This window comes from Mytilus galloprovincialis, chromosome 12 (genome assembly GCF_965363235.1).
Source record: "Mytilus galloprovincialis chromosome 12, xbMytGall1.hap1.1, whole genome shotgun sequence".
Classification (NCBI taxonomy): Eukaryota; Metazoa; Mollusca; class Bivalvia; order Mytilida; family Mytilidae; genus Mytilus; species Mytilus galloprovincialis.
The window spans coordinates 50,233,033-50,305,121 of NC_134849.1; the positions used below are offsets into that span (position 1 = coordinate 50,233,033).

The window sequence follows — 72,089 nt, forward strand, 5'->3', positions numbered from 1 at the left end:
TATTTTATTCTTCATATTGAATTACTTTTTTTTATGAGTTGAATTTATTTATTTGTATTAGCTATATAATAAAGTATTCACAAATATTATGATTTGCTTTGTAAATTTAGCCTAATTGTATTTTAATATCAAATACATTTTATTGTCCCAGTAATGAAGAGATGTGACAACAGAATAAATAAAAAGTTAAGTCAAGAAAGCACATAAGAAATGGTACACATATAATTCAAAATTCAAAAATCACTTCTAGTAAATGGTTGGGTTTATTATATTAATGACATAAAAATTACATAGCCCTGCATACTATACGGAGTATATATCTCCTAATTTATACGACATTGCCGGGCTTGTATTTCTTATGATTTCCTTGATAGAGGGTTGCTGCTCACAAGGAAGCTATTAAACCAAGAGTCTAAAATGATGAAATTGAAATCATCCTTTGGTAAATTTTACGGATGCCATCACGGTTGGTTGACCCTTATGGAATAACTGTTTCACAGATGATATCAGATATGTTTCTTACCTCGTAACTACAATCTCCTTCCCTTTTCACGAGTTTGACATACCGAATTAGACTATTTACCGGGTTTATAATAACATGTCTATTGAGCGACAGGATGGGTGCAACATGTGGAGCAGGATCTGCTTACCCCCGGAATACCTGAGATCATCTCCAGTTGTTGGTGGGGTTCGTGTTGCTCAGTCTTTAGTTTTCTATGTTGTGTCTTGTGTTCTATTATTTGTCTGTTTATCTTTTATTTTCAGCTATGTTGTTGTCAGTTTATTTTTGATCTATGAGTTTGACTTTCCCTCTGGTATCTTATGTCCCTCTTATACAAGTCTTTTTAGAAATGCTTATGACTCAATTGTTATATAGAAACAATAATACTGTAGCAGTAATTCCATAGAGGAGACCGAAATAATTGAAGCTTATAAGATACTAATTGATGTTGTTATTTGGAAATTAAACTACCAGTTTAAACATTTGAGACTTTCCAGAGATTATCAAAGGAACTGCTTTTTATTTTATCATAATTAAAAACCCCTAGGTAATAATGAACTGACATATTTTATTACGGATTTTGAGGGATGATATGAAAACTCGATTTGTATTTCATGATACATATGCCTGCTTTATTGTTAAAAGTTCTACTCGAAATCTTTCTGACAGAACACATGTGCATGTCATGTGACCTAGAGAGGTTCGATCTCGATCCCATGCTTTTCTTCGTGATTTGTGAATCACATGACGCCAATACCTACTCATGGGGGAAAAGAACCAAATACTAGTTTCATCTCATAAATTGATACGCTTGTTCGGGGAGTTTGTGATTCTTAAGATGGATTATTACAAGAAAGCTATTGAACTAACGGTTCCAAGTGGTAAACTTTAAGTCAGCTTTTTTACAGACGCTAGTACGAGCTGGTTTATTGGCTCTCTTTGCAATACATAATTACGGATTTTTATACGACCGCAAAAATTTTAATTTTTTGGTCGTATATTGCTATCACGTTGGCGTCGTCGTCGTCGTCCGAATACTTTTAGTTTTCGCACTCTAACTTTAGTAAAAGTGAATAGAAATCAATGAAATTTTAACACAAGGTTTATGACCACAAAAGGAAGGTTGGGATTGATTTTGGGAGTTTTGGTCCCAACATTTTAGGAATTAGGGGCCAAAAAGGGCCCAAATAAGCATTTTCTTGGTTTTCGCACTATAACTTTAGTTTAAGTGAATAGAAATCTATGAAATTTTGACACAAGGTTTATGACCACAAAAGGAAGGTTGGGATTGATTTTAGGAGTTTTGGTTCCAACAGTTTAGGAATTAAGGGCCCAAATAAGCATTATTCTTGGTTTTCGCACAATAACTTTAGTATAAGTAAATAGAAATCAATGAAATTTTAACACAAGGTTTATGACCACAAAAGGAAGGTTGGGATTGATTTTTGGAGTTGAGGTCACAACAGTTTATGAATTAGGGGCCAAAAAGGGGCCCAAATAAGCATTATTTTTGGTTTTTGTACCATAACTTTAGTATAAGTAAATAGAAATCTATGAAATTAAAACACAAGGTTTATGACCATAAAAGGAACGTTGGGTTTGATTTTGGGAGTTTTGGTTCCAACAGTTTAGGAATAAGGGGTCCAAAGGGTCCAAAATTGAACTTTGTGTGATTTCATCAAAAATTGAATAATTGGGGTTCTTTGATATGCCGAATCTAACTATGTATGTAGATTCCTAATTTTTGGTCCCGTTTTCAAATTGGTCTACATTAAGGTCCAAAGGGTCCAAAATTAAACTTAGTTTGATTTTAACAAAAATTGAATCCTTGGGGTTCTTTGATATGCTGAATTTAAAAATGTACTTAGATTTTTAATTATTGGCCTAGTTTTCAAGTTGGTCCAAATGGGGGTCCAAAATTAAACTTTGTTTGATTTCATCAAAAATTGAATAAATGGGTTCTTTGATATGCCAAATCTAACTGTGTATGTAGATTCTTAATTTTTGGTCCAGTTTTCAAATTTGTCTACATTAAGGTCCAAAGGGTCCAAAATTAATCTAAGTTTGATTTTAACAAAATTAAATTCTTGGGCTTATTTGATATGCTTTATCTAAATATGTACTTTGATTTTTGATTATGGGCCCAGTTTTCAAGTTGGTCCAAATCAGGATTCCATATCAAGTATTGTGCAATAGCAAGAAATTTTCAATTGCACAGTATTGCACAATAGCAAGAAATATCTAATTGCACAATATTGTGCAATAGCAATTAATTTTCAATTGGAGTTATCTTTCTTTGTATAGAATAGTAGTTGATAATATATGTTGGAAATTTGCCAGACATGACTATGATGTCATTTTCTATTTTTATTTGCCAATAACTTTATGTAAATAACTTCATTGGAAATTTGCCAATATAAAATGTTGCTGATGAAGCTTTTTTTCCTTATCTTATCTAAAATGTTTTTAGATAATGTATGTTGGACATTTGCCAGACATGACTATGTCATTTTCTATTTTTATTTGCCAATAACTTTATGTAAATAACTTCATTGGAAATTTGCCAATATAAAATGTTGCTGATGAAGTTTTTTTTTATTGTTTTATACAATAAACAATGTATATTCACTTTTACTACCAACCAATCTTTACCATTCAGTGATAACAAGCACTTTATTTTACATTTTAATATTTTATGATGTATTTAAAAGAGTAGTTATTGTTGCAAACTCCATTAGACATTTGAATTGATATCAGTTTTGGAAAAAGGGAAACGGGGATGTGAAAAAAGGGGGGGGTTTAAATTTTTCTCATTTCAGATTTCATAAATAAAAAGAAAATTTCTTCAAAACATTTTTTTGAGAGGATTAATATTCAACAGCATAGTGAATTGCTCAAAGGCAAAAAAAAACTTTTAAGTTCATTAGACCACATTCATTCTGTGTCAGAAACCTATGCTGTGTCAACTATTTAATTTTAGATTTAAAAAGTTTGAAGAAGAAATCTTTAATTGATTTGTAAAATCTTGACATTTGTTTTGTGTAAAAAAAAACCATGTAATGTCAAAAATTTGATCACAATCCAAATTCAGAGCTGTATCACGCTTGAATGTTTTGTCCATACTTGCCCCAACTGTTCAGGGTTCGACCTCTGTGGTCGTATAAAGCTGCGCCCTGCGGAGCACCTGGTTTAAATTGTCTTAACGTTATCCTGCACTATATATATCGCATGTGTGAAATCACCAAATTTGTGAGCCGATTTTACAAGGTGCATAAATCAAAGCAATATGTCTAACTAAACTCAGGAAAATTTTCACCTCTCTTTAAAATAGGTACAACGTAAACTGATTTCCGATTGTTGGGGACGGAGCCTAACTCTTCACACACATGTATATGGAAATGAATGACAGTTCTAATACAGCTATAAAATTCAATATAGTATATCAAATATTTGTCGTACGTGGTTTGTATATGTATCTTGGTTATCAACTACCTTATATCCCACCCCCTTAAAGATCTCCACTAAGCAATCGTTTGGACACCAACGAACAATGAATTACTATGCAGATCACATTTAACTTCTTTATCAATCTTGCTGTTCATGGTTTCTCTTTCCTTTGTTGTCCAATGCCAGCAACTCCATTAATGAGTCTCTGGCAATTATGACAAACTTTAAAAGATCTTTGGACAGTTTGAGAAATAATATATGCCTAGTCTTCTTAAATCCCGTTTTACTCCAAAAAAGGGTTACCAGTTAGATTTGTTGTAGTTCTAATAGGTTCACGAACATCATTACATTTGTATCAGTTTTACTTGATATTTGTTTATTTCTTTTTCGTCATATTTTGGTACAGGAATAGTACATGAGTGTATTTGAATATCTTCAGAGTTTTGTGGTGTGTAAAACGTTTTTCAAAAGAGAGTCCGACGCCTTTTGTAATAATGATGCGTGGATGATTGGTATCATTTGTAAATGTTAAAAGGGTTGATATACCATATTTTAAATAAATTTCCATTTTTGTTTCGCTGAACAGAGTCAGAAAGCAAGACAAAGGTATGCTGTTTCCGGTGTCGGCGGCGTCAACAGTGTATTAGTTTTTGATTAGGTCAAGTTATTGTAAGTCACTAGTGGTCATGATCAGTCAAAGATATTTCATTTTGGTATATATGATAATGCAGTTGTATTAGAATTTAGTATTGGCACATCTTATCACCATTGAGATTATTTGCCCCGCCTCTCAGTTATGGTATATTTACTTTGAAACTCTGCTTAGTTTTCATGTATTAGTTTGTGATAAGGTCAGTTTATGGGGAAACGCTAGTGGAAAGTTAATGATCATTGGTATGCAGTTGTATTAGCATTGTCATATCTCATTTCCATAGAGATTATGTTGCCCCGCCCCTCAGTCATGATATATTGGCTTTGAAACTTTTGCTTACTTATCAGTAGTTTGTGATTAGGTCGGTATATGGGAAACCACATGTGGAAGGTCAATGATATTTGATATGCAGTTGTATTAACATTGGTACATCTTATAACCATTTATAATTTATTTATTTCAGATTATTTGACCCCGCCCCCTCAGTTGTGCTTAGTTTACATGTATTAGTTTGTGTTTGGTTTGATTAAAGGGAACTACTTATGATAAGTCAATGGTATTTGGTATGCAGTTGTATTAGCATTAGTACATCTCATTTCCATGGAGATTGTTTAGACGGTTCGTTGACTTTAAATATTTGCCAAACTTACTTGTTAAAAGTGTTACTATTTTAATTTCAACATTCGCATTATTTAAATTACAAAAAAAGCGAGACAGATCTCTGTGATAACAGTTTATTTGTTGAAAATTATCATAGGGTCTTCAGTTTGGTTTTGGTTTGTCATACTTGATTCATGTGCGATCTTTCTCTTTCGTGCAAAGTTGACATGTGATAGCTTATAACAAAAGGTTTATGTTTGGTCATATGTAGTTCGTCAGCGTTTCGGTACTTATACATACTTGGCTATCAAATATTTGGCATTGTGAGTACCTGCAGTAGGTTAATCTAGAAATAATGCTCTTTATATGCATAGCATCTATAAAGTGTTATTTTTATTGTTTTAATAACAGTAGGGTCAATTACGCTACTGGTGAACAATTTGCCCTCGCGGGCATCATCAATACAGTATTCAAGGCTTTGCCAATAACATGATAATTAACTTTATTATTAAGTAAAATTGTCCGTTTACAAAACGTTAATTTATTAAGAATAATATTACTAATAAACTCATCATAGATACCAGGACTAAATTATGTATATACGCCAGACGCGCGTTTCGTCTTCAACATGTTCAAAAGACTCATCATTGACGCTCGAATCCCAAAAAGCTAAAAAGGCCAAATAAAGTACGAAGTTGAAGAGCATTGAGACCAAACACTCCTAAACGTTTTGCCAAATACAGCTAAGTTAATCTATTCCTGAAGTAGAAAAACCTTAGTATTTTCAAAAATTCAAAGTTTTGTAAACAGTTAATTTATAAATATAACCATATCAATGATAATTCATGTCAGCACAAAAAGTCTGACTACTGGGCTTGTGATACCCTCGGGGAAATAAATCTCCACTAGCAGTGGAATCGGCCCAGTTTACATGTGCCTTCATGTGTCCTTGGCTTTCAAATGTTTGACTAAAATAAAAACTAATAAAAGATTAAAGATTTTATTTATAACATCAGACACATACAGGTGTCAAGAGGACAAAATAATTACAAACATAATAGTAATTCATAGCGAGACAGTACAGACAAATCACAAATACATAGTATGTTATAAAGACATTTGATGAAAATAGTTCCAAGTGTTTCATTATTTTCTTTACGAAAATTGATAATTTCTTTTTTATTTGTACGTTACATATATAGACAACAGACCAGTACATTTGTTCTTGCTTGGTTCATTACATAACACTATGGTATAAACTTTGATTCAAGAGCAAACATAATTTTACAGGTAAATTAACAGTAGATCAAAAGATGTAGGCATTCAAGGAATAAACCCTGTCCGCATCTCCATCTCAATAGGTAACTTCGGATTCGAAGATCGAAGTTTAGAAATATAATATCTGTCCCTGGGTAATAATAGTAATACATATGGTTCCAAACAAAACTCAAGTTTAAATAAAGAATAATATTCCCTCTGGATGCGTTATATTTATCTGTAAGAACCAATGCTGATAGTACTGATCTGTTATTTGCTGTTTAACTATACTATACTCTTAAACCAATCATTATTTAGGACTATATTATGGGTGACATTGTTATGGTAGTTTACCCAGTTTATGCGATATGGAGATGGATGACTTTGTTATGGTAGTGTACCCATGTTTATAAAATCACGGTGGGTATGGTTGTCCTGCGAGAGAACGTTCTGTGCTGGTGATTCGGTCCTGACGGGTGCTGATGATCAATGAAAAAATGTAAACAAAGACGAAAATGATGATTTTTGACGTTTTCACTCATAAAAAATGGAAGAAAACAGTTGAGATTTTTTTCAATTTTGTTTCTTTATGGGTTCCTATGTAAACCATTAAAAAGTTGACCCTCTAAACTGTTTCAGTAAGCGTAACACAAAAATGCTCATTTTCAGAAAATCTCGAACTGAAAAAAATAAACAAAAATGCTCATAGAGTCGGCTTTCTATACTGCAATCCACACGACAAAACTATTTTGTGAAAAAACATTGCAATTTATTAAAATTTAGCATTTTCTCAATTTATTCATGTCCTGATACTGTGCTGGTGGGTCCTGTGACGTGTCATTGTGCTGGTGGGTCCTGATACGGTGCTGGTGATTTTGGATAAGAAGTTGGTCATATTTGAAATAAATGTTACAAAATCAATAAAATTGGGCAGATAATTGTTGTCAATAGGATCTATGACTCCTATTTTAGCTCTTGTGCATCCATTTGGCTGTTTAATATGTGTTTTCAAATGATCGTTACTTGTATTACATATATACATAAAAGGGCAACATCTTTCGTCCAATATCAGATAACAATATAAAGTATCTAAAATAAGAATAGTTTTATTAAGATATTAAATGCCCCTTACATTGATACTTCAACAATGATCAAAGCGCATGCCGCATATACATGTTTGTTAGCGCTCCGCATACCCCTCCCCACTTCTACCCAACCAACCCTTCTCATTCCCCCCTTCGTTGTTACAGTGGTGTACTTACACAACAATTTATCACATAAAATAATAACACAAAGACACACATTATTGAACAACGAATGCTCGCAGGTACTGAAAGCTAGTTCAAAGCCGCATTTTCAACACAATGAAAAGAACACAAGTTAAAAATTCCACAATACTATATAATTCATTTTATGTGTCAATTTGTTCGAAAAAAAGTCGAAAAGAAGAGAGTTTTTTTAATGTCATAATTATCTGTCGCTTTCTAGATCTATGCTTAGCATTTATTTCAGATGACATGGACTCCTCACACTGGTGACCCTGCTGCCTTTCATAACTTTATCCGTATACATATATTAATAGATAAACAAAAGGCTGCAACTGGTATTTTTGTATTTTTAAAAAATGATTCGTTGTAACGAGAATATTTGTGGTGAATGGAAACTGTGAGGGTCAAAATCTTAAATTGCTTATAAATGTTGCTGGACCCAGTTTCGTTATCTGATCTGAATTTTCTGAAATGTGCATGTAGATAGACATTTTGATTTTTTTTACTCGGTAAGTTTTGCCCTAATTGCTTGAACTTTTGCAATATTAAAGCCGATTTCAATGAGTGTGAAGACAAAGGGGATATCTTTGGTTATCTTGCTTATCAATGCTCTTCAACTTTGTACTTGTTTGGGTTTATAAATATTTTTGATTTGAGCGTCACTGATGAGTCTTATGTACACGAAACGCGCGTCTGGCGTACTAAATTATAACCCTGGTACCTTTGATAACTATTGCTGAACAGAAAAGTCATTGTTAGGTTATGTAAACTACCCTACTTTAAGAGTAGACTAGTCCGACAAATGACACATCTTTCTGTCTGTAGGACCAGGCTACTTCGAAAGGAGGGTAGTATACCTTACCAACCAAAGATATTACCTTTGCCTACATACTCAATGGAATCGGCTGTAACTAAAAACTCGAATACATTTTAACAGACAGTGGTCATGTTTGTTGATGAATATTGTATTTCCTAGATTCACTCTTGATAAATCATTTGGTAACATTTGGTCAAGTAATTTCATAAAAGATCTTTTTGTAATTGCGGACGCCAAGACAATAAATGAACCTCACACGACCCCTCGACACAGGTGAGCTTATATATGATCTTATAGCGATTCGGGTTGATAACAAGTTGAAATTAAGCCAGTTTTTTGTGTGTGTAGATTTGTATTATTTTAAACTGTTCAGGCCACAGAAGGGGTCATAAAAAGATAAAATATTAGTCTAAACATATTTATTTATAGTCGATTGGGAAACAAGTTTTGCAACTTATATTTATCCCTTTCCACTTGGTGGGTGCGAGTGCTGCCTTGTAGCAGCATTAGCCTACTCTTTTTCGAAATCTTCAAGGGTGTCTTTAACGTGCAAGAGATGTGGCTCTCTCTTAACACGGGTCAGCCATTTATCGTCCCCTTCCGACGGACTATCATCGTTTCCTCAAGACCATACTCGCCAATGGTGTCAAGGGATAAAATATTGATCTAAGTACTTAATTTACATCTCTGAACCCCCACCCCGGCTTCTTTTCTTTTAGGTGGGTGTCTAAAAATGGTGATTACAGACAGCCGAGTACGCATTTTACTTTCCAGGCGTGTTTACGTTGATTGTTCAAGTCCTGAAAACGGATAGATGGAAACAAAAAATGTTTGATATATCTGGCTTTAGATTCAGTTTTTTTAAATATAAATTAAGGCTACATTTTAATATAACAATACTTAGAATTCACAATATAAAAAAATGCAGAAAAAAAATGGATGAAGTGAAATATCTTAGTAAGGAGTCATTACTACAGAGATGGTGTGTTTGACACACAAAACTTAAAAGCTTAGTTATATTATCAATATTAAAATAAAAGTGTATTTTAGTTGGGTATTTTTTCCATTTACTCATTTTCAATTATAATTAAGGCACATTTGATTTTTATTCATAAACATATTTAAATATAGAAAAGTAGGACACATTGTTCACTTCCTCCCCCGTAATTCTTTATCAAAAATATTTATTTATCTTGGAATTTTGAAATGAAAAAGCTAAGAAATCTTAGTTTTGTTAGTGTTCTCTAGGTTATCTCGTCTTCATTCTCTTACATATTCTAGTCAGCCCTTTCATAGAATAGTGAATTTTGTTTTAGTGTTCTATCGAACTTTCGAAAAAAAATACCTGATATAAACCGTTCAGACAAAAAAATTATGTTGAAAAAATCTTACAGATACAGCAAGTGATTCTTAATAGCTATAAGATACATTTTTCTTTTTAAAATACAACTTTTAAATCTTACGGGAAACTATTCCAAGCTTAAAACTTTCACTGTAACCTCGGTTTAACTTATCCCCCCCCCCCCCAAAAAAAAACAAAAAAAAACAAACAAACAAACCTGCAATACTAATGTCATTCTTATAGTCAGCACTCAAATTCACAAACAAATTTGTTTTAAGCTGCTAAAGACATATGATTCAAACGCTCAGAAAGTCCTTTGTTCTATATTTTTGCTCTCCATTTTTTTGCAAAACCTGTTACATTTTTATTTTATGGGTTATTGTTGAAGGTCGTACGATGACGACGTATGGTTGTTAACACATACTTCCTTTGGTTTCTTATGGAAATTTGTCCATTGACAACAAACATACCACATCATCTACTTTATCTAAGTATTGTATAAATTTATTACAACGTATTTTGGTGATCTTGCAAAACGATCGTAATCCCGAAAATCGTAAACATATTTTCTTATCTTAAAAGGGGACAAGAAGGGTTCCAGTAACAGGCCAATAAATAAGATTACAGTTAATGTTAAAAAAAATAAAACAATAGGGGTATTTTTTCTCTCATAATAACCGTAAACAGATTCACAACAATGTCAATTTCAAGAAAGCACACAACAGTTAATTAGTCAATAACAGTACAGCATCAATGATCTTGAATATATGCCACTTTTAACTAAAATATAAAGGCACAGAACCAGGACATAGGAGCACAGAACCAGGACCGTTTTTCTTATCACCAGCACAGCGTCAGGACAATTCCGTTTAACGAACTTGCACGACTTTTGCAATATAATATTGTTGTAATATACTTTGCATGGTACTTATGACGCATCAGAGAAAAATTAAGCAACAAAACAGTCGTTTTATTGCCGTTCTGATACAATGTAAACAAACCCACCAGCACAGAATCAGGACCCACCAGCACCTGACAGGACCAAATCACCAGCACAGAACGTTCTCTCGCAGGACAACCATACCTACCGTGAAAATGTTGATACGTCGATGCTGATCTGTAAAGTTATATGGACGTAACTAAATTGAACATGTAAACTCGTATATACTAGGCTGTTAAACAACATAAGAAAATAGTACACTCACACCATTCTTTACATGTAAACTCGTATATACTAATAATAAGATAGTACGGTCACACCATTCTTTACATGTAAATTGTATCCATAAAAGTATCATTACCGTAGTACCATAAACATAACCATGCGTATTTTGGATTAAAAGCATAAGCGATGACTTTACAAAATATCCTGGATACCAGGCGTGTAAATTTATACATCAGAAAAACGTTTCGTCTAATGAAGATTGACTAGTGACGTTCGAAACAACACCAACGATTGTGAAAATGTTATTTATAGAGACATTTAGAATATATCTATGATTTCTAACTTATCTATTACTGTAGTAACAAAATATAAATCTAATTTCAATTTGCATAATTTTCACTATTTTATATACTTCATAAGGAATTACATTTTTCCTGTATAAACTACTGTCTTAAGTCTTAAAATTGACTAGCTAAAATGCTTTTGTTGCTAGATAACAATAACATTATGATAAAACAAGATCTACATGAAGCAGCAGACCATCATAACGTTGTGTATATTTTAGTTGTTGGTTAAATACATTCATGAAGATGGAACGCCATGCAATCAGAAAGTACTGACTCATGTTAATAGACCAATCTTAACTCATGAAATGAAGAATGTTCTAGATTCTTGGTGTTAGATAGGTTTAAAACACATCTCAAATGGGTATGGTTGACGAGTAACACCTGTCTGCTCTCCGTCTGTAGACACACAGTCATCTTTGTTAACTGTGGTGAAATTGAACCGTTGAAGGAATGAAGTGAAAAACAAAAACACTTCGTTTGAAGCTAACTGTTGACCAATGCACGTCCTAGGACCTATGTGAAGAAAAGTGAATTATTAGTTCAAACAATAAACATTACATTACATTTTTTTCAAGTAAGGTGATCTAATGTTGTCTCACTCTAAACTGAAATAACTGTTAACATCTTAAAAAAAAGATTATAACTAATAAATAACAATTGTAAAGGTGCATTTTTAAAATTTAATCGATCCTTTCCAAGGAAAAATGTTGTATTTTAATACACTATTCACTGACCTGACCAAGAATTTTTTTTCTAATTTATGCTTTTTTAAGGCAAACTACATTTTTATGCGATGAAAAAGTATGTGCCAAAGATGAAAAATCTGCCTATACAAAAATGAAATCAAAAACAAGGAAAATGATGTGTTATGTACAGTGAAATCTTGATATGTTGCAATCAAGTAGTAAGCTGTGTCATTCGAGATATTTGTTCATCAAGAACGAAACATTAATGCAACACAAAATGAAACAATTACTTTTACAGGACAACATTTCTAGGAATTATGTGGTAGTCAGATAGAACTTGAAAAAATCAAACACATACAATTCAAATCACGTTAATTTATATAGACCATTTATTCGAATTAATGTTATTGCACAATTAAAACATTAACGCAACTAGCTTTTTTAGACAAAATGAGGAAAATACGGAAGAATATAACAATAGATCAGAAAAATTGTACTACAAAACCTTTCTTAATGGTTAGCACTTTCTTAAACTAACAAAAGCTTACCCATGGAAAACGGACAAAAAGCTTCGTGTTTAATCAGCTCTCCCTTTTCTCCTAGAAACCTCTCAGGTAGAAACTTTTCTGGTTCTTGCCATTGGGTAGGATCATAAAGAACAGACATCAAATGACACAATATTACAGTTTGTTTTGGTACGAGTTTACCATCGATGTACGTGTCTTCTAGTGTTGCATGAGGTGTCGCAGCTGGAGCTGAAAGAAGATAAAAAAATACCTGTATACTTGTACTAGCAACGGAAATACCTGTATACTTGTAGCAATGGAATTACAAATACCTGTATACTTGTAGCAATGGAAATACAAATACATGTAGCAATGGAAATACGTGTATACTTGTAGCAATAGATATACCTGTGTACGTGTAGCAATAGATGGCACTACGAAGCAGGTGATAGTTTTGATATACCGAAGCAAATGTAGTCTTTGAAATAACGAAGCAGAAGTTGGATTTGAAATAACGAACCAAATGAAGTCTTTGCTATAAGGAAGAGACATAGTCTTTGTAATAAAGTAGCAGACGTTGTATTTGACATAACGGAGCAGATATAGGCTCTGGCATTACAGATCGAATGTAGGCTTTGACATATCGAAGCAAAAGTAGGCTTTGACATATCGAGATAGAAGTAGGATTTGACATATCGAGGCAGAAGTAGGATTTGACATATCGAGGCAGAGTAGGATTTGACATATCGAGGCAGAAGCAGGCTTTGAATATCGAGGCAGAAGTAGGCTTTGAAATATCGAGGCAGAAGTAGGAGTTGACATATCGAGGCAAAAGTAAGCTTTGACATATCGAGCAGAAGTAGTCTCTGACATAACGAGGCTTTGACTTTCTGAAAACATGGATTTAGATGCATAGCTTCTGGTCTTATATTTATCATCTTAATTTGTTTTGCTTTCTTATAATCGTTAGAACAGATATGGAAATTGATTTAAAAAAGATATTTCTGATTCTTTTTTTTTATAACTTTTCGTAGGTAACTATACAATATTTTCTACATATGGATGAAGAATTTTATATTTTGTGCGCCCTATAAGACAGTACCAATTGTGCAACGTCTTTTAAGTTTACGGGTCACCATCTCGAATTGGTTGGACGATATGATATGTCTGTGTCTCAAATCACTAGCGTCGTGTTTTTGAAGTCTACGATATTTCGATATCGGAATAGTTGTCTTATCTGAACCGCCTCGGTTTTCTCGTGGTAAAATGCTTACCTCCAGTGCGGGAGATCATGGGTAAGAATCCATTAGACTTTAACATTGGTATTTTCTCAATCTTATTAAAATATCGATCAATATTAACTCCGTTTTAGATACGCATATAAGTATAACGAAATTAGGGATAAGTACAGGAAACACTTACATTATCGTCGCACAACAGTTATACAAACTAACCTTCTCTACGCATAACAGGTAACACTTACACTATTGGTGCGATCCCCCTAGATTATAGGATTGTAACCGTGATTGCCTAATCGTAATCGTTCCAATAGAAACAAGATATATCAACAATCATATGTTTAAACCAATCAACCCTGGCATTAAATACTATCTATAAAGTGTAATACATTCACGTAAAGACCTACCTACAGCTGCAAGTCTTTGTACTTCATGTATTGTAGCCATAACGTATGGAAGTGAGACTTTGTCCTTAGATGATGGAAATCTACCATCCCCAATAACCTATGATGATAACAAAGGCTATTAGTATATATTTTCGTAAACTGGTTTTATTATTATTAGCTAACATTTGTTTTAGAGCTATATCTTTTCCATTTCTATTTGAATTTTTAAATTGAAATTCTTTTATACGTTTACTAAATATTGAGAGCTAAGTATCAAAGTGCACTGCATAATCGCGTATTGCTTAAATATCTGCATCCATTCCCTCATAATCAAATAATTCCACGTCAAATCTGATACAGTTACAAGTCTACTAATAGATAAAAGAAGAGTTAAAAGTCTTAAGATATATAAATAGTAAATACAATCATAAAAAGTATTAATGAAAAACAAATTTAAAGAGAAAGCAACAACCTCCAGGCTACCATAGTAATCCTTTCATCAAGCCTACTGGAATAATAACACTCACTTTCATCACTTCGTCTCTACATTTTTTCTGCACCTCGGGATATTTAAGCATATACAACATGCACCAGGCAAGGGTGACAGCTGTGGTATCCGTTCCTGCTTGGTAGATATCTACTATCGCTTGAAAAAGAAAGTCCTCTGAAAAAATATGTATAAAATTATGTATAATTTCTTCATCATTTGCTGTACGTGTAATTTTATACGGGTCGTTTTAGTCACATTTCGCAATCCCTCTCCTATCTTCATTATTACTTTGCAATATCGTCAATGTCAACGATGTAGGAAAGAGTATGAAACGATATCTACAATGTGTACAATATCGTGTCGACATTGTCTACTTTGCGATATCGTCAATGTCAACGATGTAGACAAGAGTATGAACCATATCGACTATTAACTACTTTGTGTTGTCGACAATATCGGTACAGCTTCGTACATTGGACAGGAAGAGTGTGCATGATTTAAAATTTACAAATGCACATATTATATTTAATGGAATTTGCTCAGTTTTAATGCAAGTTAAGATTAAGAACCTGATATTTTCGAATCTGGTTTTCCCTCCTGTTCCAGATAAAGGTCAATAAAGTTCCGAATATTATTTGGGTCAAATGAATCTCGCTCCTTCTCCACTCTGGAACGCATATACGTTCTGACAGCTGCCAGATGTCCAGCAACCTGGGTGTTCTGTTAAGAAAAAAATAAAACAAAATTATTAGTAGTTGCGTTTTGACGTTCCTGTTTGACTGGAAAACAAGGGTTTGTATTTCCTTGAAATAAACGTTTAGCGTCAAGCTGTAAATTTTCAGTGTGATCCGTTAGTGCTTTTCAAAAATAAATTCATTCTCATCAAGAATAAAAAGAATATTATCTGATGAACAACTACCTAGATATATGAAAGTTTGCCATTGTTGTACATATTGATTGAACATTGGATTTATTAATCGCGTAATTAAACTTTTGTACTTATTATATAACCTAGGTGTCAGCACTGAGGTTGCGAGTTCGAACCCCGCACGTGGCAATTTCATTCGATTCATATCATAATTGGATGGTTCATTCTGCCTCCATAAAAAACAGGTCGGTCAAAAATAGCCCATAGTGCTGAAAGTGACGTTAAAACACCAAATATAAAAACATGTATTTCATTTTTCCCTTTAAGGAAGTACATACCGTATTCCATGGTTTCAGTTTATCAATAATTGGGAAGAAATTCTCAGGAGCACCAATGGTAGCAGATTTGAATATGAAATAAATGTGGTATAACATCTCCTTAAAGTCTTTATCATCATAATCGAACCTGTTATAGACAATAATAAATAAAAAAACTAAATTCGAATTATCAATAGAATTCTTTCCTTATCAAATATTTTTTTTTATCAAAGTTTATCGCTTTGTATAGTTCGTGAAATATGAATGGACTATCTTCCAGAATAGAAATAAACATGATATAAGATAAAAAAAAAAAAAAAAAAATATGCTAAAAAGTAAAAACTGACTTTAAAAAATTAAATTAAAAAAGGAACAATAATAATAATTTTGTGTCAATTTGTTACTTAAAGTAAGGATATATTATAGGTGTTATTTAAATTTAAAATTAACTAATCTCTGATATAATTTAGTACATTTTTTTCTGATTTGTTCATTCTGTTTTATATGAGATCACTAATATCATCATAAGGATTAGGAGTTTTGCCCAATGATGAAGGTCTCGATCCAACCTGAAGAACAGCAACCAAAGCGCCGACCCTTTTCTTTTAGGTTTTACAGTGCATGAATTGACTTTGTGAAATGACTTGATACGCAACATCCTATCTTTTTCATTACCTTGATCCAAACACTATATTTGATATAATATTGGAAGTAGCCATAGGAAATACTTTTAGTACGTCGACAGGCTTCTGGGGATATTTGGAAAACTCGTCAACTAGGTATTGAACTTCCTCGTGTATACGTTCATCTATTGTCTTTTTACCTACTCCAAAATCTTTGAGTGCAACTACTGTAAATTTTCGTCCATCCGACCATGTTTTACCATCACTGAAGAAAATACCTGTTTAAAAGAAACTCTATAAGGGACGACATCAAAAGATCGATGTAGGATAAAAAACTTAAATCGAATAGTTTGGGGGTGGGGTGGTCAACATTGCTGCAAGTTTTTTTAATCTAAAATCGATTTTACATATATCCATATAGGTTAATCAATTTTTCCCAAATTAAGTTAAGAAGGGGGTAGGGGGTCAGCGAAAAAACTATGTGAATTAAGTTTTTTATCCTACATTGAACTTTTGATGTCGTCCCTAAATCTGCTGTTGTCTTCTCTATGGTCGGGTTGTTGCCTCTTTGACACATTCCCCATTTCCATTCTCAATTTATTTCATTCGGAGGTATTCACAATTGTTCCATTATTTCATGTGCTACATTTTGAGTAAATTGAGGTTCAAATTTCAGATATTTCCTAAAAATACGGATTTGTGGACGTATTTTTCCTTTCGATAGAAATACATAACTTTTTTTGTTTTAAAAGATAAACACGATCTGTTTTTTTTTTTTTTTTTTGTTAAATTATTTGTAATTTATGTGTGATATAAATATTGCATAAATTTGTACATTTTATTTTTACAGATAACTCAAATTAATCAAATGATCATGAATGTCGGGAAAACCCGTCATTTTTTGCTGTATATTAATCAAATTTTAAAAGAATTGCACTATTTACGTTTTCATGAAAATTGGTACACATAATCTTCTTACGTAATCAATTCAATTTGAAATGTTTTTTTTTTAAAAAGAGGGTTTCATGAACTCGTTTTTAAGTTAAATAAGTTTGAATGATAAAAATCCACTGAAAAGTGCATCTTTTCCCGATAAGTCACCGAAAATAACGATTTACGTTCGCAACGTCATTACCTCCCCTGTAACTATCGTTTGCCCTTAACAATAAACTCATCATAGATACCACATGGTTGAATTTTGTATTTGTGCCAGACGCGCGTATCGTCTTTAAAAAATATCACCAGTCAGTTGGAAAGCAGGTCACGGTTTGACCTAGTCCAAATATTATGACGTGTTGAAAGGCTATTATAATTTTTTTCTTTGACGCCTAATTACTTCGTCGAAGTAAGGCGTCAAAGAAAAAAAATATAATAGCCTTTCAAGTAAGGCGTCAAAGAAAAAAAATATAATAGCCTTTCAAGACGTCATAATTATTTAGACTAGGTTTGACCCCAAGTTTATCAGCAACAATGAAGTCACGTGACCGTGAAAATTCAGTAAAAAACGGACGAGACAAACCTCATTTTTACTCACTAAATACTATTGTCGTAATAAAAACTTATTGATCTAATTAATCTTGAGTATCCATAGTTTATTCTCGTCAAAGCTCACACATCAAATCAAAGTCTTTTATTCTTTATTCTTTATGCAAACTTGGAGTTTGGGTGAAAATTGTCAAGTCTCCTGATCGAAAAATCTAAATATTTACGAGGAAACTAAAAATGATGGGCTGAATTTAAATTTAATAAAGCATCTCATTAAGGCGAAGTGTACGTAATTGCACGCCTCTAGCGGAATACGGGATTAAAATCGTTCGTCGTTAGTTACGCAAGTTATCTCCCTTACTCCAAGAAAGGACACACGAAAGAGAAACTACTTTCTGCGGTCTATAATGAATCCAACAAGCACGCCTGTGCTGTCTTAAACCTCATAGAAATTATCTAAATAATTAATTAGAAATCACAGCATTCTGTACGTTGTTCTGTGTGCAGCCTGACTTAAAAACACTGTTTTGTTTTTTGTTTTAGACGCGTAGGAGAAGGCATTTCGTGTTTATGATATCAACAGAAAGAAAAAACGCCTCACAACAAAATTATGAACAAATAAACAAATAAACATGTAACAAATTTTCTTCTATTGATATCAAATTAATTAAAATGAAACCTGAATTGACCCAACAATATCGTTTTAAAAAGCCGTAGTCTTGAACGAAAAACACAGTACTCAACGTAAAGTTTTATAATAGGTTACAAATAATTAATGAAAGACGTGTGAATTTAATTGTTTAATCAAAAAGACGTTGAAATGTTCGTATTTTGTGCAATTGAAAATTTAAGGACATGACTTATATTCATATAAGAAATCAGACGATACCAAGAGAATAATTTAATCTCTAGTGCAACACTTACAAGTCGGAAGAACAAAGACGGAAAACAAACAAAAAATAAAAAAATTATGCCCCAAAAATTACTCATTTACTTAAAAATTCTAACATTTATCTTAAAATAAGTAAAAATTATGTCATTCAACTCCCAGTTTTCAACTTTTTCTACATGTGCAGAAAATAAACAGGTGTCTTCTATTCCGTCCGCAATTTATGGGAAAACTAAATCTAAATTTAGAACCATATTGAAATTGAAAGTACACATGTAAGATAAAATATAACATGTCATTTCTTCTTTCATAAATTCCAATTTCGAAGAGATATATAGCGAAATCTGTTTTCTTTTATTTTGCCTGTGTGCATCATTCAAAATTAGAGAATGTAATTTTGAAGTATCAAGTCTCAAAGATTAAGAATGAATAGAATATAGAATTGCGAGGGGGGGAGGGGGTAGGACCTTTATCAGAACTCCGGGATCCGGGAATTCTTTTTCCGAATTTCGGGTAGTCGGGATTTGACTTTTTTTTAATTTGGGACCTCGCCGGATTTCGTGTTTTTAAGCCCGGGATTTCACGATCTGGATCCCTCCTCCCCTCCTCCCTCTATTATGGTTAAAGAAAATAGGTCAGGGAAGTTTTGTGATACTTGTAACTGCAATTTAATATTCAGTGGAATGAGCGGTGAAATATGTTCAGACTATTACATTTCGATGTTTTTTTAAATTTAACCAAAGTTTACTGCAAGGGGTGTTTAACGACCTCGATGATTATCCATGAGGATCTCGCACTCGGTCAGCTCTAGGTTTTCACCTAGTTCATTATCATACAAGAATTTAGAAGCCTGTGGTTACTAGTCTTATAATATGAGATTTTGGAGTTCATATAATTAACATTCAACATTTTTTATCGAATATTTCAAGGCTTTTTGACTATCAATGTTGACCCCCCCCCCTTTTCCAATTGATTGGATAAAACGAATGGATTACCGCCCCTATTTCAAACTGAAGTCCTATAAACTGACTGGTATTCGAATTTGTTAAAAGAAATAATTGGTATCTCTATTAATTCAATACCGTAATGCCAAAAATTTGTTTCCGCGAATTCCGAACAGCTAGAAATAGAAGCCCTTTCCATGTCCGATTTTCTCTCACACGAGAAATGTAACATTCGTACATCAGCTGAAAAATACGACTGAATTATTCGGGTTACAATTTGTGTAAATCCCGAATGCACATAAAAGTAAAGGTCCAGCCCGACTTTCGGAAATGGACTGTTGTAGATTTCAGATTGATTTCCAGAAATAAAAATCATACAAAAATGTTTCACGCAAATATTCGTCTTCAGACGTGTAAAGTTATACAACGGTTACTAGCGGTCTGGATTGTGATAAAAAGAAGCGCATGCGATGCATAAAATATATAATGTCGTGGCTCAGGGATGTGTTGAATTATAGAGATGCTTATGCGGCACAAAGATAAGATTAATTTACCCAAATGTACTAAGAATTACCACACAACTTAAATTTACTTAAATATTGATTTGTTATCCTGTGCCAGACAGATGGCTGATATTCTGAGAAGAGACGTTGATGAAATGAAGTTTTATGAGAACAAAGATTTTGAAAACACGTCGCAGTGTTTAGATTTTAACAAAAAATAAGGCACCGAAGTCGAAAATAGTTCTAGTTTATAATGAAGAAATTGTCAACCGTTTTCTAGCTTGGCGATCTCCGCACGCACCCGAATATAATAGACAAATACAATACAATAGTACACAAAACGTGACATAAAGAACTTAAGACCGAGCAACACGAACTCCAACAAAACGGTATATATTTCATACAAGTATTATGGACTATATGAAGCGTCGTAACTGTTGCGGCGACGTCAATAACGTTGTCGTTGTTTTTTGTTCTTTTTACACTCAAGATTCAACTTTAACAGGGTATAGCTTGAAAAGTAGCACGGTTGCTAAGGACTTTCTTTGCACCAATCGATTCCTCAGACATTTTAGAATCGTCTCATAAATTTAAAAAAAAAAACGATTGTCTAATATAATAGAAAATCTTGGAAATGTAACAATTCCTGCCGAATTTCACGATTTTCCCTATATATCCTTTGTAATTTTGGTGTATGATGCTGTTAACTTCAACAGCTCGTATCTCAAAAACGAAAACGGTTACCCCCTTTTTTTATTTTATTTTCCGATTTATTTTTACAAGCAGAATCTACATGTAAAATTTTAAAAAAATCCATTGTGTAGTTTAATTACGTACACTTCGCCTTAAGACAAACACTCGATATGAATATCTCGGCAATAGAATGTTGGATACGCAAACGTCAAATTGTTTTCAAAACGAAGCGGTGATTTTTATGCCGATTTGTGCAAGTGGTTATCTCCCCTTAATTTCACCAGTCAAAAATAAAAACCCAGCAAAATGCATAAAAATTAAGAAAGGACTTGCCCTACTCTACAAAAATTAGAAAGAAAATAAACGAAACTCGATTTATAACTATGTTATGATAATATAAAGAAGAGATACTTCCCTATTTTTCAGAGGACTAAATGTAAAAAAATAAAAGACAAAATAAAAGTAAAAAAAAACAATTTCAGAAATGTGGATAATGACACCTACATGTAAAACTAAAAACCTAGCTATACTAAAAGAAATTAGATCTGGCGGATGAAATATACTACATGTAATTTTTATATGTGGGATCCTTCCTAGCAGAATTTTTTTAAACACTTCTGATAATATTTAATGCAATAAAACATAGTTTATAAAATTTGAATAATCTTTCTGAAAATTGATATAATTATTAAATAAATAGTACTGATCATATATATTTTATATTCTATAAAGTGTGACCAAGAGTCACAACACATTTCTTCAAATTAAGAGAGCCTTTAAACTCAAGCCTATGTTTCTTAGTTGAACAGTAAAATACAGAAAAGGGATTTATAAGTTTTATACCAAAAAGATTGACAGAAATTCTGTAAAAAAAATATGATTTAAATTATAAGTGAAAGTGACACAATTTTGGATTTCAGAATCATTTATATTATTGTAAAATTAAACTACTAGGTTAGCTTGTACAGTAGCCCTTTGTCTTATTTCTCAGGGTATTTTATAGATTATGAAAGTAAACTTTTTTGAAAAAATGGGGCTTCTTCTCTTGAACAGGTTGCTATATCAGCTGCTTTAATTACATGTTTATAAACAAAGTATTGTATATATTCTTTACCTGAATACTAGTAATAGGAAATGAAATGAAACTGGTGGGACAAATTTTGTGCATTTTACTTCAATAATGATCAATGATGCTTAAATTTGACAAGAATTTGCCATTTGAATAAATTCAATTTTGTAACGTAAGGGTACCCAAATTGCACCGAGTACCCAAATTGCACCTATTTAGAAAAAATAGCAACGGAAATCTTACAAGATTTCCTAGAGACTAAACAATTTGTATTTTTATGATTTGATACTATGCACATCTTTCAACATAGGTAAACATATTTAGATATACACTGAACGTTCACAGTATTTATCAACAGATGGACTGTTTACTGAAAAAAGCAAAATGTACGAAAACGTCATCATGCGACGTCATCAAAACGTCATCTTTTTAAAATTAGCAAATACAATATATTATAAGTATCCATTTCGTAAAATATGAAGAGTAAGCATGGACTAATATCCAATTGTTCAAAATATTTTAAGAAATTAAACAAAAGCTCGGTTATTAGACTTTTAAGCATGGATGCAATTTGGGTACTCCTCATTACAGAATCATGGATAGTTTGGAGGTTGATTCAAACCAATTTTTTTTTTTATGACTCAATATGGATTAAAAATTAAATTGGTGTACCTATACAATAAAGAAGGATAGGGCTACAAAATAAACGCATTAAGGACATTTATTTATTGATCATAAAAAAACGTAGGTAAAAAAACTGTCAAAATAGGTGCAATTTGGGTACCGTCACGTTACATATAGTTATGGTAACATGTTTGACGTTCAATTGCAGGATGACAATTTTTTGTTCTGAGAGGAGCATTTTAATGGCAAACTCTAATACTTTGAAATTGAGGAATGTTGGAAGAAGGGAGAATGTTAATTTTCCATATTCACGGAGACCTTACAAAACTTGAAATTGAAACGATTTTCTTTTTAGTTGTACAATTCTAAAGAACTCTGATCTGTTGACTGAAAAACAAATCGAGAATGGAATCGGAAATGTGTCAAATTGAATACAGCGAGAAAATCCCAAAGGCGGATGTAGTGGGCAGGGAGTTTGGGCCACCTTTTTTTTTGAAAATAATTGTTTAAATATTTATGGAAGCACTGAAGCATGACTGGTGCGGGTTACCTTTTTGGCAGTCAGAGTCCCCCCCCCCCCCTTCCCCGTCACACACACACTCCCCTTCCATCCGTAGGAAAATTCTGGATCCGCATCTAAATCCCGCACCCGCATCAGCACCTACAGGCAAAATGCGCTTGGGTAACACATGCATTACATGTAACTTGGAGATGAATATATATTTCATAACAATGGGACATTTAAAACAAATGGTTTTATTAACATGCTTAACTTGTTTTTTTCCTCGTATATATATAGGGTTTTGTTTTTGGTAGTTTGTATGAATTTTATCAAAGGGACTCTTATGTTTCCTAAAAGTGAACATGCATGCAGTGTTGTCCGGAGTTCGATCTTTGTAATGACATGTATTTTGCATTTACTGTCATGACTTAAAACCAATTATTGGATAGTTCCAACCATCCTGTTCTTATGACTATTAGCATGTATAGGCCAAGGTGCTAGTGTTGGAATATTCAAACATATTAATATATTTTACAATAATATTTCATGATTTATCTACTTTACCTGTCACTTTAGGAAAGAACTTTTTAATAAGATACATCCAAGACGGCCTGAACTTGGTTTTTTCACCATTGACCAATAAAACTTCCCGAACCAGCTTATAACCAAAACACACAAGTATAGGTTGTGGACCAAATCGAAGGAATACCATGTCGCCATATGTTTTCCTAAACTCCAACAATCTTTTTCCTATATCTCGCGCACCCGCAATATGTGGGAGGTTTCCAACTATGGGCCAAGGTGTTGGTCCCGGAATATCTACTCGCTGGACAGTGAAGAAGTAATTCAATATTATATAGCTGACAATTAACACGAGTAAGAATGTCAACACTGTTGTAAGGTCTAACATGCCTAACGCAGTATAGAGTTGGTGTAACATAACGCTAGCCGTCTCTTAATTATAAAATTCACTTAAATAAAAACCGGTTAAATAAAATCCAGTTTTTAAACATAAATGTAACTGGGATTTCGTAATGTCAAATCAATTTTTCCACAGCGCTGCCCAGGGGGGTTGTTAAACTTGACAAACAAATAAACGAGAACTGAATGAATTAATAGCTAACAGTAAGTATAAACTAGTAGTACATTTTATCAAACAAGGTCATTTAACATGTTTAATGTCAACATTACACCTTTTCCACTATATAAACAAATCGTAAACGCTCAGTGTATACATGGTATACGTAAAGATGTGTGTGCTTGTGACGTTGTGTAATTGCAAAGGTTTGACAGAATAAAGATATATAGACAAGAAAAATGTATGTGTAATGTGATGAAGAGGTTTCAACGTACATGTATGTACTGATAGGTCAAGTATATGACCTTGGAGAGATTAAATGAACTTGGAGGTATAAAATGAAAATATTCGGAAAGTTTCATTATATTGAATATAATTGATATGAAAAAAATAAACTTTTAAAGTATTTTAAAATTTCAAGATCTAATGAATAGTAGCAACCCGTCTGAGCTAAACAATCTGTGCAAGTTTATAAGAATTATTATTAAACATGTTAAATGCCTAGAATCTCCTGGGTAATCACTTTATGTCTCTATTTTACATTTGTATTTAAAATTTATACTATGTTAATTTATTTGTATATGTCTCTGTACCATTGTACTTTGGTTTATGAGAATAAAGATATATAAAAGAAATAAAGCTATTAAACTTCTAGCGTTCTTCTGTATGAGGAATATAAAGATCTGTGAACTATAGAATGATAAATGCTTTTATTTGTTATCTTTCGAATATGTTCGAAGTTTTCTTAATACTCGAAATGCTAAATTGTATAACTAATTTATAGGTCAAGCTTTTTTTTGGCATACTAATATATGCACAAACAAGATTTCAAATAAATCTTTTTCTTTAATCTTAAGATTCATGCATGTACATTTGTAATTGATTTGAGAACGTACTTGGAATTAATTTAACTTATTAAAAGGTATAAACTTATGCTATGATAACTTTTCAAATGATAAAGTAATTGAAGGATGTAACATAACTTTTTTAGAATTTGCTGTGTAATACAGATAATATGATGTGTACACAACAGGACATTCGTTAATTGTACAACGTATGTAGTTCCTGCAAGTTTGCAACAAAACACGCAGGAGAAAGATTGATTTGGATAAAAATGTTTGCCACAGGTCTGCAGCAAATACGCAAAATGTTTGCCGCAGGTCTGCAGCAAATACGCAGGAGAAAGATTAATTTGCATAAATATGTTTGCAGCAGGTCGATCTGCGGCAAACACTCATTTGCATGGTAAATTGTTTGCAGCAGACCTGCAGCGTATTTGCAGCAAACACGCCGTAATTGTCCAAGTATTTGCATAATCTTCTTTGTTTTGTGCATACGTATAGTCTTTTGTTTGTAGAAATGTTTCTTCCTTTTTTTATAAAAAATATACCTTATGTCAAGTTTTTGTCCATTAAAGGATATTTTGTTTAGTTTTATTTTTAATGTGGAAGAGAAGGAATCATTGGTTAACTTTTCCCCATGAAATCTCAACAGTTTACTGCTTTATTTTTTGGACAAAAATGGATATTGGTAATAAAAAATGAAAAAAAGGATTACAATACTTATAATACGACTTTTGAAAAACGTTTTTTATTGTTGCTTTCAAAAGTTTGCATGCCCGACCCAATTTGAAACTTTTCTACCCACGCTCACGCCACTGTAGAACATATATCTTATACAGCTCTGAGGTCATGGTCAGTAAATGAACACCATCGATGACAACTACATGTATATGTAAATTTGAATAACGTTGTATCAAATTTGAAGGTCAGCCCTACATGGTTGCACAATCACGATAACAAAAGTAAGATAGAATACATATCAAACATATCCAGGTAATACACGGAGCTTTAAAACGTAAGGAGTTAAACAACAACATAGGAAAATAGAAAGATAATTCAGTGTCTAGTATGATCGGAACTATTCTTCACTCAGTAGATGTATTCACAATCTTGACATTTTTTATAACACTTTTATTAGCTTACATTATTTGGGACAATGTGGTCCGAGTGCGAACGAACATTCCTGGCCCAACACCATGGCCGATAATAGGAAATATGCCGTCAATAATAGGGACTAAGAACGCAAGTGAAACATTTCTGCAGATGCAAAAGAAGTATGGAGATTTAGTTTATCTCAAGCTCGGTATATTACCTATTGTTCTCGTTTATGGATACAAAAATGTGCATCAAGTGTTGGTTGACAATGGCAACAAGACAAAATTCAGACCCAGACACATACTTCACTCCCTTAAAATACTCTTCCCCGACAAAACAGGTAAGAGATACATGTAGTTATCTTGGTGTAATCAGGGGTGTACAGAATTTTACACCGTTGTTGAAAATTCATACACCCTGAGGCGCAGCCGAATGGGTGTATGAATTTTCAACAACGGTGTAAAATTCCGTACACCCCTGATTACACCAAGATAACGAATTTATTTCTGATGAACATTTCCTTTACTCATTTTGAAACCAGGATGTAAAATTGAAAAAATGATAATGAAAAATTTACAGTGTAATGTTTTTTCAATGTCCATGTTGCTGCGCATTGTAAAATACTTTTTACTTAATTTTTCGAAAAAATCAGAAAAATTTTGTGTTCTTTTGAGTTTTCCGGAAAAATTTTTTTTTAAAATATTTGTTAAAATTTTTTGACTTTTTTTTTTTTTTTTAAATTTTAAACATTTTATTTTGATTATTTTTTTTTTTCTTGGCAAAAAAAAAATAAAAAATTCTGAAACTTTTGGCAAAATTTTATTTATCCCAGGGTGAACCAGGGTGGGGTGTTATTTACACCGGGGTAATTAACCAATCAGATTGCAGTATTTTTGCTGCATAAGAAATAATTATTTTTATTCACGGTCAAAGTTTAAACCTTTAAAGTACTTTATTATGATGTCACCGTTCCACCTTTTACTTCTTATACATGTTATATCTATTTATATATTTACCATGTTTACTGAATTAAATAAGCCTCTTTAATTTATGAATTAGTGACGACATCAACAGATCAATGTAGGATAACAAACTTAAATCAAATAGTTGTTTTTATTTGTTTTTGTTTTTGTTTTTTTTTTTTGGGGGGGGGGGGGGGGGCTGACTGCTGCATGTTTTGTTTATCCGACATTGATTTTTACATATTTCCTTATTGGTCAATCAATTTCTCCCAAATTAAGTTAAGAGGGGTGGTAGGGTCAGTGACACATCTTTGTGAATTAAGTTTTTTTTTATCCTTCATTGAACTTTTGATGTCGTCCATTATCGGACCTTGCACAATGATCAGGATGAATTGAATGTATAACTTAGTTATTTTAAGGTAACATGTCTCGTGTATCTATGGCATTTTCACTACATATGAATACAGAAAAAAAACATGTATCTTTCGCATAGAAATTAGCCGACATATATATGTACATATATACATATATATGTCGTGTACAAGTTGCGATTTTGTACAGGTGTCACAAACAGAAACTGGGTGTATCTGTGACTGGGAAATGTGTTGGCCTGGAACCACACACACAGAATAAACAGTATGACAAGTCTGCACGGACTCTAACTCTGGGACTAGCTCTTGTAACAAAAGACGACTCTGGTTAGCGATGTATAATTTAATAAGTCCAGCATGGAATACAATTGTACAGAGTTGGAACTGCTCAGTGTAATACTAAATCCAATCTGCACCATCAAAATAATAACATAGTTTATATAACAAACCAAAAACTACTTGAATAGACTTGACAAATATTTCTCTAAATGAGTGAGAAAAGTCAATTAAGGGATTACAGAAAAATTAGCACATAGATAATGATAAACAATAGAACAAACAGACTTATTTATGGAATTAAAGTCTTGGCCTGTCATATACGAATAATAGATCATTTGAAGTAAAATGTCGCTAATTGAAAAACAAATTAAAACATGAAATTAGATTAGCTTAATCTTCTAAACTTGACTTAAATCTTGCACAATAAAAATAACAAAATCCCTTAGCGAAATATTGCAATTATAACAAAACAGTGATTTTACAAAATCTTTTACCAAATGACCGAAAAGTCTCAAATTAATTTTAGCCCATTTTTCCACTGTGACACAGGTTATAACATGTACAAAAGTACCTCATACATGTTATAACTTGTACAAAATATTGCTTAAAAATGGTTTTAACTTGTACAAAATTTGAGATAAATCTTAATGAAGTAAAATATACATCTCAATTCACCAATGCATAAAGAACAACAATAAATAGGCCAGAACGTGTCTTTTTCTGTAGAGGACAATGATCAAAAAGTTTCAAAAATATATGTTTTATGACTTATGTTGGCAAAATATGTTTTCATGTAATTGTATGTTTTATGTAGTCCATCATGGTTTAAATAAGTGTGACACTATTTACTAAAAGCTTGCATTTCCTCAATGACAATTACATTAGATACTAGTAATTTAATTCTTCCAAAATTTTTAAGAACGATGCCTTAAAATTTTGGGTAATACTCCTCCCTATCGTTTTATTGCATGCACAGATAATGTCTTATATGCTTATTCTGTAAAAGCAAGAGAGAGCTGAAATAGTTTTCATTGGACAACGCTTCATTATCAATATCTTTGGATCTACTCTTCAATATTTTTGGCCTTCAGCATGAGTTATGTAAATTCATAATTATTTTTTTTTATATAAACTATAAGATCATTGCATGAGGCGGATGTCATTTGATGTTTTAAATATATATCCTCTACTTTGAAAGCATGTATTTGTGTCCTTTGGATGTCGTCTGCTCCATGGTCTGGTTGTTTTCTTTTAGACACATACCCCATTTCCATTCCCAATTTTATTTGTAGACACATCTGTCCTGGCTATCCTCTTGTGTCTTTTAGTGTAAACTAGATTGAAAGTATTTTACTATTGCCCTCAAAGTGGACACTCACAATTATAATTCATCAAATAAAGATATGTCCATAGATAGTCATAAGAGGATCATAAGACATGTCCTAAGATATATCTTATGACAAGTCCTAGGAATGCTTCGTAATACCGACCCTTGACATTAACTGTAAAAGGACAAAACACACTATCATGAAGGAATAATAAAAACGTTATGAAAATATTATTGAGGTCAATAACATCTGTTGCAATAATAGAAACATATCCTTATTTTTCTATTTTGTACGTCAAGTTAAAATCATTTTTAAGCAATATTTTGTACAGGTTATAACATGTACGAGGTACTTTTGTACATGTTATAACTTGTATTTTTGCATTATACAAGTTATAATATGTACAATATTTTTGTACATGTTATAACCTGTACAAAATCATAACATGTACACGACATATATATAGAACACATTTGTGACCAGCCACGACATATCCAGGTTTATGGAGGTAGAACGTCATTGTGAGAAAAACGCCGTTAACTATGTGTGACTAGCCACTTCCAGGCTTAGGAGGGTACATTGTCTAAAATTTACTTTTTGTATATTTATCTAGAATATTCAGAAACAAAACTCTCTGTCATGTTTTATGACATATTTGTTGTAATAGCAATGAAACGAGTCATTTGGGATACCGGTATGAAAATGAGCCTGTTCTATGACGACTTTTATTTATTGAAGACACTAATTTATAAAATACAAAATTATTGTAGTTATTGGCTCTTAGTAATGTTTAATAGCGTATTTGAATAAAACTTCAAAGACTTAAATTTACTACAATACAAACAATTCTTAGCTCAATTTTAGAACCATTTTAGAACATGTAATTTAAACTTGTTGAAATGAAGTTAGTTTAAAATTTGTCAAAGTAAGCTTTAAGAATTCCGTTTTTTTTTAAATTCGTCTTATAATTTAGATTTATCATGCATGTCTCTAAACATAGTATGCGACGCGTAACAGTTTATAAGTAGGTGTTCTCATATATGCATTTGATACGTTGCATTTATTATGAATATACTTAACACCCCATTTATGAATTTTTGTTTTTTTTAAAGCAGAGCAATTCTTTTTTGTAGCTCTATTTTAGAACATGTAATTTAAACTTGTTGGAATGAAGTTAGTTTAAAATTGTCAAAGTAAGCTTTAAGAATTCCTTTTTTTGATTTAGATTTATTACATTGTATGCATGTCTCTATACTTAGTATGCGACGCGTAACAGTTTATAAGTAGGTGTTCTCTTATATGCATTTTATACGGTGCATTTGTTAGGGATATATTTAAGATTTCATTTATGAAAGGAAATCTATAGAGCAGAAATTTGATTATTATTTTTTTTGTATCAATTTAAAATGTAGATTCAAACATTTTTCACTTCAAACGATAAAGTAAAACATCTTCAAAACTTATATATGATATATAGTTCAGCGTCCGCAAAAAAGAAGCCAAGGAAAGTGTTTATCTCTTCTTCACAAATACGTAAAAATTTTTTTATTACAGAATAAGTCATGAAAAAATTACGCCCATGAGCTATAATAGACCAAAATTTTATATAATCAGTAAATCATAGTAATTATGAAGGCATATCGAGAAAGTTGAATAAAGTGTATTCTTAAACACAATACAGTATGGCGTTCATTATCACTGAACTACATGTAGTATATATATATATATGTGTGTTTAGGGGTCAGCCGAAGAACGCCTCCGGGTGCCGGAATATCTCGATGCATTGATTACCTATTGGCGACCTTCTACTGTTGTCTGTACTATAGTCGGGTTGTTGTCTCTTTGACACATTTCCATTCTCAATTTAACTACACAGTCATGTTTTTTATCATTTTTGTCTTGTATACAGGTCTAGTCCATAGCAATGGCCAAGAATGGGTTGACATTCGGCGATTTACTATGGTGGCATTAAAAGACTTCGGTGTTGGGAAACAATCCATTGAAGAAAAAATACAAGACGAGGTCGGCTTACTGATGGAACTCTTCTCAAAACAAGGAAAGAAACCAACAGATTGTAGTAAAATGTTCCCGAAAGCAACCTCCAATATCATTTCAAGCATTATATTCGGTTCACGGTAATGTTGCATATCTATCTATTAAACTATTATAATAATTTTCAATAAACATTTGCTATATAAATCAGGATGTTCAGTTCTGCATTCGTTCAATCTGATAAGCGCATAATCTGCAAATACTTAATTATGATTGGCCTGCTTATATATATATATATTTCCTTTGTACTTCAATAAAGCATATTAGGGAGCAACCAGCTTCCTGGGAGAGGGGTTAATGGTTAATGTTCTTAGTCACAAAAGTTATTTCTGCAAAGAGCTTCTTTTGATTTTCGACGCTATCAATAATTATTTTTTTTAATTCAACACTGGAGATAATATGGATTTAGAATATTTTTTTTTGTCATCTGCTTGCCCAGATTACTTTTGTTTTATGTACACAGTCATATTCTATAGATAATTTATTTAATTTGTATTGTTTAGGTTTGACTTCGATGATCCAGAATTCAACAACCTCTTAGGGAATATTGCAACTGTATTTAAATATACAGCTGCCTTTAGACTAGAAAATTGTTTTCCAATTCTAGACAAAGTAAATCCTTTCAACAAGGTAGGTCTACAAACTAGTGGTGTACCATAAATATTATCGGGACATCAATTGAATCCTGGTATTTACTAATGAAACTTGATGGACTAATCTAGTTATTTTATATTTATTTTGTGGTATCAAAGTTACGACACTTAGACAGCCAAATGCTCTATTATTTAAGTGATACCTAACGTAAATATTTGCATTTGTGTTTAACCCATTACATAATGAAAACGAACCTCACCAAAATTATGGTCAAGTTAACAAAAAAAAAACCTTCAGACATTTCTGCATTTTATGGTATTAATTTTATGAAAATCGCTCATAGATTTACTCACTTTTTCGAACGACTGTATACTAGTGTAGTATTTTCTAGCGTTCATTGAAAACAATTATGTGGCGTATACTGGTGTAATTATTACTCTGACGTATTCTGGTGTAACTATTACTCGTGCGTATACTGGTGTAATTATTACTGAGACGTATACTGGTGTAACTGTTATTCGGACGTATACTGATGTAATTATTACTCTGGCGTATACTGGTGCAATTATTACTCTGGCGTATACTTGTGTAATTATTACTCGGGCGCATACTGGTGTAATTATTACTCTGGCGTATACTTGTGTAATTATTACTCGGGCGCATACTGGTGTAGTTATTACTCTGGCGTATACTGATGTAATTATTACTCGAGCATATTCAGGTGTAATAATTCTTCGGGCGTATACTGGTGTAACTATTACTTTTAGCATATACTGGTGTAATTATAACTTTGACGTATATCAACAAGATGGTTTGGATCCTGCTATTATGTTCAACGCCGCAACTTTTTATATGTATGTGCCTGTCCCAAGTCACGAGCCTGCAATATAGTGGTTGTTGTGTGTTGCTGTGTTACACATTTGTTTTTACATTCATTATGCCGTTAATTTTATCGTTTGACTTCGTGATTTTTGCCCTTTCATAGCTGACTATGCTGTAAGTGATTTGTACATTGTTTAAGGCCGTAAGGTGACCTATAGCTATAATTTCTGTATCATTTGGTCTCTTGTGAAGAGTAGTCTTATTGGCAATCCTACCACATCTGCTTTTATGTTTACGACTAAAGTTGATTGTTATTATTCAGAATTGATCAGGACTTATGACCAACTTTAATCTCTACGATAAAATGTAAAACTTATCATTAGCATAGTCAAATAATTCATTTCCCTTATACTGGTGTTAATTTATTGGCTGATTTCAGATTTGGTGGGTAGCAGCATTACTTCAATGATACATTTTACTTTTATATTTAAAATAAGTTCTAATATATAACGTTACAAAAAATGCTAGGAAATCCAATGATAAGATAAAAAGACAATTTCTTTAATAACAGAATTGGAAGATTATTTTGACACTGCCACAATTTTTATCCAAAAATCAAAAAAAAAAACAGCTTTTAAAATCTTTTTTATGACGGTCAACTTGATCAAATTGTTAGACATTTTTCAAAGTTTTCATGGAAGATATACGCTCATAAGATGCCCAACCCCTATCATGTATTTTAAATCTTGAAAAAAAGTATACACATGTTTATGAATGAGGAGTATACATTGCTCCAATTAAGATTCCATGTTAGGCAACATTATATTGATATTAACATACAATTAAAATATGCTTTTTTCAATTAATCAATATAACTATGAACTGTTGGTAAGTGATATTGGTAAAAGATGAAATAACAAAAAATACCGATCATGCACCAAGGAACATTCATATTGGACAGTCCCTTTAATAATCAAATGACAAAATAAAAAGGTAAAAAACATCACGAATGAAATACAACCGTCATATTCCTGACTTGGTACATGCATTTTCGTATGCAGAATTCTGGATAGCGAATAAACCTTTTTATATTCTTTTAAAATTGTTTTTTAAGTGTACCTCGTTTGATTGAATACAAGTAAAATTTAGTTTTTTGACTCAATCTGAGTTTGTTATACAAGAAAATGAGATTGCGTAGGCTTCAAGAATAAAGTTACAGAAGTGATCGATCTGAACTAATTTAATCAATGAGACCTGATAGTAAAATGGTTGTATAATGTCCGTCAATTCCAGACTATACAATTCATCCGGTTTCTTCCCCTTGATTGTGTATTTTATTTTTATACTTTGTTATTTCAGACAAAATTAGCTGTGGAGGGTAGAAGGGAGATTCAAAAGTATATAGCTACACGGATAGAGAGTGTGAGATGTTCGTTTGATGCTAATAACATTCGGCATTTCTTGGACGTTTACCTTGAACAGGAAGAAAAACCTGACAGCAAAATTTCAGGTAAATATAATTTTAACTTTGTTTAAATAACAATATCTTACATAAGAATATTCGACACCATTACTATACACTAGATGTGTATATTTTGTCATCCGAACAACTACACATACGTTTAAAAGGTACTGCTCTGCTGTTGTTAATTTCCAATGATTTTATTTTGGAGAAATGGTACGTACGTTTTTCTGGACAAGAATGAAAGGTGAAAAGGATTAAAAGAAGAATACAAATATTGTAGATTAGACTAAACTGGTACCGAATATCTGTTGTAAATTTACTGAAAAATGACACATATTCCAAGTGTTGAAAATACGTATAATAACCATTATAATTATATGAAAACAAAATTCTCAAATCTTTTAAAATAACCTATTGTAATTGTATAGCAGTGCTTAACATACACTTAGACTAAATAACATATAATTTTTACTGTATGCTAATATCATTAAATTTATTTTCTAATTGGTACTTAGCGGGCTATGAAAAGTTTATCACATGCTTCGATTGTTATCGCATGCCTTTCCGTAACGTTATCGCATGGCATTCCGGTGATACTCGGCATATTCCGGAAAATACACCTCAATGATACGTTTTCAGTGAAAAACATTACAAAGTAGTGTACAAAACAATTATTTGGATACTGAAAAGTATATTGTGTAAAATAATAAAAAGAAATCAAAAATAAAAAAAAAAACAACAAAATATTAAATAATTGCATTTTTAAAAGTTTCAAACATAATTTAGAAAGTTACTTTGAAAAAGTTGACTTTTCCAAACAGTATTCAGTAAGTATATTGTTGAATTATTTTTTTTCTCGACTTGTCCATATTAAAAATGCTTTTCTTTTTTGTTGAGGAATATGATAGAAAGATTTCATATCAAATGTACTAAATTTGGGGTCCGACGTCCGTGAACTTTTCACTCTTTAACCTCTATTTGAGAACAACGTAAAAGGATTAATATATGAATCTGTTATTTTTCTCCATTGTTGAAGCATTTTTTAAAAAGATCATAACTTGTCATTGTTCATATCGCATGTATTATCAGCCCTCGGTCAATATCAGCCCTCGAGCCATACGGCTCTTGGGCTGACATTGAACCTAGGGCTGAGATAATACATGCGATATGAAAAATACCATGTAATAATCTGATATTATTTCATTTGATTTATCTTTGTATTAAAATTCTTAACGGTTCTTTTTGATATAATATGAACATTGACCGTGAAATGTTCTGCATAGTCACGTCGAGCTTTTTAACATGATAGATAGTACACAAGGTAGCATCTGTAGTCACATTAGTGAACCTAATTAGGCACTTTGTTTCGACGCAGAGCCGACCGCGTGATTAGTGGAGAAGCAGCAATACCTTCCAAGTTTTTAGTTTTGTCTAGTTGGGATAAGCACTCGCGACCACCTGCACTGCAGACAAGCATGCTTTCGCGAAGACATTAATAGAGATGGTACCAATGTGTTCGGGGTACAGGGCATACTTATTATTTTTTCTAATTACAAATGTCACGAATGTAAAAAAAGCATTGATTTTACAGAATAATTATAATTATACTTAACTATTACATTGTATAATGAAGCTACCAATATATCAGATTTAGTTCTGTTTCATAGTAATGATGGAATCTTTCCATAAAAAATGTATCTGTTTTTTTAGATGAGACTTTATTCATTACTATAGCTGATCTGTATATTGCTGGTACGGACACTACCTCCGTCACACTACAGTGGAGTATGTTGTATATGATAAAATACCCGGACGTTCAGAAGAAATGCCGAAATCAAATATTAGAGGTAAAAGTCCAACAGATGGTACCAGTTATCAAAACCCACAATCTTAATAGAAATTGAACAAATGTTGAAGTTTTGGTGCTGCTATTATGGAATTGTTTAGTGAGTTTCGCAAAATTATAGAATGAACTTTTTGGAACCTTTTAGTCATTTTTTCAGTAAAATGTACAATTGCAATAGCTTTTATTGAATGGTTTGAGAAACTAATTATAGAATAACTAATCCAAGAATTCAAATAGAGAAAAATATTCAACGAGTGACCGAATAACACATTATTTCACGAATGCGTAAAGAGCATGAGTCAGTGTTGTTCGGTCATGAGTTGAATATTTTTCGATATTTGAATTCTTTAATTAGTTATTCTTTTTATTACATTGGCAAATGACTTTTTTTTTTAAAAGAAATTAACGTAAAACATGTAAAGAACTATATCTTTTTTCTGCGCATTCACAATTTGTTTTGATCCGCCGTTATCGAGGTCTTGACAACGCCTATTGACGTCAGAGAGTGAAATAACCACATTTATTTCACATGTGAAATTATCGTTCTTTTTTTAATTGACTGGGAAAATAATATAATTCATTACAACCAATGTAATAAAGTCATATAGTGGTTGTTATAGTTATCAAAGGTACCAGGATTATAATTAAGTACGCCAAACGCGTGTTTAGTCTACATAAGACTCATTAGTGACGCTCATATCAAAATAGTTATAATGCCAAACTACAAAGTTGAAGAGCAATGAGGATCCAAAATTTCAAAAAGTTGTGTCAAATACGGCTAAGGTAATCTATGCCTGGGGTAAGAAAATCCTTAGTTATATTATACGTACTTTTAACACTTTGAAATGTGCGATTTTTCAGCAAAATTTACAACAGATGTTCTGTACCAGTTAAGTGTAATCTCCCACAGTTGTGAGGCAAACAAACCCTGTGCAACACAACCGTTCGGTAAATTTTTGTATTGGTCTATATTCAAAGGGCCATTATTGTCAAATTCATGTTCACCGTCGTATCATTAACCATCGGGATGACATTCGAAACTGCCGACGGCCATGTAACCCGTTGTAAACATAAATATGAATAGGAGTGTATAGCATCCACGTCTGTAGATTTAATAGTATGTTTATTATGTATCATATTTTTTTTATATTTCGGAGGTAATTCCTCTTCAAGTACACATGGTAATAATTAAGGAATGACTGAAATATTTTTTCTGTCTTTGTCTAGCGTAGCCGGTTATTTTAAAGTATGCACCACATTTATGATGTTATTTCGAATATACAGAAAAAAAATAACTGTCATTTCTTATAATTTAATTCTAAATTCTTTTTTTAACCGGAGTAAATCATGAAAAACAATGATGACGTCTTGGTCACATGACTAAATTATGTATATCAGCTGATAGACAAAACACTGTCAGCCAATCAGAAGACGAGTTACCTCCGAAATTAAATTATTTGGTTATACTAGATTCTCCTGTGGTTCTTAGAAACCTTAGTTAGATATAACTTAGTTCATTATTTGTAGAATAAAAAAAATAAACCATCTTTCTGACAGGTTATCGGGGAAGACAGACAACCTGTCGTGAAAGATAAAGACAATATACCATACGTCATGGCAACTTTACAAGAAGTACAGAGAATATCAACCATAGGTCAGTTAATGCCATGGTAACCGTACACAACGTACAGAGAGTATCAACTATTGGTATGTTAATGCCATGGTAACCTAACACAAAGTACAGAGAGTATCAATTATTGGTAAGTTAATACCATGGCAACCTAACAAGAGGAACAGAACATATCAACCATTGGTAAAATAATGCCATGGAAACCTTAAGTTACACGAGGTACAGAGAATATCATTATTTGGTTAGATAATGCCATGGCAACTGTACACGAAGTAAAGATAATATCAACTATTGGTAAGTGAATGTCATGGCAACCTTTCACTAGGTCCAGAGAATATCAACCATTGGTGAGTTAGTGGTACCATAACAACCTTACACGAAGTACAGAGAATATAAACCATTGGTAAGTTTTATCAGATATCAAAGCAGGGCTTCAAAGTGAATCTGCCTATTGTAGAGGTGGCGTGAATCAGATGTGGATACAAAAAAAAATAAAGATCTTTTATAGTAAATACAATTTAAGACTCTCTCATCTTGCAATAGTATTAAAACATTTGATTTTTCTGCACGTTACACAAGTATTCCCCATTCCAAACTAAAAGACAAATCGAGAGAGTTGATTTGTTTCATAAAAAGGATGGCGAATGTAGATACAAGTTTCTAGTGTTGGGAGGGATAATTCCTACTTTGTAAATAATCACTCTAATTCAAACATAAAATTCTTTGAAACTGACATCTCTGAGGCCGTACGGTGACCTATAGTTGTTAATGCCTGTGTCATTGTGGTCACTTGTGGACAGTTGTCTCATTGGCAATCATACCACATCTTCTTTTTTTATATTATCAAGATACTTGATTTCTTGATTGACAACATATTTGTTACTTTTGGAGGACGTGTTTTTTTCAACAGACTGTCGGAATTCCAATGGGAACTAACTATGCCCTCTTCTTTCCTCTTGTTTCCTTATTATTGTGAGGCAGACTTCATACATGAACTTCTTAGAAAGGAAGATAAGAAGTTAGCAATATTCTTTAACTTTACGTACCGCTATATGATGATGTACTCTCACTAAATAATACAAACTTTGGTGACTGTTGAACAAATCTATCCCATCGAACTAGAGATAAAGGATACTACAGAAATTTTCTGATACAATTAAGTGTGCCTCATTTCTCGACATAAATCTAGAAATTGACAATGGGGATCGGTTAAAAACAAAACTTTACAACAAAAGAGATGATTTCAGCTTATCAATTGTGAACTTTTCATTTCTGTGTAGCAACATTCCAGCAGTGCCTCCATACGGAGTATATATCTCCTAATTAATACGATGTTCCCGGCTGGTATATCCTATCATGATTTCATTGAAAGAGGGTTGCTGCTCACCAGGAAGCTAATAAACTAAGAGTTCCAAATGATGAAATTCAAATCATCCCTTTGTAAATTTTACTGACGCCTTCACGAGTTGGTTGACCCCCATGGAATAACCGTTTCATAGATGATATCGGATATGTTCCTTATGTCGTAACTACACTACTCTTCCCTTTTCACGAATGTGACCTGCCGAATTAGACTATTTACTAGATTTGTAAAAACATAAGTAACACGGCGGGTGTTACATGTGGAGTAGAATTTGCCTACCCTTCCGTAGCACCTGAAATCACCCCGGTTTTTGTAGGGGTTCGTGTTGCTTAGTCATTAGTTTTTCTATGTTGTGTCTTGTTAACTATTATTTGTCTGTTTGTCTTCATTTAACCATGGCGTAATCAGTTTATTTTCAAACTATGAGTTTGACTGTTCATCTGGTACCTTTCGCCCCTCTTTTAGTGCATTGCAACCTTAAACGAGGAACAGAGAATATCATTGGTTAGTTACAATGCCATAGTTACACATAAAAGATACAAATGTGATGTCAAATTACACAGGGCACTGAAAATAAAAACTATTGTTTCATTGTAATGTACTATATTGATCTATATTAGTTTATCTTTTAAATATTTACGTATTGCGCATGGTTTGTAACTTTCAATCATTACGAACGTTACATTTCAAGCAAAAATAGTCTCGTTTATGCATTTTATTCATAGGATAAGAGAGCAAACCTTGTGTACTATTATATATTTTTTTTTATTTTTGATTTCAGCTCCTCTTTCTGTACCACATGTAGCTATTGAGGACGTAGAAATCGACGGAAAGATTATTCCAAGGGATACAATCATCATCCCTCATTTGATGTCTGTTCATCTTGATTCAACTGTTTGGGATAAACCAGAAGAATTTCGACCAGAGAGATTTCTTGATAAAGATGGACACTTTGTTAAAAAGGAAGGCTTCTCTGCTTTTTCGATGGGTATGTCGCGAGCTTTGTATGTCCTTGTATAAAATACTTATATTTTATTTCGTTGTAACACTTCCGGGACCAAATGAGATTGTGCTGCGCATGTGTGAACTTCAGTGTGCTGATAGCTCTTGGGCAGTTCGGACGTAGTTTGAATTGTCCTAACTTCAGATTAAATATTAAACCAACGTAGTTGGTATTCATTTTATAATTAATAAAATTTGATATAAGATAAATAAAAGTTAGTAATCACCGGATGTAATTCGGTAAAAATTTACGACTTTCACCTGGTTTCGGCACTTTGCCGTAAACCGGTTATAAAGAAAACACATGGCGGAGAAAATGATCGAAAAGGGGTCCGCCTCAAAAAGAAAGTCTTCACTTGAAGACATCAGTAATACGGACGAAGATGAGCTTCTGTCCGAGAAGATAAATTCCGTTTCCAGCGCGGCTGGTAAAAGGAAACATGAGTCGACAAAGTCGAAAGCTTCCGCGAGTGGCGGAGCAAACACTTCAAGTGTAAAGGGTAAGAAACCAGCGAAGGTTAATAGTAATGAAACTCAAAACCCTGGCCCTTCTACCTCTGCAAAAGTAGACAATCATGATGCAATCATGTCAATGTTAGTCTCAATCCAAGAAGGTCAGAAAAGACAATCTGACGATATAAGGTCTTTAAAAGACCGGGTACAAGACATTGAAGAATATGACGAGGGTAATAATTATGATGATAATTATGATGAAGGTGAAGAAAACCCCCATGATGATGGGGAAAATGTAGACAATGAAAGTGAACCACCTGCTAAGAAGCAGAACAAAGATGATAATAGGTTTTCATCTATGTCTAAGAGATGTAAGGTTCAAGAACTTTGTGATGTCAAAATTGATGAGGTCTTGGCAAATAATGTCAATGAGTTGTTCAGGAATGGTATGAATGAGGAACAATACTCTGAGTTAACTAAAGATGAAAATAATGCAAGACCTGAAAATTGTGAAGGTTTATCTATTGTAAGAATAAACCAACTCATGTGGAATGTAATTTCACCAGGAGCACAATCTGCTGATAAAAAATTACAATTTCTTGAAAGAACTATTGTAAAAGCAGCAACAATTCTAACAAAAACTGTCAACAAAATGGCTATTGACGAAAACAACAATGCCAATGGTAACTCTGGTAGTGGAGAATACATTGACAAATGTAATGATGTATTGGCTTTGTTGGGCCATGCAAACCGCCAATTGAATATGACTAGAAGGGATTTTTTAAAGCCCGAAATGATGGCAGAATATGTGCCTCTCTGCTCACACTCTGTTCCTTACACAAACAACCTTTTTGGAGATGATGTCTCTAAAGTTGCAAAGGACATTGAAGATTGTTCCAAAGTTGGAAACAAGTTGAAGTTTGGTAGTGGCAGAGGTAGAGGCGGAGGCTTCTTCAGAGGTGGTAGAGGAGGCCACAGAGGTACTTTTAGCAGAGGTGGCTACCGTGGAGGAAGAGGTGGCTTCCGAGGAGGAAGAGGTCGAGGTTCCGGCCCTTTTCCAAAAAACTCCCAGAGAGGAGGAAATCCACAGAAGTATTAGATACATCAAATGAAGTAAGTCATTGTTTTAAAGCTGGTGTATTGAAAAAGTTTTCCGATGAATGGGAAAAAATTACCTCTGACAAATTTATTTTAGATATAGTAAGCCATTGTCATATAGAGTTCATAGATAATGTTGAACCTAAGCAAGACATTTTTAATGTAAAATCTGTCTTTAACTCAAAAGAAAGTGATATTGTTTCAAATGAAATTCAAAAGTTACTGGCAATTGATGTTATCAAAGAAGTTCAGTCAATGAAAGACCAGTTTTTATCGCCTATATTTTTAAGGCCAAAAAAGAATGGGGAATATAGAATGATTTTGAATCTTAAGAAGTTGAATGAATACATTGAGTATCATCATTTTAAAATGGACACTTTTGAAAGTGCCATTAAACTTGTAACTAGCAAATCATTTATGGCTTCTATTGATTTGAGACATGCTTATTATAGTGTTCCAATTGCAGAGGAACATCAAAAGTTTTTACGGTTTTATTGGAACGGAAAACTTTTTCAATACACATGCTTACCTAATGGGATTTCCTCCGCACCTAGAATATTTACTAAATTATTAAAACCTGTTTACTCTAGTCTTAGAGTTTTAGGTCATGTGAATGTTGGTTACATAGACGATAGTCTTTTATTAGGAGAGACTATAGAAGAATGTAATAAAAATGTAAATGACACAATTGAATTAATGTCAAAATTAGGATTTGTCATACATGAAGACAAATCTGTTTTTCAACCATCAAAACAAATTATATTCTTGGGTAATATTATTGATTCAGAAAATATGATTATAACCCTTACGGCAGACAAAAAACAAAACCTAGTAAAAGAATGTAAATGGTTACTGCAGAGAAACTTAGCTAAGATTAGAGATGTAGCAAAAGTCATTGGACTTATAGTCTCCTCTTTTTCTGCCGTTGAATTCGGTAAATTGTTTTATCGTAACCTTGAAAAGGAAAAAATTATAGCTTTAAAAAACTCAAAAGGAGATTTTGAACAAAGCATGCTTATTTCTAATCAGATGAAAGGAGATTTAGAATGGTGGGTTGCTAATGTGTCTACTGAATTAAGACATATAAGCCATGGTAGTCCACAAATTGTGATTCAAACAGATGCCTCATTATTAGGATGGGGTGGCATATTAAGTGATAATGAAATTGGAGGTAGATGGACAGATGAAGAATCAAAAAATCACATAAATTATTTAGAAATATTAGCTATATATTATACATTAAAATCCTTTCTGCATCTGATCATAAATAAGCATGTGAAGGTTCTTACAGACAATACTACGGCAGTGGCCTACATATCAAATATGGGCGGCACAAAGTCCATAGATTGCAATACAATTTCAAGACAGATTTGGTTGTTTTGTAAAGATAATGACATCTGGTTGACATGCACTCATATAGCAGGCAAAGAAAATCTAGCAGACAAAAAATCTAGAGAATTTGATGACAAATTAGAATGGAAATTGAAAAGGTCTGTTTTTGACCAATTATGTACTTTGTGGCAAAGGCCAGACATTGATTTGTTTGAATCTAGATTAAACTTCCAATTAGAAAATTACTGCTCTTGGAAGCCAGATCCATTATCTGCATTTATTGATGCATTTAGTATAAATTGGTCATATTTTCAGTTTGTCTATTTGTTTCCTCCTTTCAGTTTATTGAGCCGGTGCATTTTCAAAATCAGAGAGGACGGTGCAAGAGGAGTAGTAATAGCTCCATTTTGGCAGACACAAACTTGGTTTCCGAGACTAATGCCGTTGTTAACAGACAATCCAATCGTTCTTCCAAAGAACAAGAAGATTTTGAATCTTCCTCACGATCCACAATCTGTTCATCCTTTACACAAGAAAATGAAACTAATTGCATGTCTAGTGTCAGGAGTAGCTTCAGAGAACGAGGATTTTCTAAAGAAACAACCCACATACTCATGTCGTCTTGGAAATCAAGTACAAAGAAACAGTACCAAGTGTATATCAGGAAATGGTTCAAATATTGTAACAAAAAACAAATTAATTGCTTTCAAATTTCTGTAGGAACAGTGCTTGAATTTTTTACAACTTTATTTAAGGAAGGTAATTTAGGCTATAGTAGTTTAAATCTAGCTCGAGGAGCTCTTTCGTCTTTAGGACTTACTATTGACAGTATTCCAGTTGGACGTCATGCAATGGTGATAAGATACATGAAAGGAATTTTTAATCTTCGTCCACCCAGACCTAGATATGAATCTACATGGGACGTTAGTAAAGTACTACAATTTTTGCGTAGCCTATCACCAGTGAAATATTTAAAATTGAAAGATTTAACATTAAAACTTACGATGTTAATAGCTTTGACAAATGCAGCTCGAGCTCAATCAATTCATTTCATGAATGTTAATCATGTACATAAAGTGAAGGGAGAATTTATTTTTGTTTTGAATGAACTTGTTAAACAAAGCCGACCTGGTTATAAGGAGCCAACTGTAAATATAAAGGCTTACCCTCCAGATAGGAGACTTTGTGTATATACTGTGTATAAAGAATATGTATTTCGTACCAAATTGTTTAGAGGGAAACATGAACCGTTACTTTTAAGTTATGTGAAACCACATCAGCCGGTTTCAAGAGATACAATTTCTAGATGGATAAAAGTAGTAATGGCAAAAGCTAATATTGACACAACAATTTTCAAAGCTCACAGTGTTAGATCTGCATCAGTTTCTAAAGCAAAGATGAATGCAGTGCCTATTTCTCGTATCTTTCAAAAAGCAGGATGGTCAGATGCAAAAACATTTGCAAAATTTTATAATAAAAAGATTGAAAAAGATGAAAATTCTTTCAGCTTTAATGTGTTGAAGAATTAATCATAAGGTAAGACATTATATATTTCTTATCTTGGTATTCAGTTTTATCATTATGGCTTTAAAGTCTCATTTGGTCCCGGAAGTGTTACAACGAAATAAAATTTAACAATTAAACGAGTCTTGCCTTGGTAAAAGGCGAAGTTTAATTGTAATTTTATGAGTTGTGTAAACACTGAAGGGATTAAATGCCACACCCTCCCTCCCTAGTTAAGGGAGACCTATATGTAGTTATTGTGGGTCATATGTATATATGTATTTCGTTGTTTGTCATATTGATAAAACTTTACTTTGAAGACTGAAGTTCACACATGCGCAGCACAATCTCATTTAATCCCTTCAGTGTTTACACAACTCATAAAATTACAATTAAACTTCGCCTTTTACCAAGGCAAGACTCGTTTAATTGTTAAATTATTTTAGAGGTTGATAATTACTTATCTCTTATAAATTCACAATTTTTGGAATCGTTATGAATTTAAATGATTATTGTTTGAATTATAAGTTATGATAGAGACAGTTTGTTGAAATACGTATATGTTTTGTTGAAACTGTTAATGTTATTCCCCCTGCAAATATTCATTATTTTAAATTCAAAAATGTTATCATACTTTTGTAGGTCCACGCCTGTGCCCCGGAAAACAGCTAGCAGAATCAGAATTACTATTGTTCTTCGTTTCAATTATACAAAGATTCAATTTGACGAAAGGTGACGACAACGACCAGTTACCTATGACTGGGATTCAAACTGGTACTACAAACCAACCACAGCCATTCAAGATCTGCTTTATACCAAGATAATGTCAGTCCTTGCTACATTGATGACTCCTGCACTATGTCATTATAATTTCCACAATAAATTTCAAATGTCCCGCAATTCCTGAAACAGAGAAATATATATGAGCGTCCAGTATACAGCTAACAAATTAGCCAAGAATACTCAGAACAATTTCTCCCGAGTAAGGTGTAAACAGTGATTCACGGGGTAATAATCCATTTTTATAAAACTAAAAAAATTACACATTCATACACGCTTGTTTTTTTGAAATACTACTATGCCTGGAACCTATTTTTCATTAAAAAAAACCCTGTAGTTATTGACCTAATATAATTGGCAAATTCGCTAACGGAACTAGAAAAGGAAAACGATCAAACATTGGACGACAAGAAATAATTCATGCTCAGTGTAATGCGATAACGACAGAATGATATTTACTGATTCCCACATGGAAAGACTATTTAAACAAGTACAACCTACCTGACCTGTCAATGTTTCCAGTTCATGACTTATTATAGTAAAAAATCTTTTGATTGTTTCGTTTCAATTTTGTATGAATATTCAGAAACCTTTTTACTACTGGTGTGTATTTGTCATGTATTCCTTGAAATAAAATATTTTCATTTCTTTTTGTTTTATGTTTCACTGATTTCTTTGCATGACTTTATATGAATGAGTATTGCACTATTTGATTAGAGATTTACAATTGTAAACATACATGCTCTTGATGACAAAAAGTAATCAAATCTTTGATAATGGGCGACAAAATCTGTAAAGGTCATGTTCTTATAGTTGGAGAAGTTGTCAATATACAAATTGGAGATATGGACTGATTTTCAATTATATTTTATATAAATCTGTAAAGGTCATGTTCTTATAGTTGGAGAAGTTGTCAATATACAAATTGGAGATATGGACTGATTTTCAATTATATTTTATATATAACCAATTATAGGTCACCGTACAGCCAATACGTATTGTCACCTATATTAAACTCTGACATGAAAAACATGGAACAATTAATTTGGATAGTGGCTGTATTGACTTTAATTAGTCAAACACGTGACAGTATGTGTACTGTATTGATGTTTCCGGGATTACACATTTTATAATTTTAATCAAATTCCGTAACCAAATTTCGTTCTAATCCCTTAATCATTTTTGTATTTGTCCAGCTCTTGTATTGATTAAAAGGTTACAGAAGGAAAACAAGGTGGCCCTATGGATTTTTCTATGATAGAGTAAGGGAACTTTCACCTTGATATATGATACACTACTCCCATTTTGTAAAAGTCTGTCATACGTTGGTAAAAAAATAAGACCAATAACATAAATAAACTCATCATAGATACCAGGATTTAACTTTGTATATACGCCAGACGCATCGCGACAATCTACCTACCTACCTTGTCTTTATTGGGCCCGAAGGCACATAGGAGAATAACTAGATCTTTTCATTCACATCTGTTCTGTGCTTTATTTTCTATTTCTCCCCAGCTTATATCATGTTCTTTCATATCTTTAGTAGTTTAGTGCTTTAGTTTTGTATGTTGTGTCATGTGTACTATTATTTTTTTCTTCTTTTTTTAACCATGGTGTTGTCAGTTTATTTTCGATCTGTCCTTCTGAGATCTGTTTTTAATACTAATACTGGGTGCTTCATTTATTCTATTTTTCAAGAATTTGACAATGCTTAATACTTATTTTTTCCAAACTTATACATGCTTAAAAACACAATGCTTTTGGTTCTTCAAAATCTAATTAAATAACTTAGATGTCATCATGTCAGGATTTGCGATTTCATTTGTCCTTGAAACCCTCTTATAAAAGTTTCTTTGATTCTTATTTAAGCTATAGAATTTGACTGCGAATTTAGGAAAATTTGTCACAATGAAGTCCATGAACATTGATAAATGATTCCAGCATCCATGACAATGATTACGCATACCCCTTTGTGCTATTGAAGATATTAATATTACGCGCATGTACGCACATAGGGATAAAGTGTCATGCGCTTTACAAAGCAGAATGACTGGACAAATAATCAAGGCACTATTCAAATAGCCGGTTCTCCAATTAAAATATATAAAAGAACAGTAAACAAATTATAAAGAAAGGTATTGTAGATTACAATGAAATGGGTATATGCGATGAATCATGGATGAAAATCCACTTCAAATTCGTTTAGAAGGTTGCTAATTATTGTTATTTGTATACGTTTATAAATAAAACTTTATTGTATTTACTGTCTTCTGATATTACGTTTATTTTCAATGTTGTAATTTTTTATTGCGACACGTCCACTCTGACGTTATGTATTTATACACTAACATGTGCGTACGTTCTTATTGTTCATATTAAAAGTTCGTTGAGATTTTTTTTGATAGAAATTTATTCATAATGAATGGCAATCATTTGCACTTGTTCAGTTTACTGATATGCGTGTACCTTCTGTGTGAATTTTTAATATGTTAAAACAGATTATCGCGATATGTCCATGAAATAAAATGTAAGGTAAAATGATTGAAACATTTTGCATTATCTATCATGTGAACAATTGGCAGCACATGGTTCTACTGTAACAGTGGTTGTTCTCTCTGATTTATTTTTTTCACAGAAATTAAAGGATTTAATTTTCATTTGAACCTTATACATTCTTAAAAATTGAGAATGGAATTGTGGAATGTGTAAATGAGACAGCCACATGACCAATGAGCAGAAAGCAGTCGAAGGCCACCAATGGGTCTTCAACAAAGCTAAAAAAGCTCTCACCCGGAATCGGGCTTCAGATGGCTCCTTTAACAAATGTTTATAACTAGTTCAAACTCCAAGACATAAAAATGAACTTACAATCAAAAACATGCAAGACTAACAAACAAATAGAGACTCCTGAATTGAAACAGGCGCACAAATGCGGCGGGGTAAACATGTGTTTTCTGCCTTTGGGTCTCTTATATATGTAAGAACGACTGTATCTATCAAAATAAGAAAAGCCTAATTCATTCGATGGATACTTATATAATACATATTACAAAAACACAGAGTGGACGAGGAATGGAATGGTACTTAAACAACAAATAAACATTATTAAAGTACATATCTGATAGTAATCGCAGTTACTAGAAATCCTGATGACAAGGATTAATTCCGTTCAATTAAAATATGCTACCGTTTAGTATCACACATTGATTCATATCATTAGCCTAAGGTTAAATAGTCGTCACAACATTTGTATACTTGACCTGTTGACGCTATAGTATGTATAATACACAATGAAATCGATTTCTTATAGCCCGAGGAACTTAGGTATACATATATGAATGACAACACTGGCAGAGTTAAAATTGTAGAACGTGCTAGATATTATGTTAAATACTTATTCATAACAAGTTCAAAATGAAGAACGTTTTAATGCCTATATTTAAGTATCGATTATAAAACACGTATACGTACGAACACATCATAGGTTAGTGGATATAAATTCAAGTGTTCTGCACACAGGTTTTCAAACTTAGTATTAACAAATTCATCAGCTCAGCTTTGTATGATAATTTATACATAGATAGCCCGGTATGCTGAGGATAGTGGAATTCTTATAGTAGATCATAGTTTACAATTCACAGTGTATCACTATATTTAATTGTGTATTCTTGAAATGATAAGTCACATTTTACAATCCGTTGATATATTTGTTATTTTAACATTTTTGATTACACTTCTCGTAGCTTACATTTTGTGGAACAATGTGACCCGCACTCCTATTAATATCCCTGGACCTACTCCGTGGCCAATTGTCGGTAATTTGCCTACATTGGTAGCTCCTTCCTTTCAAAATAAAAGTTCTCAGAACTTACATCCCAGCTCCTTTGTTCTAACTGGGGTGGTCTGAGCCGGATCACCCCTACCAGATCACCCCAGTTTAAGTTTCTTTGTTATGCATGCTTTCCTTTGTTCTGTAACATTTTGGCGGGAATGACAAATTCAGTATAAAACTTATAATTAATTATACGGAGAAGACTATCTATCAAAATTCACGTAGAAAAAATCCAGTGTATATGCTGGGGTTCGAACTCAAGACCTTTAGCATATCAAGCCACGACACATACCACTACACCAGGACGACTGGATACGAACTATCAGAAATTTAACATACTTAAAGGAAGCAAGATATTTTTATAACTGGGGCGAGTTGGCAGACCTTTACTCAGTGGGGTTTAAACCCTTTTCGTTAAATAAATGAGTTGTCAGACTGATTGTTCAATTTGATTTTACACTTTTTTAAAGTTGGGCGAGTCGGTTACAAGAGTGGGGCGATTTTGTTCATAAAGTGGCGATATAGTGTGGGCCGATTGGCCAGTGGGGCGAGTTGACATTATTTGATATCTACTCATCGTGCTTGGGGTCATAAAGGGTATACATCATATAGTAATATATAAAGTATATTATAATGGTTGTGTGGCGTTCTAAACTAGATTTTATGAATTGTAAATGGTTTTTCGTCTATTCTTAATCAGCTGGGATGTAAAATAGTTATCCCATTCGGACTTGGTGTGTCAGTGTAAGATCACCCTCTGGCCTCCGGCCATCGGGATGATCTTACACTGACACACCGCGTCCTTATGGGATAACTATTAAAGAAGTGATCGATTTTTAAAACTCCGGGAGAAATATGGAGATTAAGTGGGTCTCAGTTTTGGAAACTTTACTCAGGTTCTTGTCTTCGGATACGACAAGGTCCATAAAGTGTTGGTCCAGAATGCTGACAAGACAAAATTTCGACCATCAAATGCAGCTGTTGCAAAGAAACTGTTTCCAAAAGAAGCAGGTAAGAATTAATTTAGATAACATGTAATAGAATAGAGAATGGAAACGTGGAAGTTTTTAAAGAGACGAATTAAAAACAATCAAAGAGTTAAAAACAGCCTCAGGTCTTCAACATACCTGGAGGAAGGCATCAGATGGCCCTTACAATGTGTATACCAGATCAGCGTAATGGACGATACGCCATAGTCCGAAATATATAAATAGCGTAATGATGAAGTCTTGTCATTCTTTTGGTTTTTATGAAAACAGCATATCATAAGGAATTCGTAAGGTACAAAATATGTTAGCTTTAATTGATAATATGTAATTTTATTATAGGATACAGGTTCGTGGATATCTTCTTTTGTGATTCTTAAGGGCATACAACATGTACGATACGGATCGGACTGACATATATCTGAAAATAGGTCTTGATTTAAAGTATATTGTTCTTGATTTATTTCGATAGAGCATATCAAAATTGACTTTGGGTCCAATTCTAAATACATTCAGCGTAAAATCTCTTTTGAATAGTATTACAACAACAATTTAAACATGAAAACTCGTCTAATATGATGATTTGAAAATTGCAATCTATTATTTGCAAAATTTCTTGCTCCCACGTGGCCACTAAACAATACAAATGTTTTTGCTTTATGCCATTTGAAGTTGCACATATTGATTAGCTTTGGACATTCACACGAATGACGAACTCAGTTTAAATGCCACGCTTATAATTTATGATAGACTTTAGAACTATAGTTCTCCATACACCAGCTGTAGTCCTTTAGATAATAACAAAACTTAAAATATAATTATCAAAACTTTAATGTTCATTATTATTAAACATTAAACCTAAATCATATCTTTTAATAGGAGTTGTCCTCAGTAATGGACAGGAATGGGTGGACTTACGAAGATTTACTATGGTAGCGCTCAAAGACTTTGGAGTTGGTAAAAAATCATTAGAAGAGAAAATACAGGAAGAAGCACGATTTCTAGTAGAACTGCTTGCAAAGCAAAATAAAAAACCTTTTGATGTCAGTAAAGTCTTTTCAAAGGCCACGTCGAATATAATATCCAGTATAATTTTTGGATCAAGGTACGCACATATAAAATGACATTCAGTTTTTTACTCGCAGGTACAGTCATTGAGTTGTTTTGGGGTAATCCTATCTGATATCATCTGGCCTAGGACCACAATTAAGGGGGCTCGCGGGTCTAAATCAATTTCTATATTTAATATAGGATTTTCTATATTTTTCTATAAATCAACTTTATCTTATACTTAATAGAAAAATGAAATAAAAAATGGAGTCACCGTTCATTTACGCTCACAATCTGCCTTCAAAGGTAGCATACATTTTTGTTAATGTCCTTTTTTTTCTGTTGAACTAATAGGAGAAATAGCGGTAATATCAAAATAAAAAAAGAACTAAATTACAGAAATCGCTTAAATTTTACAATTATTTAGTTTATGTACAGCTTATTCGAAAACAACAATAAAAAATATAGGTCACCGATGAATTAAAAAAGATATTTCAATTTTAATGCCAAAAAATGTCATTTGTGCACCAAAGGGAGATAATTTGGAGCTTTTTCAATGATATTTACATTTTAAAAGTCACCTCGGGCCAAAATGATTTGATTTTTTGGAATAATTTTTGTACCATATGATAAATTAACAACTATTTTAAAAGGTCATAAATAAAATTTCTCATAAAAAATTAATGTTTAATTTTTTTCTGAAAATCTTATACCCGCGAGCCTCCTTAATTCCCATTGTCGTAGTCGTAGAATTATAGTTCCTAATTATTATATGGGGTATTTCTTCCTAAATAATCTGTCTACTGTTATTATGGTTATATTTGAAATGTTTACTATTTAAGTGGTACTTTCAGTTGCATATATATTGAAATAAGTAAATCTTGTGGAAACAAATATTGTTGAAAGTGAAAGTAGTGATTTGGCCAAAATGAAAGTAGGGTACAATTAGCCTTTGCCATTTATCAAGCACTGATGGATTGTTTTGGGATAAGCATATTTTATTAGAATAGTAGTAGCCTATAAGCAGTTAAATTTATTTCATGTTTGAAGCGGTGCATATTTTTTTTTTATTTAACTTGACTTTAATCGAAAAATGCATTGTAGCCAAGGGGAAGAACAATTGTGTTCAGAGGACTTCTGACCAAATTAAGATCAATAATTCAGTTTGAGAGAAACTTTGATTTTATCACATTTACAATTAAGCCATATGATTGATATGGAGGAATTGGGGGAATAAATTTAACTTTAATTTTGTTTTAATTGAAAATCCACAATTTTCACTTTTGTACGGTAAAGCGATTTTTAAATGAATGCTGTAAAGAATTGACACTCTATAACGGTCACTTTAGTATTATCATAATAAATGTCAATATAATTTAAAGCATTAAGCTAAGATAGACATTTTATAAGTTTTTTATACATCTTTATCCGGTCAAATCGATTACACACATAATTTAAATGATCATGGAATGACATTTACCCTGTTACAACTTATTATGGAAGAGATACAACAAAATGAACAAAGATTCTTTAGTTAAGGTAGCGGTCATTTAGATATTGCTATAACATCAAAATTGGGACGACAAAAGAAAGATAAATTAAAATAATATGTAGTATAAATCGTAAATAAAATACTTAAATGAACCTCAATTTGTTTCAAACGAAACCAGTGTTACGAATGTTATGAATTTATCATTGAAAAGGCCATCAAAATTATCCTTATCCTTGGTTGCTATAAGAAGCCATTCCCTCTCAAGTCAAACTACGGCATATATTACAGGGTTCATAAAATTCGCAGTAAACAAATCAAACTCCTGATAATTATGATGGAGGACCTAGGCAGCGATCCCGGTACCTCTAGCAAATTTGGATGAACATATCCAACTGGTAGACTTCGATTGGTTCACGATGCGATATCGCGATTTTTTTTGGCTGGATTTTTTTGTAATTCTTCCCAAAACGTTTCTTTTGTCGAAATGAGAAGTATTTGTCATTTAATTAAGTGTCTGGTCAAAAACAATCTCTTTACTGTAAAATAATATTTGTAAATTATGGATTGTCCGTTTTAACCAAATTAAAGTATAATGTATCTCCTCACAAAGCTTAAAAATTACAATAAATGGGCTCGATAATATACAGCACAATTAGTAGTGTATTATAGTCTAGACGCCATTTTATTAACCATCCAAGTGACCTTTGAAGAATGCCAACGGTAATATGACCTTATATAAACATACAAATAAATATAGATATACAGCGAACTCTTGCAATTGAATTTTTCTATGTCTGTTTGATTTCATGCTTCAGAACAAAGGAATTTATAACTTGTTTTCATTTTTATGGAAGGTGAATTGTGTATTGCTTATTATTTTGAAACATATAATGGACTCTCAGCATTGAAAAAATCTGATGCAGGGTGATTGTATTGTTGTAATGCAAAATATCCGGTAAAATATAATGGCTCCTCGGGCCGTTTAGTTTATAAAGTTTTGGTACCAAATACCTGTTTACATTATAATAAGTATTTCAGTTTAATACAAAATTACAGATTATATGTATGTTTACTTTCTCGTTTCAGATTTGACTTTAACGATCCAGTTTTTATACGTCTACTTGGAAATATAGACTATTTATTTAAAAATAATGCGGGAGTGGAAAATATGATACCTTTACTTACTTATCTGAATCCATTTAGTAATTTAAGACAAGACATGATTTGATTTGCTATTTAGGTGTTTTAGCGTCACTTTTAAATACCGCATTTAGGCTTTTCCCTGACGGTCAGTTTTTATCGGTTGACGAAGCCGGAGTGCCCGGAGAAAACCACCGAACTTCGTTAGGAAAATTGACAATTCCAGTCAATTAAGATTGGAGTCGAGTGCACACGGATGAGCAGGGTTCCAACTCACAACTGCAGTGTTGACAGTGATTACAATATCGACTACATAGAGCACTCTACCACCGAGGCCCCGTAAGGACAACAATTGAGTTTAACTTACATGGTAAATAAACTCATCTTAGATGCCAAGACTAAAATTATACACCTACGCCAGACGCGCAATTCTTCTACAAAAGACTCACCATTGACATTAAATTATTGTTACTGACAGAGTATGTCTTCACAAGTTAAATGCATCAGATAAGGTGATTATTAGGTTATTTGGGTCTATATAAAATACAGCTTTCTTCATCTTTAGTTAAGTTATGAAGTCATATATATTCATTTTCGTTGTATAGATCTTCAAGTTTGTCTAGATCGTCGGATCTCAATGTTTTAGTTTGGGGCGTTTCCTAATGAGGGGATATCTACAAAAATACAAGTACTAACGTATGTCTTTAGCACTTTTAAGTTTTGAAATTGATCATTCCTAATTAAGTTAATACTAGAAAAATTCAAGTACTAACGTATGCCTTTTGATACCCAGGTTTTAGAATGGAGCATTCCTAATGAATGAGGGCATATCTAGAAAAACACCAGTACTAAGGTATGTCGTTGGCATTCCATGTTTTGACAATCGCATAATCCAACCAGATTGTGTAAATTGGTCTGAAAAATTGCAAGTTCCTTTGGTTCTCCTAACTATTGGCTGCTACTAGTCCGTATTCAGATCAAATAAAAAATGCAATAGATGCATAGTTAAATTCTTAGTATGTCTAATAAAGTTGTACTTATTGTACTAAAATTCTTTCTTTATATCAATGCCATTGGGTGAAAAGATAGCCAGTTCTGAAACATCTATGATATATATGATGCCTTTGGTTGACTTAGTTTTAAGCTGATTAATTTCGTGATTTTATCAAAATCTAAGGTAAAACAATGTGGAGCTTCAATTTGTTTGGCCATTTGTTTAGGCCCCTTTTTATATTTTCATAGGTCCCTATGTAGTTAAGAATCATCTGCCCTCCAGCATAGATTATTGTCACTGTTGTAATAAGATCAATCAAGAAAATTGCAACAAATCCGAAAAACATATTAATTAATAATCTACTTTACTTTCTTACAATATACTAAGTAAATATTAGTGGTTGCCGCACCAAGATAAAAAAATTTGATGCAAATACCAAATATTTGAATAAAATCGTTCCTGCAAATAGTGATACGACGAAAAATCCTTTTTCTATTTTTTAGTTTTCTAGTTTGTAATCTTCTAAATTAATATTTAAAAAAAATATATAGAATTATCTAGAAATTATGAAGACATCAGTATGCAGGAATAATTGTTTTCCTTAGGTTAAATGGGTAGTTGATTGTTATGCGCATTTTATCGTTCATTAAAACGTTTTTATGATTCATTTAAGGTGATGCTAATTTCTATGGGAGGAACCAAAAACGGAGACGCCAGAAAATTATTAAGAACTCGTAACTATAGAAAACTATTACGATGCAACTTAAGGGGGAACTAAGACCAATCTACGAACAACCTGAGGGAGCTTTGATTTACACTCTTTGAATGATCTTAGAATGATCTCATCTTCCCCTTAATTCAGTACTTACGACCTCTCTTAATAAAATTTCTTGTTACCGGCCCATGGTCAGTAAATGAACACCATCGATGACAACTACATGTATATATATGTAAATTTGAATAAGGTAGTATCAAATTTGAAGGTCAGCCCTACATGGTTGCACAATCACGATAACAAAAGTAAGATAGAATACATATCAAACATATCCAGGTAATACACGGAGCTTTAAAATCAGATACGTGAGGAGTTAAACAACAACATAGAAAAATAGAAAGATAATTCAGTGTCTAGTATGATCGGAACTATTCTTCACTCAGTAGATGTATTCACAATCTTGACATTTTTTATAACACTTTTATTAGCTTACATTATTTGGGACAATGTGGTCCGAGTGAGAACGAACATTCCTGGCCCAACACCATGGCCGATAATAGGAAATATGCCGTCAATAATAGGGACTAAGAACGCAAGTGAAACATTTCTGCAGATGCAAAAGAAGTATGGAGATTTAGTTTATCTCAAGCTCGGTATATTACCTATTGTTCTCGTTTATGGATACAAAAATGTGCATCAAGTGTTGGTTGACAATGGCAACAAGACAAAATTCAGACCCAGACACATACTTGAATTCCTTAAAACACTCTTCCCCGGGAAAACAGGTAAGAGAGATACATGTAGATATCACAAGAGAGCTCCAGATGTCTCAATAGTGTCTGTATAAACAACAACAAAATGCATCTTTAGAAATTGCAGGTTGCTTTTTTTACTTTTTTTGTATTGACTTCAAATATTACACATTTCTTTTCTTCTCCTTTTTTGCTCGTACAGTTTGATAACTACAACAAGTGCAGCAATATCTAATCATTGTAAATATTTATTTTTATTCACGGTCAAAAGTTTAAACCTTTAAAGTACTTTATTATGATGTCACCGTTCCACCTTTTACTTCTTATACTTGTTATATTTATTTATATATTTACCATGTTTACTGAATTAAATAAGCCTCTTTAATTTATGAATTAGTGACGACATCAACAGATCAATGTAGGATAACAAACTTAAATCAAATAGTTGGCTTTTTTTTTGTTTTTTTTTTGTTTTTGTTTTTTTTTTGGGGGGGGGGGGGGTTGGAACTACTGCATGTTTTGTTTATCCGACATTGATTTTTGCATATTTCCTTATTGGTCAATCAATTTCTCCCAAATTTAGTTAAGAGGGGTGGGAGGGTCAGTGACACATCTTTGTGAATTAAGTTTTTTTTTATCCTTCATTGAACTTTTGATGTCGTTCATTATCGGACAATGAGCAGGTTGAATTGAATGTATAACTTAGTTATTTTAAGGTAACATGTCTCATGTATCTATGGCATTTTCACTACATATAAATACAGAAAAAAAAACATGTATCTTTCGCATAGAAATTAGCCGACATATATACATATATAGAACACATTTGTGACCAGCCACGACATATCCAGGTTTATGGAGGTAGAACGTTATTGTGAGAAAAACGCCGTTAACTATGTGTGACTAGCCACTTCCAGGTTTAGGAGGGTACATTGTCTAAAATTTGCTTTTTGTATATTTATCTATAATATTCCGAAACAAAACTCACTGTCATGTTTTATGACATATTTGTTGTATTAGCAATGAAACGAGTCATTTCGGATACCGGTATGAAAATGGGCCTGTTCTATGACGACTTTTATTTATTGAAGGCACTAATTTATAAAATACAAAATTATTGTATTTATTGGTTCTTAGTAATGTTCAATAGCATATTTGAATAAAACTTCAAAAACTTAAATTTACTACAATACAAACAATTCTTAGCTCTATTTTAGAACATGTAATTTAAACTTGTTGAAATGAAGTTAGTTTAAAATTTGTCAAAGTAAGCTTTAAGAATTCCGTTTTTTTTTCAAATTCGTCTTATAATTTAGATTTATCATGCATGTCTCTAAACATAGTATGCGACGCGTAACAGTTTATAAGGAGGTGTTCTCATATATCACGGTGGGTACGGTTGTCTTGCGAGAGAATGTTCTGTGCTGGTGATTTGGTCCTGTCAGGTGCTGGTGGGTCCTGATTCTGTGCTGGTGGGTTTGTTTACATTGTATCAGAACGGCAATAAAACAACCGTTTTGTTGCTTAATTTTTCTCTGATACGTCATTAGTACCATTCAAAGAATATTACAACAATTTGTTATTGCAAAAGTCGTGGAAGTTCGCCAAACGAAATTGTCCTGACGATGTGCTGGTGATTAGAAAAACGGTCCTGGTTCTGTGCTCCTATGTCCTGGTTCTGTGTCTTTATGTTTTAGTTAAAAGTGGCATATATTCATGATCATTGATGCTTTACTGTTATGACTACTTAACTGGTATTTGCTTTCTTGAAATTGCCGTTGTTGTGAATCTGTTTACTTACTGTTATTATGAGAGAAAAAAAAACCCTATTTTTTTTTATTTTTTTTTTAAATTAACTGTAATCTTATTTCTTGGCCTGTTAATGGAACCCCTCTTGCCCCTATTAAGATAAGAAAAGATGTTTACGATTTTCGGGATTACGGTCTTTTTGCATTATCACCAAAATACGTTGTAAATTATACAATACTTATATAAAGGAGTCTCAAGATGAAGTGGTATGTTTGTCAATGGACAAATTTCCATAAGAAACCAAAGGAAGTATGTGTTAACAACCATCCGTCATCGTACGACCTTCAACAATAACCCATAAAATCCAACTGTAAAAGGTTTTGCATAAAAATGGAGAGTATAAATATTGAACAAAGAACATTTGAATCATGTGTCTTTAGCAGCTTAAAACAGATTTCTTTGTGAACAATTTAGTGCTGACTATAAGAATGACAATAGTATTGCGGTTTTAGTTTGGTTTGGTTTTTTTTTATTTGGGGGGGGGGAGGGGATATTAGTTAGAGCGAGGGCACAGTGAAAGTTTTAAGCCTGGATTAGTTTCCCGTAAGATTTAAAAGTTGTATTTTAAAAGAAAGATGTGTCTTTTAGCTATTAAGAATTAACAGAATGAAGACGAGATAACCTAGAGAACACTAACAAAAATCATATTTCTTAGCTTTTTCATTTCAAAATTCCAAAATTAATATTTTTGATAAAGAATTAAGGGGGTTGGGAGTTAACAATGTGTCCTACTTTTCTATATTTAAATATTTTTATGAAAAAAGTCAAATGTGCCTTAATTCTAATTGAAAATGAGTAAACGGAAAAAAATACCCAACTAAGAAATACACTTTTATTGGAATATTGGTAATATCACTAACTAAGCTTTTAAGTTTTGTGTGTCAAACACACCTTCTCTGTAGTAATGACTCGTTACTAAGATATTTCACTTTACCCAATTTTTTTCTTCATTTTTTGATATTGTCAATTCTTAGTATTATTATATTAAAATGTAGCCTTAATTTATATTAAAAAAAACTGAATCTAAAGCCAGGTAAGGACTTAACCACCAACGCAAACACGCCTTGAAGGTAAAATGCGTACTCGACTGTCTGTAATTGACCATTTATAGACTCCTTCCAAATAAAAACAAGCCGGGGTTGGGGGGTTCAGAGATGCAAATTAAGTACTTTGATCAATATTTTATCTTTTCGTGTATGGTTTATGACCCCTCCTGTGGCCTGTCAATTACGAAATGTGCGAACTGCATTGGTCTCAAAACAGCACAGACAATTAATAAAAGAGATGGATCATTTTGTACATATATCAAGGGGAAACTTCTTGCAAAGCATTATAATTTATAGTTCATTATTGTATTTAGTAGAAAAAGAGAATTTGGTGAAAATAAAACCAATATCATTGTAGAAAATCACAGACTTTTGTATAGAGATTTTTGTTATGTTTAGCATGGAATCAACACAAGGGAACATTATCCTTTAAAATCTATATAAAGTATTTGCAAGCCAACTACCGTTTGCTTTGTTAATTGTGCCTTAAATTTCAAAAATTAAAATATCTCGTAGCTTCATACGCTTCATACTGCCAATCATATTGTCCATCTACCTTGCACATTTCAAAAAATTCAGATCATATAACGAAAATGGGTCCAGCAACATTTATAAGCAATTTAAGATTTTGACCCTCACAGCACAAATATTCTCGTTACAACGAATCTTTTTGAATACAAAACGACCATTTGCAGCCTTTTGTTTATATATTAATATATGTATATGAATAAAGTTATGAAAGACAGCAGGGTCATAAGGGTGAGAAGTCCATGTCATCTGAAATAAATGCCAAGCAAGCATTGCGACAGAAAGCGACAGATAATCATGACATTAAAAAAAAACTCTCTTCTTTTCGACTTTTTTCGAACAAATTGACAAATAAAATGAATATAGTATTGTGGAACTTTTAACTTATGTTCAATGCATTGGTAACACTTTTTACTAAGATAATAATCCTGTCAAGTATAAATTGGCTAAAATATTTCCGAAAAGAAGATGGAAATGTGAAAGTTTACGTGCTTCAGGTGCAACAGCATACGAACAGCTAACATGACTCGTCAGGGAAAAAAGTGGATCAAAGTCCCCGAAATTTTTTATTTAAAACCTTTATTTGTTCCAACAAAGTTATTCAGATTTTGTTGAGGATTTAACCATCTACGACAACAAGATTTTTTTTTAGATTTTACAGCTCTTCTATAAATATATGCAAAGCAAACTATTGATCAACTTGCTTGCTATGATTGTTTGGATGTTTGTAAACGACAGGTAAGTAGTATTTTTACTATTTACTAGAATTTATTTGGACAATAAATATTAACCTGTTGGTGACCTTCTGCTGTTGTCTGATCTGTGGTCGGGTTGTTGTCTCTTTGGCACATTCCCCATTTCCATTCTCAATTTTATTCAATTCCTGTCAGTTTTTATTGTCCAATCAAAGCCCAGTATGTATTGAAACTACGCCTACCTAATGTTTGAAAACATCCAAGTAAACATAGCAAGCAAGTCGAGTAAAGTTTTGTTTAACATGCTTTTATAGAAGAGCTGTAATGCAAAGAAGCGTTGAATATAAAAAAGAAGAGGCCAATGAGACAACTATCCACAAAAGACCAAAATGACACAGACATTAACAACTATAGGTCAACGTATGGCCTTCAACAATGAGCAAAGCCCATACCGCATAGTTAAAGTCTTTCGTCAAAAAATGCTACAAATTTCTTTTTATCCTATGTAAACTTCCGTACCATTTTCTTCCATTCATGATAATTAAATTGGACTGTAAAATATTTCTTGGTACATTCTTAATTCCTTTATAAGTCTTATGTATACATAATTATGACAATAACTGTTGTGAGCACAAGATTTACTGAACACTTTTAAAGTTCTGCTCCATCAAACATTAAAATGTGAACTTAAGTTTTGAGACATTTTTTAATCGACACGATTGGGATTTTTATATATGAGAACATTGTTTGTCTATCAGTTGAAAATGCGGCTTTGAACTAGCTTTCAGTACAATTCGACATTCAGTAACGTGTGTCTTTCTATTATTATTTTATGTGCTAAATTGTTGTGTTGGTATACCACTGTAACAACGAAGGAGGAAATGAGGAGGGGTTGTTGGGTGGAGGTGGGGAGGGGTATGTGGAGCTCAAACAAACATGTTTATGACTATGCGGCATGGGCTTTGATCATTGTTGAAGCATCAATTTAAGGGGCATTTAATATCTTAATAAAACTATTCTTATTTTAGATATATATCTAAAATAAGAATAGTTTTATTAAGATATTAAATGCCCATTAAATATATATATATATTGTTATCTGATATTGTACGGAAGATATTGCCCTTTTATGTAATACAAGTTACGATAATTTGAAAACACATATTAAACAAATTGATGCACAAAAGCAAAAATAGGAGTCACAGATCCTATTGACAACAATTATCTGCCCAAATTTATTGATTTTGTAACATTTGTTTCAAATATGACCAACTTCTTAGGGAGCTACCATTTCATTTTGATGGGGGGGGGGGGGGGGGAGGGGGGAGGAGGGGGGGGGGGCTAGGATGAAAAATGTTGTCCTGCATTTTTTTTAGCTGTAATCTCTGTCCTGCCTTTTTATTTTTCACTCTAATTTTTTTAGTTTATCCTGACTTTTTTTTATCTAAATTGTCGTCCTGACTTTTTTTTTTGCAAATTTCACATCCTGCCTTTTTTTTTTTAACTCAAAACTCCTGTCCTGCCTATTTTTTTCAAATTTCATCCTAGCCCCCCCCCCCCCTAAAAATCAAATGGTAGCTCCCTTATCCAAAATCACCAGCACCGTATCAGGACTCACCAGCACAATGACAGGACCCACCAGCACAGTATCAGGACATGAATAAAATGAGAAAATGCAAAATTTTAATAAATTGCACTGTTTTTTCACAAAATAATTTTGTCGTGTGGATTGCTGTATATAAAGCGGACTCTATGAGCATTTTTGTTTTATAATTTCAGTTCTAGATTTTCTGAAAATGAGCACTTTTGTGTTACGCTTACTGAAACAGTTTAGAGGGTCAACTTTTTAATGGTTTGCCTATGAACCCATAAGAAATAAAATTGAGAATTTTCAACTGTTTCCTTCCATTTTTTATGAGAAAAAAACGTAAAAAATCATGATTCGTCTTTGTTTACATTTTTTCATTGATCACCAGCACCCGTCAGGACCAAATCACCAGCACAGAACGTTCTCTTGCAGGACAACCTTACCCACCGTGTATATGCATTTGATACGGTGCATTTATTATGAACATACTTCACACTCCATTTATGAAATATTTTTTTTAAAGCAGAGCATTTCTTTTTCGTAGCTCTATTTTAGAACATGTAATTTAGACTTGTTGAAATGAAGTTAGTTTAAAATTTGTCAAAGTAAGCTTTAAGAATTCCTTTTTTTTGATTTATATTTATTACATTGTATGCATGTCTCTATACTGATCTATACTTAGTATGCGACACGTAACAGTTTATAAGTAGGTGTTCTCTTATATGCATTTTATACGGTGCATTTGTTAGGGATATATTTAAGATTTCATTTAGAAAGGAAATCTATAGAGCAGAAATTTGATTATTATTTTTTTGTATCAATTTAAAATGTAGATTCAAATATTTTTCACTTCAAACGATAAAGTAAAACATCTTCAAAACTTATATATGATGTATAGTTCAGCGTCCTCAAAAAAGAAGCCAAGGAAAGTGTTTATCTCTTCTTCACAAATACGTAAAAAATTTTTATTACAGAGTAAGTCATGAAAAGATGTGGATGACATCATGGTTACATGACAAAATTACGCCCATGAGCTATAATAGACCAAACTTTTATATAATCAGTACATCATAGTAATTATGAAGGCATATCAAGAAAGTTGAATAAAGTGTATTCTTAAACACAATACAGTATGGCGTTCATTATCACTGAACTACATGTAGTATATATATATTTGTTTAGGGGTCAGCCAAAGGACGCCTCCGGGTGCCGGAATATCTCGATGCATTGAGTACCTATTGGCGACCTTCTACTGTTGTCTGTACTATAGTCGGGTTGTTGTCTCTTTGACACATTCCCCATTTCCATTCTCAATTTAACTACACAGTCATGTTTTTTTTTAAATTTTTGTCTTGAATACAGGTCTAATCCATAGCAATGGCCAAGAATGGGTTGACATTCGACGATTTACTATGGTGGCATTAAAAGACTTCGGTGTTGGGAAACAATCCATTGAAGAAAAAATACAAGACGAGGTCGGCTTACTGATGGAACTCTTCTCAAAACAAGGAAAGAAACCAACAGATTGTAGAAAAATGTTCCCGAAAGCAACCTCCAATATCATTTCAAGCATTATATTCGGTTCACGGTAATGTTGCATATCTATCTATTAAACTATATTAATTTTCAATAAACATTTGCTATATAAATCAGGATGTTCAGTTCTGCATTCGTTCAATCTGATAAGCGTATAATCTGCAAATACTTAATTATGATTGGCCTGCTTATATATATATTTCCTTTGTACTTCAATAAAGCATATTAGGGAGCAACCAGCTTCCTGGGAGAGGGGGTAATGGTTAGTCACAAAAGTTATTTGTTTTTGTCATCTGCTTGACCAGATTACTTTTGTTTTATGTCATATTCTATAGATAATTTTTTTATTTTGTATTGTTTAGGTTTGACTTCGATGATCCAGAATTCAACAACCTTTTAGGGAATATTGCAACTTTATTTAAATATGCAGCTGCCTTTAGACTAGAAAATTGTTTTCCAATTCTGGACAAAGTAAATCCTTTCAACAAGGTAGGTCTACAAACTAGTGGTGTACCATAAATATTATCGGGACATCAATTGAATCCTAGTATTTACTAATGAAACTTGATGGACTAATCTAGTTATTTTATATTTATTTTGTGGTGTCAAAGTTACGGCACTTAGACAGCCAAATGCTCTATTATTTAAGTGAAACCTAACGTAAATATTTGCATTTGTGTTTAACCCATTACATAATGAAAACGAACCTCACCAAAATTATGACCAAGTTAACAAAAAAAACCTTCAGACATTTCTGCATTTTATGGTATTAATTTTATAAAAATCGCTCATAGATTTACTCACTTTTTCGAACGACTGTATACTAGTGTAGTATTTTTTAGCGTTCATTGAAAACAATTATGTGGCGTATACTGGTGTAATTATTACTCTGACGTATTCTGGTGTAACTATTACTCGTGCGTATACTGGTGTAATTATTACTGAGACGTATACTGGTGTAACTGTTATTCGGACGTATACTGATGTAATTATTACTCTGGCGTATACTGGTGTAATTATTACTCTGGCGTATACTTGTGTAATTATGACTCGGGCGCATACTGGTGTAATTATTACTCTGGCGTATACTTGTGTAATTATTACTCGGGCGCATACTGGTGTAATTATTACTCGGGCGTATACTGATGTAATTATTACTCGGGCATATTCAGGTGTAATAATTCCTCGGGCGTATACTGGTGTAACTATTACTTTTAGCATATACTGGTGTAATTATAACTTTGACGTATATCAACAAGATGGTTTGGATCCTGCTATTATGTTCAACGCCGCAACTTTTTATATGTATGTGCCTGTTCCAAGTCACGAGCCTGCAATATAGTGGTTGTTGTGTGTTGCTGTGTTACACATTTGTTTTTACATTCATTATGCCGTTAATTTTATCGTTTGACTTCGTGATTTTTGCCTTTTCATAGCTGACTATGCTGTAAGTGATTTGTACATTGTTTAAGGCCGTAATGTGACCTATAGCTGTAATTTCTGTATCATTTGGTCTCTTGTGAAGAGTAGTCTTATTGGCAATCCTACCACATCTGCTTTTATGTTTACGACTAAAGTTGATTGTTATTATTCAGAATTGATCAGGACTTATGACCAACTTTAATCTCTACGATAAAATGTAAAACTTATCATTGGCATAGTTAAATAATTCATTTCCCTTATACTGGTGTTAATTTATTGGCTGATTTCAGATTTGGTGGGTAGCAGCATTACTTCAATGATACATTTTACTTTTATATTTAAAATACAATGTAAGTTCTAATATATAACGTTACAAATAATTCTAGGAAATCCAATGATAAGATAAAAAGACAATTTCTTTAATAACAGAATTGGAAGATTACTTTGACACTGCCACAATTTTTATCCGAAAATCAAAAGAACAGCTTTTAAAGCTCAAGATAATATATCATTTGTACGCTATATCGTTGAATCTTTTTTATGACGGTCAACTTGATCAAATTGTTAGACATTTTTCAAAGTTTTCATGGAAGATATACGCTCATAAGATGCCCAACCCTTATCATGTATTTTAAATCTTGAAAAAAGTATACACATGTTTATGAATGAGGAGTATACATTGCTCCAATTAAGATTCCATGTTAGGCAACATTATATTGATATTAACATACAATTAAAATATGTTTTTTTCAATTAATCAATATAACTATGAACTGTTGGTAAGTGATATTGGTAAAAGATGAAATAACAAAAAATACCGATCATGCACCAAGGAACATTCATATTGGACAGTCCCTTTAATAATCAAATGACAAAATAAAAAGGTAAAAAACATCACGAATGAAATACAACCGTCATATTTCTGACTTGGTACATGCATTTTCGTATGCAGAATTCTGGATAGCGAATAAACCTTTTTATATTCTTTTAAAATTGTTTTTTAAGTGTACCGCGTTTGATTGAATACACGCAAAATTTAGTTTTTTGACTCAATCTGAGCATGATCTGAGTTTGTTATAAAAGAACATGAGATTGAGTAGGCTTCAAGAATAAAGTTACAGAAGTGATCGATCTGAACTAATTTAATCAATGAGACCTGATAGTAAAATAGTTGTATAAATGTCCGTCAATGCCAGACTATACAATTCATCCGGTTTCTTCCACTTGATTGTGTATTTTATTTTTATACTTTGTTATTTCAGACAAAATTAGCTGTGGAGGGTAGAAGGGAGATTCAAAAGTATATAGCTACTCGGATAGAGAGTGTGAGATGTTCGTTCGATGCTAATAACATTCGGCATTTCTTGGACGTTTACCTTGAACAGGAAGAAAAACCTGACAGCAAAATTTCAGGTAAAATATAATTTTAACTTTGTTTAAATAACAATATCTTACATAAGCATATTCGACACCATTACTATACACTAGATGTGTATATTTTGTCATCCGAACAACTATACATACGTTTAAAAGGGAATGCTCTGCTGTTGTTAATTTCCAATGATTTTATTTTGGAAAAATGGTATGTACGTTTTTCTGGACAAGAACGAAAGGTGAAAAGGATTAAAAGAAGAATACAAATATTGTAGATTAGACTAAACTGGTACCGAACATCTGTTGTAAATTTGCTGAAAAATGACACATATTCCAAGTGTTGAAAATACGTACATAATAACCATTATAATTATATGAAAACAAAATTCTCAAATCTTTCAAAATAACCTATTGTAATTGTATAGCAGTGCTTAACATATACTTAGACTTAATAACATATAATTTTTACTGTATGCTAATATCATTAAATTTACATAAATTCCATATTTTTCTAATTGGTACTTAGCGGGCTATGAAAAGTTTATCACATGCTTCGATTGTTATCGCATGCCTTTCCGTAACGTTATCGCATGGCATTCCGGTGATCTATACTCGGCATATTCCGGAAAATACACCTCAATGATACGTTTTCAGTGAAAATTATTACAAAGTTGTGTTCAAAACAATTATTTGGATACTGAAAAGTATATTGTGTAAAATAATATAAAGAAAAATAAAAAATAAAAAAAAAAAAAAACAAATTATTAAATAATTGCATTTTTTAAAAGTTTCAAACATAATTTAGAAAGTTACTTTGAAAAAGTTGACTTTTCCAAACAGTATTCAATAAGTATATTGTTGAATTATTTTTTTTCTCGACTTGTCCATATTAAAAATGCTTTTCTTCTTTGTTGAGGAATATGATAGAAAGATTTCATATCAAATGTACTAAATTTGGGGTCCGACGTCCGTGAACTTTTCACTCTTTAACCTCTATTTGAGAACAACGTAAAAGGATTAATATATGAATCTGTTATTTTTCTCCATTGTTGAAGCATTATATAAAAAGATCATAACTTGTCATTGTTCATATCGCATGTATTATCAGCCCTCGAGCCATGCGGCTCTTGGGCTGACATTGAACCTAGGGCTGAGATAATACATGCGATATGAAAAATGCCATGTAATAATCTGATATTATTTCATTTGATTTATCTTTTTATTAAAATTCTTAACGGTTCTTTTTGATATAATATGAACATTGACCGTGAAAATTTTTGCATAGTCACGTCGAGCTTTTTAACATGACAGATAGTACACAAGGTAGCATCCGTAGTCACATTAGTGAACCTAATTAGGCACTTTGTTTCGACGCAGAGCCGACCGCGTGATTAGTGGAGAAGCAGCAATACCTTCCAAGTTTTTAGTTTTGTCTAGTTGGGATAAGCACTCGCGACCACCTGCACTTGAGACAAGCGAAGACATTAATAGAGATGGTACCAATGTGTTCGGGGTACAGGGCATACTTATTATTTTTTCTAATTACAAATGTCACGAATGTAAAAAAAGCATTGATTTTACAGAATAATTATAATTATACCTAACTATTACATTGTATAATGAAGCTACCAATATATCAGACTTAGTTCTGTTTCATAGTAATGATGGAATCTTTCCATAAAAAAATGTATCTGTTTTTTTAGATGAGAGTTTATTCATTACTATAGCTGATCTGTATATTGCTGGTACGGACACTACCTCCGTCACACTACAGTGGAGTATGTTGTATATGATAAAATACCCGGACGTTCAGAAGAAATGCCGAAATCAAATATTAGAGGTAAAAGTCCAACAGATGGTACCAGTTATCAAAACCCACAATCTTAATAGAAATTGAACAAATGTTGAAGTTTTGGTGCTGCTATTATGGAATTGTTTAGTGAGTTTCGCAAAATTATAGAATGAACTTTTTGGAACCTTTTAGTCATTTTTTCAGTAAAATGTACAATTGCAATAGCTTTTATTGAATGGTTTGAGAAACTAATTATAGAATAACTAATCCAAGAATTCAAATAGAGAAAAATATTCAACGAGTGACCGAACAACACATTAATTCACGAATGCGTAAAGAGCATGAGTCAGTGTTGTTCGGTCATGAGTTGAATATTTTTCGATATTTGAATTCTTTAATTAGTTATTCTTTTTATTACATCGGCAAATGACTTTTTTTTTAAAAGAAATTAACGTAAAACATGTAAAGAACTATATCTTTTTTCTGCGCATTCACAATTTGTTTTGATCCGCCGTTTTCGAGGTCTTGACAACGCCTATTGACGTCAGAGAGTGAAATAACCACATTTATTTCACATGAGAAATTATCGTTTTTTTAATTAACTGGGAAATCAATATAATTCATTACAACCAATGTAATAGAGTCTTATAGTGGTTATAATTAAGTGCGCCAAACGCGTGTTTAGTCTACATCAGACTCATTAGTGACGCTCATATCAAAATAGTTATAATGCCAAACTACAAAGTTGAAGAGCAATGAGGATCCAAAATTCCAAAAAGTTGTGTCAAATACGGCTAAGGTAATCTATGCCTGGGATAAGAAAATCCTTAGTTATATTATACGTACTTTTAACACTTTGAAATGTGCGATTTTTCAGCAAAATTTACAACAGATGTTCTGTACCAGTTAAGTGTAATCTCCCACAGTTTTGAGGCAAACAAACCCTGTGCAACACAACCACTCGGTACATTTTTGTATTAGTCTATATTCAAAGGGCCATTATTGTCAAATTCATGTTCACCGTCGTATCATTAACCATCGGAATGACATTCGAAACTGCCGACGGCCATGTAACCCGTTGTAAACATAAATATGAATAGGAGTGTATAGCATCCACGTCTGTAGATTTAATAGTATGTTTATTATGTATCATATTTTTTTTATATTTCGGAGGTAATTCCTCTTCAAGTACACATGGTAATAATTAAGGAATGACTGTAATATTTTTTCTGTCTTTGTCTAGCGTAGCGGGTTATTTTAAAGTGTGCACCACATTTGTGATGTTATTTCGAATATACAGAAAAAAAATAACAGTCATTTCTTATAATTTAATTCTAAATTCCTTTTTTAACCGGAGTAAATCACGAAAAACAATGATGACGTCTTGGTCACATGACTAAATTATGTATATGAGCTGATAGACAAAACACTGTCAGCCAATCAGAAGACGCGTTACCTCCGAAATTAAATTATTTGTTATACTAGATTCTCCTGTAGTTCTTAGAAACCTTAGTTAGATATAACTTAGTTCATTATTTGTAGAATAAAAAAAATAAACCATCTTTCTGACAGGTTATCGGGGAAGACAGACAACCTGTCGTGAAAGATAAAGACAATATACCATACGTCATGGCAACTTTACAAGAAGTACAGAGAATATCAACCATTGGTAAGTTAATGCCATGGTAACCTTACACAACGTACAGAGAGTATCAACTATTGGTATGTTAATGCCATGGTAACCTAACACAAAATACAGGGAGTATCAATTATTGGTAAGTTAATACCATGGCAACCTAACAAGAGGAACAGAACATATCAACCATTGGTAAAATAATGCCATGGAAACCTTAAGTTACACGAGGTACAGAGAATATCATTATTTGGTTAGATAATGCCATGTCAACTGTACACGAAGTACAGATAATATCAACCATTGGTAAGTGAATGTCATGGCAACCTTTCACTAGGTGCAGAGAATATCAACCATTGGTGAGTTAGTGGTACCATAACAACCTTACACGAAGTACAGAGAATATCAACCATTGGTTAGTTTTATCAAATATCAAAGCAGGGCTTCAAAGTGAATCTGCCTATTGTAGAGGTGGCGTGAATCAGATGTGGATACAAAAAAAAAAATTAAAGATCTTTTATAGTAAATACAATCTAAGACTCTCTCATCTTGCAATAGTATTAAAACATTTGATTTTTCTGCACGTTACACAAGTATTCCACATTCCAAACTAAAAGACAAATCGAGAGAGTTGATTTGTTTCATAAAAAGGATAGCGAATGTAGATACAAGTATCTAGTCTTGGGAGGGATAATTCCTACTTTGTAAATAATCACTCTAATTCAAACATAAAATTCTCTAAAACTGACATCTCTGAGACCGTACGGTGACCTATAGTTGTTAATGCTTGTGTCGTTGTGGTCACTTGTGGACAGTTGTCTCATTGGCAATCATACCACATCTTCTTTTTTTATATTAACAAGATACTTGATTTCTTGATTGACAGCATATTTGTTACTTTTGGAGGACGTGTTTTTTTCAACAGACTGTGGGAATTCCAATGGGAACTAACTATGCCCCTCTTCTTTCCTCTTGTTTCCTTATTATTGTGAGGCAGACTTCATACATGAACTTCTTAGAAAGGAAGATAAGAAGTTAGCAATATTCTTTAACTTTACGTACCGCTATATGATGATGTACTCTCACTAAATAATACAAACTTTGGTGACTGTTGAACAAATCTATCCCATCGAACTAGAGATAAAGGATACTACAGAATTTTTCTGATACAATTAAGTCTGCCTCATTTCTCGACTTAAATCTAGAAATTGACAATGGGGATCGGTTAAAAACAAAACTTCACAACAAAAGAGATGATTTCAGCTTATCAATTGTGAACTTTTTATTTCTGTGTAGCAACATTCCAGCAGTGCCTCCATACAGAGTATATATCTCCTAATTAATACGATGTTCCCGGCTGGTATATCCTATCATAATTTCATTGAAAGAGGGTTGCTGCTCACCAGGAAGCTATTAAACTAAGAGTTCCAAATGATGAAATTCAAATCATCCCTTTGTAAATTTTACTGACGCCTTCACGAGTTGGTTGACCCCCATGGAATAACCGTTTCATAGATGATATCGGATATGTTCCTTATGTCGTAACTACAATACTCTTCCCTTTTTACGAATGTGACCTACCGAATTAGACTATTTACTAGATTTGTAAAAACATAAGTAACACGACGGGTGTTACATGTGGAGTAGAATTTGCCTACCCTTCCGTAGCACCTGAAATCACCCCAGTTTTTGTAGGGGTTCGTGTTGCTTAGTCATTAGTTTTCTATGTTGTGTCTTGTTAACTATTATTTGTCTGTTTGTCTTCATTTAACCATGGCGTAATCAGTTTATTTTCAAACTATGACCATCTTATGGTGTTTATATATCTCAACTTGTACGATTCGCTCGTGTATGTAACAATGTATTAGATTTTAGCGAGAGAAATTTATGTATTACTGAAAAATTATTACACCAGGGTTTTCGATATCACAAACTGGTCAAAACATTTACTAAATTTTATCACCGGTATAAGGAAATAATTCGTAAATATAACTCAACATGCAGACATCTTATACGTTCAGGTATTTCACATCCAAAATTTTATGGAAATATTCTTTATAAAGCACAAAAATGTCAGTATTCTCCTCAGAAACTAACAAAACCTTTAAATAGACTTATTAAAAGGGGATATAGTTACGATACTGTTGTCAGGTCATTAAAGATTGCATATTTTGGCTTTAACATTGATTCACTGATAGGGTCTTTGCATCGGAACTAAACACATTTATTTCTAAAAAAACAGTTGTTGGCATGACACGGGTTATGTTCTTTTCATATATATTATGATAGTATGATACTAAACCCCTAACGGGAGGGATTGTACCTGATATTCATATGATGAAGACATAATCTTTCAATCAGTTTAATTGAGGTCTGGAGCTGGCATGTCAGTTAACTGCTAGTAGTCTGTTGTTATTTATGTATTATTGTCATTTTATTTATTTTCTTTTGTTACATCTTTTGACATCAGACTTGGACTTCTCTTGAACTGAATTTTAATGTGCGTATTGTTATTCTTTTACTTTTCTACATTGGCTAGAGGTATAGGGGAGGGTTGAGATCTCATAAACATGTTTAACCCCGCCGC

General features: G+C 32.6%; 4 protein-coding genes across 4 annotated transcripts in view; 3 read left to right on the forward strand and 1 right to left on the reverse strand.

Annotated features, from left to right (window-relative positions):
* Positions 1–11,428: 11,428 nt before the first annotated feature.
* On the reverse strand, positions 11,429–24,317 carry LOC143054113 (cytochrome P450 2C9-like). Its single transcript, XM_076227017.1, has 8 exons — positions 23,785–24,317; positions 16,564–16,789; positions 15,910–16,036; positions 15,273–15,423; positions 14,741–14,877; positions 14,235–14,331; positions 12,632–12,838; positions 11,429–11,910 (listed from the first exon to the last, which is right to left on the reverse strand). The coding sequence occupies exons 1-8, from the start codon at positions 24,158–24,160 to the stop codon at positions 11,729–11,731; spliced, it is 1,503 nt and encodes a 500-aa protein (XP_076083132.1). The 5' UTR covers positions 24,161–24,317; the 3' UTR covers positions 11,429–11,728.
* A 1,718-nt stretch (positions 24,318–26,035) lies between these two features.
* On the forward strand, positions 26,036–45,764 carry LOC143054114 (cytochrome P450 2H1-like). The gene is made up of 8 exons (XM_076227018.1): positions 26,036–26,575; positions 31,085–31,310; positions 31,731–31,857; positions 34,003–34,153; positions 35,819–35,955; positions 37,512–37,608; positions 39,729–39,935; positions 44,978–45,764. Exons 1-8 carry the CDS (start codon positions 26,209–26,211, stop codon positions 45,157–45,159), a joined length of 1,494 nt encoding a protein of 497 aa, XP_076083133.1. The 5' UTR covers positions 26,036–26,208; the 3' UTR covers positions 45,160–45,764.
* Positions 39,969–43,267, forward strand: LOC143054115 (uncharacterized). Its single transcript, XM_076227019.1, has 2 exons — positions 39,969–41,515; positions 43,174–43,267. The coding sequence occupies exon 1, from the start codon at positions 40,254–40,256 to the stop codon at positions 41,499–41,501; it is 1,248 nt and encodes a 415-aa protein (XP_076083134.1). The 5' UTR covers positions 39,969–40,253; the 3' UTR covers positions 41,502–41,515; positions 43,174–43,267.
* A 9,491-nt stretch (positions 45,765–55,255) lies between the features above and the next one.
* Positions 55,256–72,089, forward strand: part of LOC143054116 (cytochrome P450 2H1-like) — an 18,701-nt gene continuing 1,867 nt past the window's right edge. Inside the window, exons 1-6 of the mRNA XM_076227020.1 lie at positions 55,256–56,112; positions 63,108–63,333; positions 63,644–63,770; positions 65,966–66,116; positions 67,781–67,917; positions 69,442–69,538. Of these exons, the coding sequence (XP_076083135.1) occupies positions 55,746–56,112; positions 63,108–63,333; positions 63,644–63,770; positions 65,966–66,116; positions 67,781–67,917; positions 69,442–69,538 (1,105 nt within the window). The 5' untranslated portion in view covers positions 55,256–55,745. The remainder of the gene's footprint in view (positions 56,113–63,107; positions 63,334–63,643; positions 63,771–65,965; positions 66,117–67,780; positions 67,918–69,441; positions 69,539–72,089) is intronic.

Excerpts from the sequence above, each read along its gene's own strand:
- LOC143054114 (XM_076227018.1), top strand. The coding sequence starts at position 26,209 with ATGATCGGAACTATTCTTCACTCAGTAGATGTATTCACAATCTTGACA. Across the intron at positions 34,154-35,818 it reads ACCTGACAGCAAAATTTCAG|ATGAGACTTTATTCATTACT; the intron begins GTAAATATAATT and ends CTGTTTTTTTAG. Across the intron at positions 35,956-37,511 it reads GCCGAAATCAAATATTAGAG|GTTATCGGGGAAGACAGACA; the intron begins GTAAAAGTCCAA and ends TCTTTCTGACAG.
- LOC143054115 (XM_076227019.1), top strand. The coding sequence starts at position 40,254 with ATGGCGGAGAAAATGATCGAAAAGGGGTCCGCCTCAAAAAGAAAGTCT.
- LOC143054113 (XM_076227017.1), bottom strand. The coding sequence starts at position 24,160 with ATGTTACACCAACTCTATACTGCGTTAGGCATGTTAGACCTTACAACA. Across the intron at positions 14,878-15,272 it reads ACCAGATTCGAAAATATCAG|AGGACTTTCTTTTTCAAGCG; the intron begins GTTCTTAATCTT and ends ATATTTTTTCAG. Across the intron at positions 11,911-12,631 it reads TTTTTGTCCGTTTTCCATGG|GTCCTAGGACGTGCATTGGT; the intron begins GTAAGCTTTTGT and ends TTCTTCACATAG.